Source organism: Neltuma alba, unplaced genomic scaffold, assembly GCF_004799145.2.
Source record: "Neltuma alba isolate B1F8T4 unplaced genomic scaffold, ASM479914v2 tig00013498_pilon, whole genome shotgun sequence".
NCBI classification, from domain to species: Eukaryota; Viridiplantae; Streptophyta; class Magnoliopsida; order Fabales; family Fabaceae; genus Neltuma; species Neltuma alba.
In genome coordinates this window covers 1-55,837 of record NW_021637724.1, presented here as the reverse complement: position 1 = coordinate 55,837, position 55,837 = coordinate 1, and the positions used below count along the sequence as shown (strand labels likewise).

Genomic DNA, 55,837 nt, shown 5'->3' with positions numbered 1-55,837 from the left:
GACTTATGAGTAATTTTTCCTGTAAAAATAATAAGCGGCCAAAAAAAATCTGTTTTTTATATTAAATGAAGCTTGGGGTGATCGTGATCACTTGATTTATTTTTCACGGCTTCGGCGCCGTGGTGTCGTGTTTTATTTCCCCAACTTTCGTGGCTTTGTTGAGCGCGGCGCAAAAAGATAAAAGGGTAAACCCGGAATATAAATCGCCACGTGTCAGCCAAAGGGAACTTGTCAGCAGAAGAAGCGAACGAGGATTCGAGGTCCCCAGGCACAAGATGAGCACGTCCACAAAATTTCTAGCGTTGGAGATCTGGGCTTCTGCATCATTCTTCCTCTCTGCTTATAATTATGCTGCTTCTCCCGCATCCTTAATCAGTACTCATCCAACTCATCCCCGAGAATGGCAACAGTTATGTTTATAAACTGTGGATTTTCTTGGAGTAATTCCAAGCATGTGCTAGCCCCTCCTTCACATTCAATGTGTTGCTCTTTATCAGAAAATGAAACTCTAAGAACTAGAGTTGCTTCGGGTTTGAGAGGAGCTGACTTTGTTAACGGAGAAAATGAGGAGCGTTCAACTTTACTGTTGAACAGAAGAACAATTTTGGCTTCTGCGGTTTCCGTACTGGGTTTTCCGAGAGACAGTTTAGCGGCGGTGAAACAAGGTCTGCTAGCAGGAAGGATCCCTGGTCTATCCGAGCCTGATGAACAAGGTTTTTACCCTTCCTTTTCCTTGAATATATAGTCCCTTGCTATTGACTATTGGCATAAAACAAAAGTCGGAAATAGTGTTTATTTGAAGAGGTCTGACCAGTCTATCAATTCTTTTCTGTACTTCATTAGATCTTTTTTTGAAGTCCAAATGGAGAAATGAATCTAAAACAAGAACAAAAAAAAGTCCAAAGTTTCAAATGGAACCCATGATGGAAGGAAGTGTTTGAATGATTAAAGCATTGACTTTGACCACGAAGGAAATGTCTTTAAGTTCCAATTTCCTTGATCCAAGATGTGTTTTTATACGTTTTACAGTTCTAGCGTCAGTTTTCTTGTATTATTATCATAGCTTTTAAGTGAAAGTGACGTACTGTAGGCAAGTATTTGATCAGACAGGTTGGAGGACGTATCGCAGGCCAGATGAAAAGTCTGGAGGACATGGAGTTGGATGGAGTCCTATCATCCCTTACACGTTCTCGGTACCTCAAGATTGGGAAGAGGTGATAATTAATAAGCCCTGACATTTAATGTGGGAAATGTGCACTATAATTCTATCATGTCTCATATGGTACTTAGCCTTTAAAAATCCAATTTGGATCCCCGGAAATATTTCATGAGGTGGTACGGAGAGATAAGAAGAAAATGGTAGGTTCCACTTTTATGGGTTCATATGTGCGAGCCACTATGTTTCTGTCTCTCTTGACGTTACAATAGTAAAATACTTCAAACGATCTAGGAGTACAAGAGCCTATGAGATAAGTGCTCTTTCGAAATGATGCCAGCTTAATTTGATCTTATTACGCTATGGCCATACCCTTTCTTTATCTTGAAAAACTTAAGTCTGATTCTTGGGTATTTGCAGTCAGGTTTTTCTATAAAATTCTGAAGGAGTTAATAACGAGAATACGAGATGCTAACTTGTCTAAAATGCTCCAGTGCTATGTTTTTAAAGAAATACTTGTTATCAGCTTGGAACCTTAACTAATCATCTTTGTCTTCTGCTTGCTTAATTCTGACAACTGATGTACTATATCTACTTCACAGGTACCAGTATCAATAGCAGATCTTGGTGGCACAGAGATAGATTTGAGATTTGGAAGCTCAAGGGAAGGACGCTTGTCTGTCGTTGTTGCTCCTGTTCTGAGATTTGCTGATAGTGAGTTTGTCTTCCTTTTTTTTTTTTTCCCATAATCCACTTTAGTATTATGGAGACAACAGAAAAGAAATTGATGAAAAGATTAATAATTTCAGATTCTAATCTTTATACCATATTACAACAGATCTTGGTGAAGATGCTAAAATAGAAAATATAGGCCCTCCAGAAAAAGTGATCAATGCGTTTGGTCCAGAAGTGATTGGGGATAATGTGGAAGGGAAAGTTCTTAGTTACAATGTCGCTGAACATGAAGGAAGAACATACTACCAATTTGAACTAGAGCCTCCTCATGTACTTATTACAGCTACTGCAGCCGGCAACCGCCTGTACTTGTTCAATGTGACTGGCAGTGGTATTAAACTTTATCTGCTATTTAACTAATTTTCCAACATGAGATCTTGACGGCCTTAAACACAGGAAGAAAATCGAATCTAATGTTGCTTTGTTTGCAGGTCTCCAGTGGAAGAGGCATTATGATGATCTGAAGAGAATATCAAGTTCTTTTCGTGTTGTTTGATTGGGATCTTCTGTAAATCGAGAGATCACACGCAAGAAAGGTCTTCTTTATCTGTGGTATAGCGAAAAACAATTTTGTTTGACTCCTTTATGTGATTGGTGCAGAGATACTGATTGTAGAACCGTGATTGTGCTTATTTACGGTATAGCAAAAAAAAAAAAAAAAGTTAGGGTGCTTTCTTACTTCTACTTTAGGTGGGAGGTAGACTGTCTATTTTGAGTTGACGTTGCCAGTAGTCGTGTAAAGAAATTGCAAAAAGGAATCTTTTGGGCTTGATAATGTCAAAGGATATTTAAACACCAGATTTGTGGCTTTGAAGGCCCGGTTTATCTCACCCATGACACAACAACACTGCAACCAGTAGTATTCACCAATATTTGCCAGTTTCGGGGAGTTTCGTCACTTTCATGCTTAGTGCAAGTTATTATTCACGGTTCTGCATAATATCACCAGGGTCAAGTAGCTAGAGGTTCCCCCCCCCCCCCCCGGGGGGCTTTTCAACCATTCATGTAGGGCTCTCTCGGTCTGATGCTTATTGCTAGCAAACTATGCCACCGACCTCATTTCCCTCGAACAATACTGTGCTACCTGCATTTTGATTCTTTGTCCTTTCCAGGGTTAATTCTGATAGTGATCGCTAATATAAGAGGAATAGTAATCACCTCTATCGTCATTCATCAGCACTGCAACTTTTATTCGTGGTCACAAATACGAGTTCTCTTATAAACAGATTCCTGACAAAGCTAGTTATCAATACGAAGTTGCCAAGAGGGGGTAAGCTCAGGTTTAATATTCAAACTGCTCCATTTTTACCAGTTACCATCATCCTTCCCCCCCCCCCCCCCCAAAAAAAAGAAAAAGAGCATCATGCGTTTCGGCGTTCTGATATGGTTCTTTGTCCATTTCATGATTATCACACTATACGTATAGCTGACGGGAGGAGCAGGTATTTTAACATGTTAGACAGATTATATTATTCACACTTGATAGTCCCGTAAGAATAAAGCTATGTTGGGAAGTTCTGAGAGGATGAAAAATGAATGGTTCAGAATGGAATGATACGTCATGTAGGGCTAATTCTGTAGCAATAATTCTCAATTCGTTCGCAATCTCTATCTGGCACAGATACTTTTCCACCAAACAGGGACTTAACTAATAATTATTACCACAAACGATATAAGAGGACACCAACATTCTTACAAGTGGGGAACTTTTTCCTCAAGTGTATCGCCATGAGGAATGGAGGCTGCTATGGCTTAGGGTAGTATCTATGGTAAGGTCAATTGCTTTTCCGTCACGTTGGCTTTAAGAGCCAATTGCTGTTAATGCAGAGCATGGTTATTTCTGGTGCTTGAGATGATGGTTGAGGTGGAATCTCTTGGCATCATGGTCAAATATTTAGCCATTTAAATTCAGAAATATTTAGCTGAAAGTCAAACAGTTAGCCATTTCAATGAATGTCGGTGATTACGATAAGGTATTGATAAATGTTGGTAATAATTGCTCAATGGCAGCTTATTCAAATGGAGCAACACAGGAACGTGGGGAAGGGTCTAAGCAAATTAGTCATATACACTTCTGCAGATTTCCTTTGATGAGTGCTCATTAAAGAGCACTTTACCCAGCTCGGAAGGCCAAGATTAAGGTACAAGCAGACACAAGTTCCGTGAGTTGGCACAGTCCACCAACTTGATGTCCATCTTTTATGCTGCACTTGTTAATTAATCAGTAGAATTTTAGGTATAGATGAAGGGATGGACCCTCCTACTGGAGGGGATAGAATGATGCAGTCCCTCTGAACAGGAGCCCATGATGACAGAACTATTTATTTAGATAAAGTTTTGGCTTCCACTTTGAAGTGTGGCCACACAATGGAAATAAAAAGTGGCTATCATGGTTTCTTTCTACTGATTATGAATCATATTGTTTCCCCTGCACCTGAAACAGCATTCTTAGTACATGCGTATTTATTTGTATAAAGACCTAACGCTAAAATTATTACGAGTATAAATTAAATAGAAAGACAGTGCAAATTATAAATTCTGAGGAAAAAGTTGATAAAAACGTTCTGCCTGTCAAATTCTTAGAGTGGAGGGGCCAATGAGCCTAACTAGGATACTGTGATCCAGCCAGCCACAATGAACCTAACGCAAATTCCTGGAGGGGCCAATGAGCCTAACTCAATAATTTGACAAGTGTGTTCCGACTCCAAGGACATGGCATCATGCACGCAACTCATGCATGCCTTATTATGTGGTTTTATACCCTTTCTTTATTTTAATTCAATTTCCATAAGTGAAAATAATTTGTGAAATAATATCATGGATTTATTTATACTGTTGTCACTTCCGGATAGTTATCGAAATACAGACTTTTATAAGCCCCAAGCACGCGAAATTTCAGCGATCTCTATCTCTCTTTTTTTTTTTAAATACAAGAAAATTATACACAAATCACTTACCAACAAGATCCTCATATCGGCAACAGAATTGAAACCCACGACCTTATGAGTTATGAGTCGACTTCTTTATAACTAGACCAACTCTTGTTGAGTAATCTTCATGTTAACCATGACATGGTTTTCATAGCTTTTATATTATTTGTTTGATCAGTTATTGAAACTTCCACATATAGGAATTAATTTAAAACTTTTTGAAAGATTGAATTTTTCCTCCATGTAAATTCTCTTAAAATGAGTAAGAAAACACTATCTTTCGTCTTAAATATAAAAACTAGTTAATTAATTTGAGTAAATTAAGAGAATAAATTAAGTTAATTATTTATAATAAATAAATGTTATCTTTCCTAAAATACTTTTACTAATAAAGTATATTGGCTAGAACTACTATTATTAGAAAAACTATCCTGAAAAAATTATATAAATATAAAAATTAAATCAAATTAAATCTTGTATTTAAAACGAAAATAAAATAAGACGAAGGCTTATATATCAAGAAGCGGGGGGGAAGTATAACAGGAATGAAAATAGTTGCATGGAGCACAGTAAAATGTGCAGTAACTCTTGAGTTCTGGTGGTAAATCCGTAATGTTGCTTGACCAATGCCCAACCAAGTCAGTACAAGTATCAGCTTTTCTGTAAGCGTGATCATAAAGAGATCTAACAATCTTACACACTGGCAGTCCTCTTACATCTTTAGAGATTCCAGAGTTGGGCGTGATCTATTTTGGATTTTCTTCGTGTTGTCAACAGCTTTCATGAACTCAGGTTAAAAAAAAAAAACAGCTTTCATGAACTCCCAGAACACCTAACTTTTAGAAAATTAGGGCCTTCTTTAATGCCCAATAATTTTCGCTGATATCCCAACTTCCTCGTGAGACCACCCCATGAAACCAACAAAAAAGATTTACAAAACGCTGCCTTGTCCGCTTCCAAACTTCCAATGATGTGCCATAAGTTAGACCCTTTTGCTGCCTTTATATAATGACTGCAAACTGGACAAAATCTTGGCTTGTTCAATTTGATGCCGCCTAATGTTGCTTCTACATGTGTGACTTCTTACTGCATCCTTCTCACTTTTTATATTCTTCACTGGGAGGACCTTTTCATTAGATAGACATGGAGGCTCTAATAAAATAATAAGATCTGATTGTACAGGTTAGTTAGGATGTGCGTATAATTCAAAACTCAATATAGTGCGATGCATTCAATGAAATACAAGTGATTAACCATGTTTTTTATTTCTCCGGGGACAACATGACTTGATAAAATTTTTTATATATGCACCTGGGTATTTACGTATATATGCATAAGTAATTTGGCAAATTCCGATTTTAGACATGACTCCCTTCATTCTCCAAACCCATATATACAGAGAGTCTACATAGTTGAGGTTTTTTTTTTTAACTTCTAAATTTCAACAAAGAAAGACATTTATAAATATTATGGAAATGGTAGCTTAGACAAGCAGTGTACGTCTAATCATATCGTAATCTTGAAATGGAATCCGGGCAATACATAATTAATTAAGATTCGAAATGTTTGCATTTTACAAAAGTTAAGATTTCATATAATAAAGTGATCATACGTCGTGTGAATATATCCCACCGGTCAAACTTGCATAGGACAGCCCCGTTCGATGTTCCGTGAGAATCCTCCGAACCCGCGACCTTGAGCGTCACTAAAAATTCCCCCATGCTATTTGACGCGCACCTTTTCTCTTAAAAAATCCACTGAGTTCTAGCCAGACTTCAAACTTTTGCCGGTTTAGATACAATTACGACTCGGGCAACTTAAAAAAAAAAAAGGAAAGAAAAGGCAAAAGTCTATACTTTTTAATTGCAGATACAGTTATTACATGCAGGGTGTGGGCATCTCTCCTATATATAATCTCCCTTGCCCGCCTCTCGTTCCATGTATCCTTCTGCACTCTGCTTCTCCCTCTGCATATTCTCTTCACCATGGAAAGTGTTGCCCATTTCATGTTTGGCATTTTTGGTGCGTTTTCTCCTTCGATCTTAACCTCTCTCACACACACACAAACAATTTTATCTCGTTCTCTGATTCCTCCGCTTATCATTTCTTCTTCTTCTGGTTGTTGTTGCAGGAAATGCTTTTGCTTTGCTGCTCTTCTTGTCTCCAGCGTACGCATCTCATAACTGCCTCTTTCCCTCTCTTCCTCTCCTTCAACCCCCACTTTTCTTTCAACTTAATTTCATTATACAGCCAATTCTGAGTGATCATACTCTGAGAATTTCGGCTTTGTTTGTAGGATTACATTCTCCAGAATTATAAAGAACAGATCCACAGAAAACTTCTCCGGCATTCCTTATGTCATGACACTACTTAACTGCCTCCTCTCTGCTTGGTAACTGACCTCTTGCTCTCTTCAAACTCCCTTTTAGTCATCATTGTTACACTCTCTGTTTTCTTCTTCTCTTTTCTGCTTCAGTTTCTACTCTTCCGCTTATTCTTCCCGCATTCTTTGTGGAATTGAAATGGCTGAAATAAATGAATAATAAGTGACTGCATTGTCTGTTTTCCCGTTATTGCCTCTATTAAATCAAGTGTACTTTCGCTTACTTTTTTGTTGCGATTTCGTCCGTCACCATTACTCGGCTCCACCTTCGTGAAATTCCTCATCCTAGCATATGCATCGTGTGCTTTCATTTAAAGTACTTTTCGCATCCATAAGATCACAAAACAAAAGTGCTACGCAATGGTAATGATAAATCTTTTCTTGTCCTGTTGTTCAATTAGGGGGATTAAATGGGTAGTTGATTTTTCGCACTCAGTTCCTAAATCTTGTCATGGAAGACTACGTCGCTATCTTCTTTCCGACCGTTGCATTTTTTTTCTTCTTAATCTTTATCAAAACTGGTTTACATGGAAAAAGGAGAGGCTAGATGAGTTCATTCCTGCAATAGTAAGCATGTTTAATCACGTGTGGTTTTTTTGGTGTTTAAATCTTCAGGTATGGGTTGCCGTTTGTATCCCCCAACAATTTACTAGTGTCTACCATCAATGGCTTTGGAACAGGAATCGAGATCATATACGTTCTGATCTTTATCACGTTGGCACCCAAGAAAGAAAGGTTTAAAATCATCGGACTCTTAACCTTCGTGCTCATAGTATTTCTCCTCGTCGTCGTCGTGTCTCTCTTCGTCCTGCACCATTATCCCAGAAAACTCTTCTGTGGCCTCCTGGCATCTATATTCTCCATTATCATGTACAGTTCACCCCTCTCAATCATGGTAGGCCAAAGTCGGATTCCACTTTCTTCGTTGCATCAAACTTTCAGTTTAACTGAACGTACTGAAATTAATATGGCATACGCAGAGACTGGTGATCAGAACAAAGAGCGTGGAGTTCATGCCGTTCTTTCTGTCGCTCTTTATGTTTCTGTGTGCTGTTTCATTCTTTGCGTTTGGTCTGCTGGGTCGTGACCCCTTTGTTGCAGTAAGTGGAGTCAAAAGCTGCATATATCTGATTTAATTTGGTTAAGAATTGGCGAGCTATAGAAATCGTTGTGCTGTGGGTAACAAGAGTGAGTGATTTTGCAGGCGCCGAATGGTGTGGGTACGGCTCTGGGGGCAATGCAGCTAATATTGTATTCTGTGTACCGTGAAAACAGAGGGACACCTAAAACAGAGGAGGAAGCTCTGGAAATGGGCGAAGCAAATCCAAAGCCCCCACAAGAGAAGCAATCTAATGCTAGTTAGTTAGTTAACTAACTAATTAATGATTAATGGGTTTTGTTTAATGAGGAGGGACATGCCCATGTTGTGTATTTTGTCTTTTGCTACTTGTAGTGATATAATTTTTGTTCAAGGCTCTTCGTTTTTACCCGCTATAATAATTCTTCCTCGTTCCACATTAGAGAGAGCTGCAAGTATAGTTTGACAATGTTCACTGCCCTGTTCAAACACTAGCGGTGTGTCTCCTACTATCTGTTTGTTTTAGCGGAGATTTTTAAATAACAGCGCCCCATGAATATTACATATATTTTTCAATATAAATAATTTTTTTCAAGATCGTACTATAAATTTTTGAGTTTATTGCATTTTTAATTTCTTTTATATATGTATCAATATATTCCCGAGGTGTTCCAATAACAAGTTGGCCGCATAATTTACAGTGTCCGGTAGTAAGGCAACAGCGGCCAACAAAATAAGCTAGTTTTAAGAATCAGATTCATGGATAATAATACCATCATTGATTATATGAATTCTGCTGACGGAAACTTGCAATAGATGAGAGAAAAGATGAAGCTGCACGTATACTGTCAATATACATATAATTTAAAGAATATGATACACAACAAAAATACACAAATAACACAAACAGGAGGCAATATAATAAAAAGGAAGCATGCCTATTGTTTATGTTGGAGGCAATATAATAAAAAGGAAGCGCGGTGTGTGTGTGTGTGTAGATAATTCCCTAACGAAGGTGGAAAAGCAGAGAACCCAGCCGGTGCAGAAACAAAGTAGTAGGTTGGTTCAGAGCTTGGCTTGGCTTGGCTGCATCAAGCTTCAAGGTTGGGTTTGAATTCACAAGAAAGGCCTTGGAAGCTTCGAGCACAGATCAGATCATCAGAATGGGAGACAAGGCGTGGGCTGGCCTGGGCACAGCTGTTGTCTCCGCCCTCACCACCGCGCTTAACCCACTGAATTACCAAGACATTCGTCAACCCTGTTCTCCTAAATTGTCATCTCTTAGCATAAAAGCTTCGTTCAAGTAGAAGATTGTGAGTTTGATTTTGCTTATAAAGAGTAAAAATCCAATTTCGATTGAATAACCCATGGAAGGAACAAAAGTAGGCGCTGGAAGGAAACAATTGTTCATCTGCGGAGACGGAGGCTTTGGAAGCAAGCTGTGCCAGAGCTGAAATTGAACCCCCAAGCGCAGGGCCCCTCCCCCCGACCCACGTACTATTGAAAGTGGCCATATAATGCTCCTCCTCTTTTTAATTTCCTAATTAATTAATTTGATCATGTTAAAAAAATTAAATAAATTACCTAATTTTAATAAATATAATACCATCTTCCCATAATACCCCTATACAATACTATTTAGAATTAAAAGTAATTATTTAATAACAAAACTAACGTGAGCCTTCCACGTGGATCACGCCTCTTTTACTTCCTTTTTTTTTTTTGAGGTTCACCCTGTTTTTTTTTTTTGGCCAAAGAGGTTCACCCTGTTTTGTGCAACACCCTTCTGAAACATTTTAAAAAGTATTTTTATGTAAATTTAGATAAAAAAATTTCACATATTTATTGCAAACTCCGTCAAATCACTCTTAAAAAATTAATCTGAATGTTTTAAACTTTTAATTTCTATGTCTTAAACCTTAATTCTCTATAACAAAATCTCTTATCTTGTTTGTGTATCAGAACGAGTTTGTGATTATATTTAATTATGAAAATTCAAGCTCGTTATTTAGGCATAAATAAATACTTAACATTATGAGTTAAGATCAAATGCTCTGGTTCGGGACCAGGAGAAATGAAAAGAAAGTAAGAAATTTTAATGAGCTCTCATTAAAAAAATCAAAGATGTGGGGTTAAGAGCTTTTGATTAATTTTGCTTACTCTTTTATCTTCCATCTTCTCTTTATCAAAATTTTATAATCTCATTTCTCTAATTTTTTAAACTAAGCTCATCAAAAAATTTTCTCCCCTTCAATTTCCTCGTGCCAAATATATTCTTTTTCGTTGTTGGTTTTATGGTATTAAATTTCTTCTTTTTGGTTCCTTTGCCTGTCTTATGAGGAGAATCTGAATCCTAATCCTCTGCTCATATTTCATCCACTACGGGTGATGTTTGACTGCGCAATACTACCTCCGGTCTTTAATATAAGACTTTGTTTGACTTTTTGTTTGGTCCTAATTATAAGACCCTAATCCATTTTATCTATCATATTTATGTATTTTTTTCCAAGATAGTCCTTCTAATAATGATAGTTCTAGCCAATACACTTAATTAGCAAGGATATTTAGGAATGACAACACTTATTTATTACAAATAACTAACTTAACTTACTTCCTTAATCTCCTCAGATAAGTCAGCTGGGTCTTATAATTAGGATCGGAGGTAGTACTGATTTTTAAAAGTTTGGCTATTTAAGCATGAATCTAATTGTTTGTTCGTATTTCACCGTGAATATTTGTTGACTGAATTATGCATGGTTGAGCTAAATTAGAATTATTAAGATTATAAATAAATAAAAAATAATAGGGGTGATGTGAGAGAGAATCTGCTTTTGAAGGGAGGCAGGGCGAGGGGGAGGATGGATGGGCTGCGTTTAAACGGCCGTTATGCGTTTTCTTTTACCGTCGGGGCACGTGACCCAAATCCCGATGCATGTCACGGCGTCGCATCGCATGATGCATGGAAGGCATTTGCACATCCATCCATTCATACATCCGCCCCTGCGTCCCCAGCCCAAGTTGTCCAACCCGGGTTTAGGGTTTCTCTCCTCCTCCCACGTTCCTCACATCACCCTTCATCTTACGTCATCCTTTCATTTCCGCTTCCGAGCCTCCCCCAAAACAAAAATCCCCTCCCTTTTTTGTCAATCCACGGCATAAAAAAACTATTTTTGTAGTTTGATTTGATTTGAATATAGACCCTTAATTTATTTTAAAGCTAATATAATTTTTAGTCCCTTGAATTTTTTTTAATTTTAGTTTTAGTCTTTTAAATTTTAAATCATAGGTTTTTGTCTCTTTAAGAACCAAATTGTTTATGTTTTTATTGAATTATAAGAACTAGTGTTTTGAATGAAAAGAAATTTAATGAACTAAAATCTATAATTGAAAATTTGAGGAATGAAACCAGCATGAGAGTGAACTTAAGAGACTAAAAATTTTATTAACCCTTTATTTTATCAATCATATTCATCATTATTTCTCAAGCTAATTTATCTAACTTATAAATTATATACAATTTTAATGGTATGCATGAGTATTTCGAGGGAGTTGTGCTGCATTTCTATAACTAATTTATTTGATTTTTTTTAACCATTTAAATCAAATAGGTAGTTTTTACATTTAGGGACTAGAGGAAGTGTGATATCCATATCCTGTGCTGTCTATTTTGAACAGTAGAATTTTGTTGTTTTTGTAGTAAAAAAATGAACTCATGTACCTTTGCCACTTTTGGGATGAATTGAGATCGATTACTAGGTGCATTAATCAGTTGCTGTACCACACAAAACAGATTCCGATTTCTGGTCTGGATGAAACTGGTAATACAATATTGCAAGGCGCTACCTGAAAAGCAAGTTGTCCTTTTTTTTTTTTTGGCACAATTTGACAATTATCTATGTCAATCATGAAAGTTTCAAACCAAAATTGACGGTATTCTGCCACAACCATCAAATAATACCCTCGTTTTCAAAGTACCCGGGACATTTGAAGGATTTCTATTCGATATATAGCTGTTAAATAACCATCAAATTATTTTGAACTCTCGACTGTTAAATAGCTACTGAATGAGGCAGCATGCAAATGACAGCTTTAGATGAGACAAATATTTAGAGAGTAAAATAACCGTCAGATATTCTGACCATTGTGCATGCTGCCATGGATTTGATTTGCAGAGCAGAAGATTTGATAAATAATTTAATACTTTTAAATGAAAATAAAATCAAAATATGGACATGAATATATTTACCGGTTTAATGTTCATATGACGGTAAGTCGTAATGAGTAATGACCACGTAATATTAAAACAGAACTTCAGAGTGTTATTTCCTTTTCGATGTTAATAAGAAATGTTGATTTTCTTTTGCATCAGTATTTTTTATAAATATGATTTAAAGCGGCCACACACACATCTCCTTATAATTATTTATAAGTCATAAATGCTATTATTTTTTTATCTTTAGTATAAAAATTAGTTGAACTTTCAATCCCTAATTTAGTTTTACTTTCAATTTTGTTCTAAATACAAGATCTCAATTCAAACTGTCTCTTATATTTATTTATTTTTTTAAATAGTCCTTATAAAAGTTATAAACGTTAAATATTTAATCCAATAACAGTTCTAGCTGATACATATTATTAGCAATAGTACTTTGGAGAAAACAGTGCATATTTATTATAAATAACTAACTTGACTAATTTATTTAGTGTACTCAAATTAACTAACTAGCTCTTATATTAAGAACTGAAGATAGTATAATGTTATTATACAATATTTATAATTTATGAATAATATATTTATATTATATAAATATGATAATTCATGTTGACATTTTTATAAAAAGATTTAGACCGACAAGTAGCTAAAGTTTGAGGCATGATTGAAACGGTAACCTCCTATCGCATCCGTCTCTACTATCAGTTATTAGTATAAAAAAATTGACCTTAAATATAAGTCATTTATAAAATTATTAATAGTATTTTTTTAATTTTATGCATATTTATTTTCTGTTGGAAAAAAAGAAATGATTTATAAATGTAAAAAAAATCAATGAAAAAGAGTTTAAAAAATTATGCTAATATTAATATTAATATAATATATTACCTTCCGTCTTTAATATAAGGATTATTTTTTTAAAGAATAAATTAATAAAATAAAATAAATTTTTTTATTTAAAATTAAATTAAAAATTAAAATAATTTTTAAATTAAACATTAAAAGTTATATTATTTTCGGTTTTAATTATAAAATTTTGTTTGTAGTTTATAAACAGATATTTTTTTAATGAAGAATGTGGGAAGGAGAGAAGGCAATAATGAATAGAAGGGGCGGGGGCAAGTGGAAGGCAGGGTGGGTCAGCCATGAGTCTGAGCCGCACACAGATCCAAAGGCCCTCCCACAACAAATGTCTTCCCAGCTGTTCTCACTCGCCTCGCTCCCCTTTTTGGGTATGCCAACGTACCCTCTCCGTCTTGTACTCTTCCCGACGTTGACTTCTCCCCTCCTCTTTCGTTATTCATTCATCTTCCCCTCGCATTTCCGTCACCTCATTAGCATTTCTTTTTTTTTTTTTTCCTTTCCTTATTGATTGTATATGTCTCCTTTTTCTTTATAAGAACTTATGGCAACAATTTAAATCATCTTTATTTTTTTTTTTATGAACTATGCACATTTTCAATTTGATAGACATATTAGTGATATTAGTATTAATACTGTCTCTACGTGTTTAACTACTGTCTTCCCCATCCTGCGGTTTTAATAGCTAGTTAAAAAATTCGGTTGGAGACATTCTATGTGTGATAAAATCATAAAATCAACTAAAACTTTAATGCCCTCTCTCGTTTTGAGATTGTCTTTCTGGGTTGAGGGAAGAAAGGGAAAAACGACAAGATAAGGATGTCTGCTTCCAGTACAGTGGAAATCTTCTGTTCTGATCTTTCTATTCTTTTTCCTTTTAAATAAAAATTATCCAACTCCGTAAAAAAGGAACGAATTTCACTTGCGATCTTATAAAAAAAGTCAATGGCCCTTAATATAAGATTTAATTATTAAATTAATTTCGGTCCTGAATACAATACCTACTTCTTATGTTTATCAATTTTTCTTGAATTGCCCTGATGGATACTCCGTCAGCTATAATCAAATAAGCGATGGAGGAATGACATTAAGAAGGATAATTATAGTGTTTTAGGAAAAACATGTCATACTTCTTATAATTAATTAACTTACCAAACTTTCTTGATCTAATCAGATTAGTTAAATAGGTCTCATATTAAGGATCGAAGGAGTATTTGAACATTGCATTGCTAACATATCTATGGCCTTTTCAAACACTACAGTCTGTTCTTAATATAAAAGCTCGTTTGATTTTTATTTTAGTTATAAATATAAGATCTCAATCTATTTTGTTTCTTATATTTATTCATTTTTTCAAAATAGTCTTTATAATAATGATAGTTCTAATTAATATACTACCTCCGGTCGTAATCATAAGACCTAGTTGACTAATTTGGGGAGATTAAGGAACTTAGTTAAATAAGTTATTTGTAATGAATAAGTGTTGTTTTTCCTAAAATATCCTTGATAATCAAATTTGTTATCTAGAACTACCATTATTAAATGACTATCTTGAAAAAAATGGATAAATATGAGAGACAAAGTGGATTAGCGTCTTATATTTAGGACCAAAATAAAAGTTAAACAAGGTCTTATATTAAGGACCGGAGGTAGTATTTGATTAGTAAGAATGTTTTGGAAAAGCCAATATCTATTTATTACAAATAACTAATTTAACTAGTTTATTTAACCTACTTAAATTAATCCATTAGCTCTCTTATTAAGGATTGGAGGTAATATATTTTCTATAATTATACAAGTTTGAACCCAAAATCTTGTGCTTCAGTGGCCGGAATTTCTTTAACTAGATCTAACACGTGTAAGTTAATTATATTTTGTGCCGCCAAAGTTTGAGCCAGCTGCTCATGTTTTCCGCATGCCAAATATTGTTTTTATTTATCTCCTTAAATCTGTTATTTCTTGTTGTTATATACATATGTATTTCAATTTTTCTGAATATTTACATTTTTAAAACAGTTAAATTAAGTTGCAAATTTTTATAGTTAAATTCAAATTGTTTTTATATTTTCATAACTTTATGTAATTAAATTAACTTCAAAACTTGAAAATACAAATATCTAACTTATTTTACATGATTATTCTATTAATATAAAAACGTTGAACTAAAAAATGTAAATGAAACTTATAGTGCATTTGGTACGGAGGACTTGGAAAAGAGGGAAGGAAAGAAAGGAGGAGGAATTTTGACCATTTTTCCTTATTTAGTAAGATAAAAATTTTAGGAGGGGAGGAAAAATATCTTAACACTTTTCCTTGTTTCCCCTCATAAGCCTCCCCTCCAAAATTAGGAAAACTTGGGTGGAACGGGTAATATTTTAGCCTGTATTGACTAACACGCCAAATGTCATTTTCTAATAATTTCATGCTATCCTTCGACCCCAAATTGTATGTGATTTGGTATGTTTGTGGATTCAATCATGCATCTCTTTCCTTATTTATATGCTATCAAATATTTAAAAAAAAAGGTTGCTATCAAATATATTTTAATTTCCAAACGCAGATTAAGCGCACAAAACAAAAACATGCAAATAAGTTATCTACGTCATCTTTAAAAAAGTTATTTGGCTACTCGTACCAATAACACGAAGAAAAATTAAAGTTAAAAAAAATACTCAGATTAAATATATTTACTTCAGTAGATTAATTTTGGATATAAATATAATTATAGTTATTGGATGTATAATAGCTATTAATTATGTATTATCATTATATTTATTTAATTTTTCTAATTATAAAAAGCTGATCTTATATATTAAACGATATCTATAATTATATTTTATTAATTGCTCTATAAAGTTTGTAAAAATCAACTTAAATAATATAAGGGCAAAGTTGTCTATACAAAAATATTTTGCATCTCTTCCTTTCCTAAACCAAACAAGATAACATTAAAATTTCTCCTCTCCCATCGTATTAATCCAAATAAGATAATATTAAAATTCTTGCTCTTCCTTTTATCTCTTCTCCTTCCGTTAAAATCCCTTTCCTCTCATTTTTTTCATTGAGCCAATCATACTTTAAAATGTAATTCCCAGCATAAATTAGAACCATAATAATCTATTGTAAAAATCAACTTAAATAACATGAGGGCAAAGTCATCCATACAAAAATATTTTGCCTCTCTTTTCTTCCTAAACCAAATAAGGTAACATTAAAATTTCTCCCCTCCCCCCGTATTAATCTAAATAACATAATATTAAAATCCCTTTTTTCCCTTTCCCATTTTCTTCATTGAGTCAAACACACCTTTAGAATCTAATTCCCAACATAAATTAGAACCATAATAATCTATTGTATAAAAAATAAAATTTCTAAAAAAGAATGAAAGAAAAGTAAGCTGACTCACAGATGGACATGTGCGGATTGACAAAATGCTAATGGTACTACAACCCAGTTACAGTTCATGAACCCATCTTACATACCGAGCCCCACCCCCTGGCCCTTTTTATAGGCGAGACTTTTTCATTTTTCTCAGCTGTGCCTTCAATAAATCTAATTGAAGTCACTGGTTCTGATGAAAAAAAGCAATTGAGGTCATTGGACGGCTGAAAAATAAAAATAATGCACGTCATTAACCTTTTTTTTGCCAACAAATCACATCATTACCTGTGATTCAGGGTCGAGTAATAAAATATCTATAAATATATTATAGAATAAAAAAGGAAATTGCATATAATTTGCAAATGTTATATTTAGAAGCTACGCTGTTTATAATAACTCATAAATTGTTCAATCTGCACAAAATTCCATAAATATATGGAATATACATAAAATACCGTGAGTTTAAAAAACCTAAATTAATCACTCAGGTTAGTTAACATTTCACGTAGGTTCTTAAAAGTCACATCGTCGTCAGAGATACTTTGGTAAATTAGTAATTAAAGGAGAATCGAAGGGCATTTGTATAATTATAAACCTAAATTGGAGGGGCAGGATGGAAACGAGCGGTGGGGATGAGGAGATGTATGGGCATGATGAGTTGAGGATGCAGCATCATGATAATAGGCAGGCGCGCATGTGCATCAGAGGAGCTCATACAAGAACAGGATTTGACTTCGTTCCAGAGACAGACCGAGGGTAGAAGAAAGAGAAAGGTGACAAAGAAAGAATGAAGAAAATTCAATCCGATCGAATACAATTTTGACGTCCGCAAGGACTCTCTTCTCTCTCCCTTCTCTCTCACTCATCTTTTCGCTTCTCTTTCCACTTTCTCTCTCTAAACCTCACAGCCACGAACAGGGTGTTTACTGAGATTGATAGCCCATATCCCAGGTGATACAGTGAGAAACCCTAGATAAGCTCCGCGCATATCTTCAATACTATTCTCAATGAAGGAAAATCTGAGTGCAAATTCCCCGCTTTACTTAATTCTTAATTCTTTGATGAGTTCCCACTGGTGTTCTTGATTCTTTTCTTCGGTTTTGTTCGGAGGCTCTCTCTGTTCAATTTCAACTCCTGGTGAGTTCTCCCTAGCCTGCCACTTTGACCCTTTCTACTCTTGTTTCTGTTGCTGTCAATCCGCCGTGCTCCATTTCACTTGGCTGAGCTCGGGATCCTTGATTTTCTTTAGCCAGGACTCGATCGAGGGCTGTTAGCGCAAATTTTCTGTCACTTCTTTTTGCTTCCTGCTTAACTTTTATTTCTTTTTCTTTTTAAATAAAGTTTGTATCTTGCGCCTCTTAGTCATTGTGCCTAGGGTCGTGAGATTGAAAATTGAGCGCACACTTATTATGAAGAAGCTAATCTCAATCATCTAGCTCGGTTTGCTTGTATATTTTGGGTTTCCCTGCTTGGCTGTTGGCAGATGGGCTCTTTTGTTCGATTAAAAGAAGATTTCGTATTTTTTCCAAAGGCTTTGGTTGTTGGCGTCACAATATTATTATTTTGAATCTTGTTTCCGTGCGGAAGTTTTATTGTTTTGCTGCCTAGCCTCTTGTGCAGTGGATGGCAAATTGGATCTGAAAAGTCATGTATTGTACAGAGATTCATGCGAAAGCCGTTTGAAGGTTGCTTATCTGACCGCGCCACTGCAACTGTGATGCTCAGAATCGAAGGTTGTTTCTTGGTTTTAGCTTTCTTTGGTCTATGGCTCGTACTTGGTTAAACTCAACACCACAGGCTCTGGAAGAATTCTTACCCATTTCTGTTGGCGTGCAGTAAATCCTCTGGAGCTTGTAGCTTTACGTTTTGGTATGAAATACTATCTGGGTTGAACTTATGCCCAATTTATCAAAAGCTGGTGTTTGATTGTAGTTTGTTGAACTCATGTTTTATACTTGGTTGTTCTGCTTAGGTGATTGTGTGAAGACCTCAACATTGAAAAAATGGTACCCCCGGGACCACCCACTCCGATTGGTGGTGCCCAGTCTGTCCCCCTCCCTATTGAGATCTAATTCTGGAATGTTGGGAGCTCAAGGGGGTCCGATGCCTTCACAGTCTTCTTTCCCGTCGCTTGTGTCACCACGGACTCAGTTTAACAACATGAACATGCTAGGAAATGTGCCCAATGTATCATCCATGCTGAATCAGTCTTTCCCAAATGGGGTTCAAAATTCTGCGCTCTCTGGTCCCGGAAGTAATCAGCGAGGAGGCGTTGATGCTGGAGCTAAAACAGATCCTCTTTCCAGTGTTGGCAACGGAATGAACTTCAATAATACCTCTTCCTCATTTGTACAATCAAATATGGTGAATCCTGGTCCTTCTGGTCAAGGTCAGGGTCAACAATTTTCAAATCCTTCTGGTAACCAACTGTTGCCAGATCAACAGCATTCCCAACAGCTAGACACTCAAAATTTCCAACATAGTCAGCAGTCATTGCAACAGTTCTCAGCTCCTCTGAACTCTCAGCAACAGCAGCAGCAGCAACATTTTCAATCAATTCGAGGAGGGATAGCTGGCATTGGACCTGTTAAATTGGAGCCCCACGTAAACAATGATCAACTCGGGCAGCAGCAGCAGCAGATGCAATCACTGAGGAATCTTGCACCAGTGAAATTGGAACCTCAGCAAATGCAAACAATGAGATCTATGGCACCAGTGAAGATGGAGCCCCAGCATTCTGACCAGTCATTATTTTTGCATCAGCAGCAGCAGCAGCAGCAGCAACAGCAGCAGCAACAATACCTCCACATGTCAAGGCCAACCCCTCAGCCTACTGCTGCTCAGCTTAATCTATTGCAGCACCAGAGACTGTTGCAAATACAACAGCACCAACAACAACAACTCTTGAAGGCATTGCCTCAGCAACGGCCACAACTACAACAGCAGTTTCCACAGCAGAATATGCCTATGAGGACTCCCGGAAAGCCGGTTTATGAACCTGGAATGTGTGCTAGGCGGCTGACGCATTACATGTATCAGCAACAGCATAGACCTGAAGTAAGAAGTATTCTGTTTATTCTTGCCTTTGTTCTGTGCATACCATCTGTCCCACTAAGACGCTTTATTTCTTCGTTTAATGGAGGACAACAACATTGAGTTCTGGAGGAAATTTGTTGCTGAATATTTTGCTCCTAATGCCAAAAAGAAGTGGTGCGTTTCTATGTATGGAAGCGGCAGACATACAACTGGGGTTTTTCCTCAGGTATGCTACTCTTGAAACCCTTCCAAACTAAATTCTTAGGGCCGTGATAAACCCATCTTAGCAAACTTTTTAGTAACGTATGAGGTTCATTACTCCATACTAAATTATTTTATGATAATCTTTTCATGTATTGGGCAACTGTTTCTTTTCATGTTGTCATAGACGAATAGGGGATCAAAGGACTGGCTTAATTCAGTGCTGAGCATTAGTATAATCTAAGACGTCTATTATTGGAATTTTTTCAGGATGTATGGCACTGTGAAATATGTAATCGCAAACCTGGCCGTGGTTTTGGTAAGATTCTGTTTTTGGATTACCTTCTCAACATATCTTTGTTCAGTTTTCTCCACTGTTCCAATATTGACATACTAACCTCTTTTACTTATTTTGTTTAATCTGAGGATAGTTTAAACTTTAAATATATGGCTGTGGTGGATTATTCTCCTTTCTGATTCATGGAAGTTTTGTTGCAATTTCAGAAGCAACTGTTGAAGTACTTCCCAGGCTCTTCAAAATAAAGTATGAAAGTGGCACTTTGGAAGAGCTGCTTTATGTAGACATGCCCCGCGAGTATCATAATTCCTCTGGCCAGATTGTTCTGGATTATGCAAAAGCGATACAAGAAAGTGTTTTTGAGCAACTCCGTGTTGTTCGTGATGGTCAACTTCGAATAGTTTTTTCTCCAGACCTGAAGGTGATGCATAGAATTTATAATTTTCAGCTTTTAAGTAAAAAAAAAAAAAGCTGGGGCATTTTTTTATTCTAGTTTCTATTTTTTATTTTTTCTTAAAAGATGTTGACGTTCTAATGTTTATTATTTCTTTTGCAGATTTGCTCTTGGGAATTCTGTGCTCGGCGTCATGAGGAGCTTATCCCAAGAAGACTGTTAATACCTCAGGTTACTGACTATAGAATCGCTGTTACAATAATCTTGGTTATTTGAATCATTAGATTCTTTTTGGTTGATTGATTAATAAATTGACTTCAGCAGATTCTGTTAAATATTCAGTACTCTACTCATGAAGGGACCGCATGTATCCTTTATGGGTAATTAGACTTAACGTATTTGTATCATATGACTATTGCAAGGCCTGAGATTTTTACGTGCAAAAATGTTTGCTGAGCACCGTACGATATGGAGTTTGGTTTTGCTGCATAATAATTCTAGACTTCTTTTTGTAATGCCGATGTTCATGTTGTAGAGAAGCTAGCAGAGTGATGGGTGTGAATACAGATTTAAGATGTTGTCGCTGCATTATGGCAGCTGTTCGCTATCTTATTTATTTTTCTTTGTTATTCAGGTTAGTCAGCTTGGAGCTGCTGCTCAAAAATACCAGGCTTTTACTCAGAACGCAACGCCTAATTTATCTGTTCCTGAGTTACAAAATAATTGCAATATGTAAGTTCTTTTTGCTGTGGTTGATTTGGGCGTCCTTTTGTTAGGAATAACGGGGCTTTTTCTTGTAGTTCTCATGACATTTGGGATCATGAGATGCATGCCAGTGCTGCCATTTGTTGCTTGTGAATATTTTCAGTCATCTGGCTTGATTTTGTCAAGGGTCTATTTTTCAGTGTTCTCGTCTCTGTTGATCTGTATTTGGTCGACTATTTTGAGAGTTTGCTAGATATGGTGAGGTTCCAATGGGCTTCTTGTGAGTTTATTTTATTTTATTTTTTTTCCAGGTTTGTTGCATCAGCTCGTCAGCTAGCAAAAGCCCTAGAGGTGCCATTGGTTAATGATTTAGGATATACAAAGAGATATGTGCGGTGCCTACAGGTAATCTTACTATTATCAATGTTTATAACTTTTATTTCCCGAACTTTTTTTATTGTACCATGATGACCCTTGTTGATATGCTATGTTGGATTTTTTTTTTCCCCTGCACGGACGATTTATGCGGGGGATCCATTGTTCAAGGCCTTTGTCTTTCTTAATGTTGTTGCAAGCTGTGGCAATTGATCTTTTTTTTTTTTTTTTTAAAAGTTGTATTCTACATTCTCTTTACTGAATTAATGTCAGGGTCTTTTCTCCTGTTATATGGAATTTTTACCCTGTAATGGTGGTTACTGAGGTTATGATGTGTGTTTTCAAAAGCATACTGTATTTTTTTGGAGTGGTTGTGAAGCTTACGTTCTTCGTTTGACTTATGTTTTGCCAAAAAGAGAATGAGAAATTTTCTCCTGCCATCGTAAACTAATTAGTTTATGGATTTATCCCTGAGAAGGATCTGCTGAGTTAACTTGATAAACTTGTTTTCTGTTTCTCCCTTTTGTTGGATATGTTGCAGATATCGGAAGTGGTAAATAGTATGAAAGACTTGATAGATTACAGCCGAGAAAAAGGCATTGGACCTATGGGTAAGTTTGCTTGTTCACAAACGTGGATATGAATGTGTTTTTCAAAATTTAGTTATGTTGTGTGAAGAGGCCATATTAGCAGTCATCCAATCGCATGCTTATTTGCAGTGTTGATTACCAGTTATTTATTATTTAGTAGAGTTAAAAGTCTTAATTTGTTTTTATTGTGTTTATAATTTGTAATTAAATTATTATTATGACTATATTTTGTTTAAATATCCGCATTTTATTAATTTTGACAAGAGTTTCCTGCTAATTGGGTGATTATGGATATTCTCATCCAATCTTTTCTAAGCTATGCTTGGTAATGGAATCATTTCTAGCAAAAGGTTGTATCTACCTGTTGAGCACTTTGTGCTGTGAGCTACCAATTGATGGTTCCTTTCTTCTTGATCATTCTGGTGTAGAATCGCTTTAGATTTTTTCGCTCTTCTGGAGTGGTTTATATATTTCATTTAGATGATTAGGAGCTCCAAATACACCAATAGAAAATTTTACCAGTTTAGTGAGAAGCTAAAGATAGAGAAGCGTTAAGCATTATTGCTGAAATTTTTTAGGTGGTCAACCAGGCAAAAGATTGTAATGAGAGACCCGATAAGAAGCGGTCAGGTCTTCAGGTTATTCTTGACAGCAAGCGATCTAGGCCGTGGACTTTTCTTTTTAAAGAAGGATACATAGGTTGAAGCTTGTTCATATTCTTTTCTGAAAATTGCTCTTAGAAGCTTAAGTTAGGTGCTATTAGCTCTGTATCTGTCTAGGGACAATGTCCTAATATATTTTTTTTATTGGAATTTTTGGGGCTCAACAAGTTGATGGGGGATAAAAGATCAATGGAGATAAAATCAAGCATAGTTGAGCATGTGAATTACTACCTTTGGTCCTTAGTAAAGGTCACATTTTAGAAGTTTTTCATGATCCTAAATATAAGTCATGTTGCAAAATATCCATAGCATTAAATTTTTTCCCTCAAATGTCCTTGCAATGGAAACTGTGTGTTGATTTTCCCTTATAGAAAAAGGTTGATGTTAGCAATTAATAAATTTAATTGAGAGCTATCTTTGAAAGTAATGTTTTGATTTGGAAAATTTAAGGACCTTAACTACTTTTAGCTAGTCTCCTTAATATGTGTGAAGTAGTTAGAAGTGATTTATGATAAGGAGGTAGTAAATATTTGTGGAATTATGGTTGTATTGTTGGGAGAAAAATGGACATATCCTAATGTTCTGTTGTTACCCCTAAGGTGTGATTTTCTAGGCTGACAGCGAATCGTATAAATTGCAGACGACCTAATTTATCAGTTGTCCTGTCTCATGCCTGAGACCCTTGGGCTCGTTGCTGGGGTTCCTTTTTCTATTGTCTGTGTTTTTGTGAAGATTAAAATATCTGAGTTTATGAATGGAAGTTCAGTGATGCCCTGTTGTGAAGTTTTACAACAAATTATTTTATTTTTGAAAGTCAGTAATGGGCAGGTTGAAGGTCAATTGGCTGGTATAAGCTGGGAGAGGTGAAGTATTTAATTTCGAGTTTTCTTGTATAGTTGGGGGATAATTTGTGTTCGTGACATTGGTTAAGTGGGCGACAAAAGTAGCATTGCTGTCTCTGTCTAAAATATCATAATCTCATGTTCTGATTCCTTGCTAATTCTTTGCAAGGGGGTCACTCATGCTTGATTTCTATATGGATAACTGAATGTCCATAGACCATGATTATATTTTTATTCTTGCCTTTTCTCAGAAAGCTTGGCCAAGTATCCTCGGAGAACTAGTAGTTCATCTGGAGTTAATAGTCAGGCTCAGCTGCCTGAAGATCAATTACAGCAGCAACAGCAACAGCAGCAACAAATGGTGGCCCAAAGTTCAAATGGTGATCAAAACTCGGTGCAACCTGCTGCTGTGCAAATAGCTTCTGGCAATGGGGTGGCTAGTGTGAATAACTGTATGAACCCAGTATCTGCATCGACTACACCAAGCACCATTGTTGGACTTCTCCACCAGAACTCTATGAATTCTAGACAACAGAATTCCATGAACAATGCCAGCAGTCCATATGGAGGTAGTTCTGTTCAGATACCATCCCCAGGTTCTTCCAGTACTGTGCCACCAGCGCAGCCAAACCCGTCGCCCTTTCAAGCGCCAACACCATCCTCATCTAGCAATCCACCACAAACTTCTCACTCATCTTTAGCAGCTGGCAATCACATGAATTCATCTAATTCACCAGCTAATGTTTCCTTGCAACAACAGCAGTCATCCCTTTCCAGTGAAGCTGACCCCAGTGATGCTCAGAGTTCAGTTCAAAAAATCTTATCAGGAATATACACCCAAAATAATGGCACTGCTGGAATGGTAGGTGTCGGCTCTTTTGGAAATGATGTCAAGAATGTGAATGGGATTATGCCAGTGAATACCAATACAGGTCTCAATGGTGGCAACTGCCTGGCTGGCAATGGGCCTGTGAATGGTAATTCAGGTGTTGGGGCTGGTGGATATGGTACAATGGGCGGCGGGCTTGGTCAATCCACCATGGTCAATGGGATCAGAGCTGCAATGGGAAATAACTCTATTATGAATGGGAGGGGAGGAATGGCAACTATTGCTCGAGACCAAGCTATGAATCATCAACAAGATTTGTCAAACCAACTACTTAGTGGACTAGGAGCAGTAAATAGTTTTAATAATCTTCAATTTGATTGGAAACCTTCCCCATGAAAAGGCTTTGCAGATATATGGGTGTTCTGGTTCTTGACAGCTGCTTGTGCAGCAAAGCATGGTAGACCTGCCTTAGGCCTCCCTTATGATTGCAGGCTGCGATGGCATAGTTATAGGACATAGGATCAAGGCCTGCCTCTGTACTAATCTGTTATTTGCTATGTAAAAATGAAAATCTGCTGGCTGGTTTTGTGGCTGACGGGTGTGATTTTTCTTGTGAATTCAAATGTAACTTTTTTATTTTTCCCCCAATCTTCGTGGCTTTCACAACTTGATCCTCGACGCATACATACACGTTGCGCGCACAATTAAATCGAGGGTTGGGCCGACAAACTGCGGGTGGTCATTAAGGGACTGGATCTCCAGTCTTGGAAAGTATTCCAAGGAACAACGATTTCCAATTCTATGTCCGCAAACGCTCTCGCACAGATCTATTTCCGCACGTTGAATTTAGCATTCGATTTTCCCCCAGATTGCGAGGCTCACCGCCACCATTATACTTTTTTCACTCTGGCAGCTGAAACACGTTATTTGAATCGATCGTTTGTTTTCTATCATCACTCAAAATTCAAGGCATCGGTCAGGAAGATGATTTAATATGAAGAAGAGAGAAAAGACACTACGTTTTCCTCCATCCCGCGTTCATCCATTGCACCCTTAAGTGAAGGAAAATACAAAGGGAACAAAGTATTATTTATGTATCGAAACGAGGAAAGGAATGACCGTCCGAATAAACTAGTAGTTTACAAGCAAAGAGAACGAAAAATAGCCATGTATCTGAAATTTCATGTCGATTCGGTTCCAGTCCTTTCTCTGGGTTCAGACATCTACATATTTCTCCAGCGTTGCGGACAGCGTAGACTTGGGTACCGCACCAATAACGCTTTCTTTTTTCTCACCATTTTTGAAGAAGAGAACTGTTGGTATGCTCCTGATTCCATACTGTGTGGGGATGTCTGGACAGTCATCGGTGTTGAGCTTCAAGCATACAATCTTGCCAGCATACTCTTTGGCCAATTCATCAATCACAGGGGCTATAATTCTGCACGGTCCACACCATGGTGCCCAGAACTCCACCAGCACTGGCGTTTCACTTGCTATCACCAAGTTATTCCAGGTTGAATCTGTCACTACTAGAACTGCACCATTTCATCGTTGGTAGATCATCATCATCATCAGACGCAACAAAGAGATGGCTTATATAATGTAAGAAATCACATGGATCAAATCTTATCATATTACGCAGTCATTTTAGTTGATTCCCTGTTTTTATTAAAAAGAAAAGTGAAATGCAACTAATATAAAACTGTACATGATAGACTGACGCGAGAGGCGAGACTATATTGAAAAGCCATGCCAATGAAGGATCCGATACTATGCTAACTTGCTCAATACATGCCTCTAGGCGTCCCTAAGGGAGTGAAAAGGCCATGCCAAGGAAGGGAGGCTCTGGTTCTTTCGAACGAAAATAATTAAAAATAATAATTTAAGAGGTTTGGAAGCAGCGGAGTGGGCGAGCTACCTTCGTCAACGGTTTCTCGAGCACTGCAAATGAAACGGGATCTTCGGGAATTTCCAGTCGCTGATTTAAGAGAGGGGCTTGATGCCGTTGATTTGAATCCCTTGAAATGGGGGAAAACAATCCTTGTCCTCGAAGAAAATGGATGAATGCACTGAGGCCTGGTCATACCCACTGTGCTCACTCGTAAACAGTTCTCCAGAGCCATGCTGCTTCTGTCTTTCTGCTGTAATTCTTCACTGAAAAGCTTCCGCAGGCTTTTCTTCCTCCTCCTCCTTTTCTAATTATTTGACTGATTCCCCCAAAGTCTATTCGAGAAATATATCTGCAAGTGGATATCTTTAAAAGATTGTGAGGTGTTAAGAAGGCTGGAATTCATGTGGATGTCATTTATTTTATTGAAACCTGATCGACTTTGAAGTTTATCCATCTTTATATTTTCCAAAACTCTTGGAACCAGAGACCCAGGAATATAGCTGCCCGAGGTAGGCACGGGGCAATGTTTTCATACGATTTATTCATAAAAGATGAGTAAAGGGGGAAAAAAAACACATTTAAACAAAATAACGAGAGCTACATTGGAGCTCTTCTCAAGGAGACCACTGTGGCCATGCTCTTCAATATTAATCTGAATTTTTTTTTTTAATTGGACGTGATCCTATGAGGCGAGTTGGGGCCAGTGGTTTTGAGAGATAAATTAGAATTAACGGACTTAATGGGTGGCGACGTGACATGAAGCATTCAAGTTGTTATCTTGTAGTTCCAAACATGAGGGCACGTCCTTTCATTTGACAGTAACCACATCTTCTCAACTTGGAATTGTGGCCTCACAAATCTAACCAAGCAGAAGCAGTTCCATAATTGAACATGTTGAGTTGCTTCAGTGCGTCACCCTGAGATCTGATAAGGACAAGGTCAGCAACACACAGTCGATGCTTGAGGAACTTGTTCATAACCAACAAGATGGACAACTTGTATAAGGGTTAAAGTAACTGACTTGTTCATTACTTGAAGATGCTGGAAGCTATGGACCAGAAGGGATTCAGCGAATACAAATATCTGATTTGTTGAAGAATATCTATGCATTGCAATTCGCGTTAGTGATTGTGACTAATCACAATTGCAGCTGATGGTCCCCTTGTTTTTTTGGCACAAGGGTTTCCAACAGTACCTTCTTCCCCTCTAGTCAAACCGTCTTCAGAGTTCAGAGGATAAAGTTAAAACCATGTCAGGCGTTTCGCCGGGTAAAAGAAATGCCGTCCCATAAATTAGTGTATGCTTTTTACACAGCATGATTCCGAAATTCCGACCCTCATTCCATGTACGCGAAAATGGGAAACATGGCTTTTACTATGAGGGTTTGTTTCCATTTTCACCATAAATTTAAGCATAAAGAAAAAGCTTTTAACCCTGACATTCTTCAGTTAATTAACTTCATTGAGGATAATTTTAAAATTTTAAAAAAATATTAATTAACCCCAACTATTTAATTTATGTAAGGTATGAATAGTATCATTGATAAAAATAGCATGGTAGTAGAAATTAAAAAGGAAGCACCAATCTAATTTCCAAATAATTGTTGTTGTTTTCCCGAATTTCTTTTTCCGAACATGTTAGGTACTGGCAATAAGATTCGGAATCAGAGGCGGGAAAGGACCGTGTTTGGGTAGGTGGCGCATCCCATGCTTCTTCAAACGCACCACGGCCACATTTGTCAGTTTGTTCTGTGCTCTAGACTGCACAAGCGTCCTCCACTTCCCTTGTTCTCACTCTCTGCCTCTACGTCGCAGCAACCACGATTGTCTCCGACGCTGTTTGTTCCTTCCATTCTGGTAATTTCTCCTGTTCACAACGCACTGTACGCCAGAACCCAAGTGTCAAGTGCTAACCCTCTTTGACCCCCCCTTCCGGGTCGGATATATCAGGTTTAAGCCCATTCGAGTTGAGCCCAAGTGATTAAAACTTTCATGCCCTTTTCTCGACCGATTGCTCTTAAACCCTAACTGATTCAACGGATTCGAACTTGGTTCCTAACCTTTCATTATTGGTCAAGAACCTCAAATCGTTTTTAATACCAGCTTTTGCTCTATAAAGGAAAACGGGTTACGAAGAAACTGCTTTTCTTTTCGAAATTTTGAAGCGGTATATAATACATATTAACCAACATCTCTCACTGTGAGAGAGAATGTCTCGTAAGAATGAGGGCGTGCCTGGCGACGAAGATGATTCCACTATTGATAAGAAATGCAGCACTTACTTTGATGTCTATGGCCCCCAAGTAATGTTTCCGTCTTCCCGTGGTTCTATTGATATGGAATAGGGTTTAGTATTTCTTCATTTCTTAAGTGAACTTGGTTGTCTAAGTGGTCATGATGCAATAGGTTTTCTTTTACGAGGCTTTGTTCAATACTTTTTGACATAACTCAGCTTACTTAATCTGATATGCATTTTCAGGGCAGGGCCGATGTTATTTTTAAATCACCTGAAGCTAATTCGACTTTGAATCTTCAGGTAGTTTCTTATGACTACACAAAATTTGAGTTTGATCAGCTAATTCCTCACCAGTGTTTGTGTTATGAAACAGGACATTCAAGGTCTGGTAACTTGGGTTCTTGCCGAAGGATTTATGCCGTCATGGGTTTTCATTAAGGTGATGATACATTCCTCTCCATCTTTCGCTAATTTTTAAGCAACATATAGGCAAAAGAATACGTGGCCATGTTGAGTTTACGCCAGATGGCAAGTAATCTGCTTCAACGTTGAACATTTGGTGAATGCTCTAACTCCTTATGCAACACTCTCATGATTTGCAGAACAAACCTCTTATTCAAAAAGTGGTGATGCTCTATACTCCAGGTCTGGATGCGGCTTTGTACCTGTCACAATCTAAAATGCTCCCCTTTTTAAAAAAAGTCTGTGGCAATCCGAGGGCAGTCTTAGCTCTTAGGTTTGTAGAAAAAGTATTCCCTAGTTATCTTAAAAGTTCGTTGTTCTTCTGGAGGGTCTCTAAATATCTATTTTGTGGTTAGCTGTGTTTCAGATGGAATGCAGACAATAGATGCTCTCCTAACGTGCAAGCTGAAAAGAAAGAGGGATGAAAGCAGCTCAGTTATGGAGAAACCGACCCTGATATCTCCACAAGGTCTTCAGACTTTAATTATCAAATTATCATTAGACCTTCCATTAGCCAAGCAAAATTAAATGCTGCATGGAGCTACTGGGCATTCCCTTACTTTCCAAACGTAGCTGTATTTGTGGAGGAGAAAAGCCTCAAATTTTAACAAAGGCCAAGTTCGAAGTATTGTGTAATCCAAGCTGTTTAGGGGGCATTAAATAGCACCCACCCACTATGTCTATGTGGTTGGAATTCCTCATATTGTGAATACCTTCATCTAAACCTTCTCATGCTTGTTCTTGAGGAATATAGATTATTTGATTAACTGGTCATGCTCTACCATTGATTTTCAAGTTTTCAACACCCTTCCAATGTTTAAAGGGAGAAATGTTTACCGTATGATTATGCATATGCAGATGAAGGCCTTATGATGGTCTATGCTTGTATATTTTCTTTTAAATATGAAAACTATTTTACTAAAATAAAAATTTGGTAACCTTCTCCCCGGGGGGGGTGTTTAGTGAGTTTTGTATGTGATACCGCTGAGATGAACATTTTGACATGGAGTTTCTTTCGCGAACCTGCTCTTTGTTGCTTACTTGATGTTACCGTTCTTCCTGTTAAAGCAATTGTTACTTGGAGGCCCTTGAACTTTGTTCACAGCCATGAGATGTGTTGTCTTCATGCAGAAAAGGGCAGTGGTGGTACGGATAATAGATCATTTACGGAGCTTACAAAAGGCATTCCTTTCCCTGTTACGTATTATACACTTACAGAGAAGGAATTAGAAGACAATGGATATTTATTTAAACAACCAGGTGACTTTTACTCTACTGTCATGCATATGCACAGTTATATGACTTCTATTTTTGTTTGTTTACGCACATGTTTGACATTTTCCTCATCCTTTGGTGAAAGGATTTCTTTTGACTTTGCCTGCTCCTTCGGGATCTTCTCCCTTTGAAATGCTGGCGCTTGATTGTGAAATGGTAAGTAATCAAATAATCAATGTCAATTTGGGATAAAAATAATGCTCATAACATAGAAAGTGATGGCGACTTGTGTTTTTCATTATATTTCTTCCTTTTCTTAACTTGCTTTCTGTGGCAATTTGATGCTGTGCTTATTTGTTGTTTCTTTTTTTCTATAGTGCATCACAAGTGAGGGTTTTGAACTTACAAGAATTACTCTAGTGGATTTTAAAGGACAGGTATCTACTGAATTTTTGTTCTGGTTTCCTTTTTGCTAAATACATGCATCTTGAGGAGCAATGATAGTCGGTTTCTATCTTTGCTTCAATTTTCATTACTTTTGCTCCCCTCTAAAAGGAAGTTGCGAACTGAGAAGTTCTCGTTTTACATCTTGATGTGTCAGCTCATGAAAATAATAAATTCTTACATGCGCCACTATGGCTATTACTCATCTGTGGAGCTTTGGCTTTTATCCTTTCAGGTCGTGCTTGATAAATTGGTTAAACCATCAAATGCTATCATTGATTACAATACCAGGTGAGCTGTTGAACTATTTATAAATCACCTTAAAAGTGTTATAGTTAAAAATTTTGGGTATACATTTCCTATTATGCTTAACATATTTTAGCATCACATGCCTCATTTCCAACAAATTTGTTTGCATAACAAATCACTTTTGATCGCAAAATGAAAAGGACCAATTTTTTCACCCTTCTTTCGTTTCTGTGGAGTGTGGATGACTGAGTGTTCCAACAGCATAGTAGATGGATTCAATATATGTAACCGCCAGATTAATACATGACCCAGATCCTCATCTCATTGCAAGATCTTGTAACATGACTTAAAATTTATTGCAGATCTTTGTGAGCAGAGGAGGACGGGGATCTGTAACTTTTTTTTTTTTTTTCCTCCCTTCTAAGAGCTCTAATTCCTGGGGAAAGGGGAGTTTTCGATGATAATCTTGGTTTATATTGGAGGCACAGCCTAGACTAAAGGGGAAAAAAGAAGAAAACGTATTATAATAAAAGGAGGGAGGGGGTAAAAAATAGAGCTAAATATACAGTTTCATCACCTTCGCGCTTCCTTCAGATTTGATTATAAGTGTCAGCAGTCAACAATAGTTCTGTTCTGTGCAGGTTTAGTGGTATAACACCTGAGATGTTAAATGGGGTCACCACAAATCTGAAAGACATTCAGGTTGTTATTTAAGTCGGTTTGGTTCTTTCTTATATTTGCGTGATAATCTGTTCCCCCAACTGTTGTTACAATGCTTGTTCATCAGTTAAATTTTTTTCCTTGTGCTGATCTACTTTCATTTGCTTTCCATATGCAGGATGAATTTCTAAAGCTGGTTTACCAAGAGACTATTCTGGTTGGGCATTCTTTAGAAAATGATTTGTTAGCTCTGAAGATCTCTCATGATTTGGTAATTGACACAGCAGTATTATATAAACACCGCCGAGGCGCATCTCATAAAACTGCTCTGCGGATTCTTGCCAAGAAATTTCTCTCTCAGGAAATACAGCAATCAGGGAATGGACATGACAGCGCTGAAGATGCTAGAGCTGCAATGGAATTGGCACTATTGAAGATCAGACATGGCAAGTATTTCCTCTTTATGTATTAATGTTGTATCATGTGTGATGAAAATTATAAAATATTTGTGAGGACATATGCTGTATCTGAGAGTTGGTGCTATGTTGTTCTGGATTCAGATGGGAGATGAAGTTTTCTGGAATTGTGACGAGATCTTTTTTAGAAGTAGTCATGTATCAAGGAATAGTGTTAATTCAGGGAAATACATGTGTGTTGTACACGTAGATATAGCTGTCAGCTTTAACTTGGTTTGTCATATTTTAATGTGGCCATTATCACTGCTTTGACATGCTAGTGATTTCATTTTTCCGACAGGACCTGACTTTGGTTCTCCCCCATCCTTCATGCGGAAGAAGCTCTCTTCTCTTTTGAGCGAGTCTAACAAAACTTCCTCTTTGATTGATGATATATCTATAGTAAAACGATATGCATCTGAGTCCTCCAATGCAATTCCTGTGACTTCTGATGATGAGGCACTTGTAAGGATCACCAAGGAGGTAAATGTCATGGATCAAAGTAGGCTATACTTACTATTTTCTTCCTGTTTGCTTACTAGCTTGTTTGATGTGTTATTGGTTACAGGTGAAAAATGATAAGGTACATTTTGTCTGGACACAATTTTCGGAATTACATTCATACTTGAAGAAGCAAGCTGATGATTCGGAGATCTTGAATAAAAGACTTGCAGAGATGATGTCATTGCTTACTTGTAAGAAGAATTCTGCCAAAGGTAAAGACATCAAGCTGAGGGCAACTACTGAATTGAAGGAAATTCTAGGTCGTATGGATGCTAGAATTGAAACTCTGTACAAGTCATTACCGTCTAATGCTATGTTGATAATTTGCACCGGTCATGGAGACACAGCAATTGTGCAAAGGTAGATGCTCCTTTTATTTTTCACATATATTATCTGAACTTCTTTTATTAATTTGGGGGTAAATATTTTATCATTGAGTACTATTCCCAATTATTTCCTTTTGTTTCTAATTTTCTCAATTGGGTATGCGGAAGCTTTCGTTATCCTCAGTACAGGACTTCCATCAACCTTGAGTCACTGGGATTAAGGCTGGCTGATTTACTTTTTTAATATATGGACTGCCTGATGTTGAAACCTGTGTTATTTTGGACTCCTATATCTGCAATGCATACTTGAATATGATTGCCCTGTTAATAAGTAGACTGCTAACAAATGAAATGGCTCCCTCTTGTATCATAGAACTATAGTTATGCTCAATTAAATGTGTTTATTTATTTGGAATTAGAAATTGATGGTTTGTTTCGCATATTCGTCTGCATGGAAGACTTAGGAGAATGCTTGCGGAGCAGAGCGAATCCACTATATGTCGTGAGGAGATTGTGGAAATCCTAGAAGAGGTTCAGGCTCGAGCTGAGGTTGCCTTGTGTTTTTTAGGTGTGAAGCATTGATTATAACACAGCTGAATTATTCATGAGACCTTTTGGTGAGCGTCCAAAATAGATTAGTAAAGGTTGTGACTGTAAATATTGATCATTTATTCAGATAAAAAGGTAATATTGATAATTTTGTTGCTTGCCGGGCCCTTTTTTGTCTCCTATTGCGGGAAGGAGAAAGGTCATCAAATGATACTCTGATTTCTCCCGGCGGTTTTTTTCTACTCTTACACTGGGCAAAAAGTAACACTCTAATCTTGGTTTAGCTTCAAAATTAGAATGTTATGGGGGCCTTGTGTTTGTTTTATATGACCTTTTTCGTTTTGAGGGGGGAAAGCTTGTTTACGGGTTCTGGTCAAACAATGGCTTATTAATTTGTTTCCCAATCTGAGTTTGAAAGTTTGTTTCCCTTCTTTTTTTTCCCCCCCATCAAGTGAATTTTTGTTTGACTGGTTCGAAAGTCTAGAAAGAAGAAACTGAACGAAAGCAACTGAAATGTTACTCTAATGTTGCTGAGCGAGTTCAGGGAATATACTTGTGATCGCTTTGGTACAATGATCGGATGTTTTTATTAACGAAAAGTTAGCATTGTAAATTTGCTCCTTATCGATAGCAGGCGAATTCGTTCCTGCTTGCCCGTCCATGGCCCATAAGCAATAGTTTTAAATTTTTAAATACTTAACCTTATGTATACTCTGTTAATATTTAATTGGTTCTATACAACTTTATTTTAATTCATTCAATATCTTGTACATATTTTAATAGAATTTGAATAATAGAAAGAGGAGAGAAATATTTGAATGACTTTATGATATCAATAGTTTACATAACAACACAGTAGATTGCTAAATTTTGTTGAAATAGTTGTGTAAATTGATTTTTTTTTTTTAATGGCTGAAGGCGTTCTTAAAGTTCATCGGGGTCGATTCATCTTTAAGAAACTAATCACGAAACATTTCTTATAAAAAATTCAATTTTTTGGACAAAAATTGATGCTATCTTCAAATCAAGTACAACACATCAACAAGCAAAATTTATTGAAGATTGTTGCAAAGCCATATTTGTTAGAGCTCAGCATGCAGAACTAGTAATTGGTAAACAGACTAAACAGGTAAACACTAAACAAGTATTAGAATAGAATGATTCTGACAGGCTGAAAGAATCGTGCTTGTCACCTCCACGCCGAAGCTACGATCAAGTTCTTGTCTTCCCACCCAAAATGAAGTGCACCCATTTCCTCCTTCATCTTGTACCTGTCACAATAATGCCTGATGAGTTTCCGAATTGAGTCATTCACGTGACTGCTCAGTGGGGATGAAGTGAAGCCGGCCATGGCCATCCTTGCCCTCCATTTCCCGGCAACTTCGTACCTTTCAATCCGATCCTCGCCATCACATGCGACAATGTTGACAATGTCCCTTGCTAAGCATTGCCTTTCAACATTCATCCTGTCCTGACTCTCCCTGGGAAGAGTCGCATCAAGCGACTCAAAAACAGAAGAGTAATAATTGTAAGCTTCTACGAATCTTGGGAAGAAAGGCGTGGTGTTAGTGTTCACGTCTTGTTCCACAACTGTTACGAGTTTTGGATTTAGGCTCTTAACCATGCGGAGGAGTTGGTCTCTCTCGTTCACTGTGGAAACGCTCTCATCCGGCATGTGGTGCAGCTGAAATGCGAAGTTCACCACAAGTGCTTCGCCAGGGAGACACTCGAGCATTGAAGGGGTGACGAGGGATGTCCTCGATGGCACGGCTCGAAACTCGAATGGCAGCTCCAGTGCTTCTGCTAGCTTCTCAAGTCTCTGTCCTATGATCTTTAGGCCTCCAACAGATCGCTGTACAGATTCTGGATCATCAACTCCAGTCAATCTCATGTAGGGTGGCTTGCCTGGCCTTGAAGCAAGTGTTTGCAGTAGAGTTATGTATTGGCTTCCTTGGTTGATGTCAAAATCTACTATATGCACCTCGGTTTCATCTTTCACTGCCTCTGAGATTGCACCATTTGCAGCAATGAATCCAAATTTAAAACATGGGCACACTTCAAACAATATCTGCATTGCCGCCAGACGATCTGAAGAAGGAGGCTCCTTGCATTTCAGAGCTTTGTAAATACACTTGCCAGACTCAGCCACGCGAGCTGCAAGTCCTTCAACCATATAGGCTGCAATTCTTTGGGGAGGATCTCCCTGAATTGAGACCATCTGCCGCAGATTATTTATCATACCCGATGCCTCCTTTAAATTTCCTTCTGAAAGTAAGCCTGCACATTCAAGAAGCAATTTCCTGATGGGATTCTGAGGAGAGATATGTGATACTTCTTTGCTGCTGCTGATGCTACTGAGATTAGAATCTGATGATGAAGACTCCTTTGGTGAGTCATGGAGCTGCATATTCTGAATGGGATCAGCCCACTCAGGGTCAATTTCCATGCTTTGAGCAGTCTCAAATGTGTCTTCCTCATCATCAAGCAGGGCCCTCTCTAATTCTTGCAGTTTTAATCTCATTTGACCATTAAAGTCAAGCGCATCCAGGCTTTCGTTTTCTGAGAAATCTGATCTAAAATTGGATTGATAATTGGCATCATGATGCCTCATGGACACGAAAGAAGTATCGAATGGGTTATTAGCAGCCGTAGAAACTCCTGAACTAGCTCTAGGCTGGTAAGGAAAAGCAGCATCCGGGCGAAATGAATCGGCTGAGACACCAGAACTAGATGGTTCTATCAGTTCTTCTGTTGGTGAATCATGGAAGTACTTCTCATAACTCTCACTGGAGCAAGAACCTGTCATGTACATACTTTGCTTATCAGAATCAAGACTCTGGGAGGGCAACCCTGGCTTAGCATCAGTTCCTTTTAGCGAGAAGAGTTTAGCATTTCTATATGGTGTAGCAGCGAGCTCAGCAGATCTAACTAATGACATGGTTTGTCTTGATTAGGATGCTCACGTAGAATGTCAGTCTGTACCCAAAAACATTGCATATATTAGCTGTGACAATGTTAAAAAATTATGCAAGCAGTTTAACTAATGAGCTTTTCACCCTTGACAAATTATGAACTGTATTTATTTTGTTGAAGCGTCCAACTTATCTAAATTCAGATGCAAGGAACAAAAGGAGGAAAAAAATAAATCTAGAAGACCTTTTCTGTTAAACAAGGACTAAAGGTGATTATGACGCCTGGGAATTATTGACTTTAATAACAGGGAAACACAGTTAAAACCCCATGAATCAGCTTTCATCTAAATAAGCACTTAAAAAAGTGTTACTGACTATGATGGAAGATATACAGGCACGAGCAAGAACGTGAATTCCAAACTTTCTCGTGACTTAAAAAATGTTCTATTATGTTCATTCAAATATGGCTTAACACAGTAGATAAAGCTCCACCCCCGTATCGCAAAGACCGCCACGTCTTACACGGACCATCCTTCGTCGGGTAGGGCAAAGTATGTATAATAAGACGGCAACACTAGGCACTAAACTCTCGTTTGGTAAGAAACATTGAAAACGAGAAATAGGGACTGAAATTGTAATTGAAAAAAATTATTAAAATAGTATTTAGCATAAATAATTACTTATTACATGAAATTAGACAAACACAAAGAAGTGAGATTGGGAATACCCTCTTCTCCAGTGATATTCTCCAATCCTACGCCAATGAGTTTAGCTAGTCTCATGTGACAAGTAATATCTCACACTAAACTTGTTTTAATAGACTTTCTCAATTTCAATTCTAAACTCTCCTTCTAATTTTCAATACTTCGTACCACCTTAGATCAGTTAAATGAAACTACTACCTTTGAATGGTTAAGAATTAGCGGCAGAGTCATGCAACAACTAAGATTCTGGTTCGGTTTGATTGATTACACGCATGCAAATGAATAATGACCCAGCAAAAGTTCTTAGAACAGGATATCCATCACATTGGTTGCCTCTAACTAGGAGAATCCATGGGCAAGGTGTCCACGATGAAGAATGATCCGTCCTATATTTATTTGAATTTCTGAACCCAAGTGGAACGGTGAGTCGAGTTTAAAACAGAGGTTACAGATAACCCTTAAAAGGAAAATCTCGAACTTTATTAGAATAATGAGTTAAAACAGATACCAACAAGTAAGAAGAAGAAAGTGAAGGAAGTCCATCTCTAGGCATCTACTTTTCTAACCACAGTCACCGAATAATATAATAATATGCAGCCATCAACTTCTGATAGGGAATGAATAGCTATCAGAAATAATGATCCAATTCTAAATGCGCAACAGAATTCAAATGAATCCAGATATTCCAGATTATAGAGTTAGGATTTGAAGAGGATCTTTGTTGACAAAGCATACCGACTTGAATTAGAAAGCAAGAAGAAGCAGATAAACCGTGTGAGCCTTCCTGCCAGGAACAGACGAAGAGGAAGAACCTCAAAATAGGGGCCAAAGGGAAAGAAAAGAAAGCTCGGGTTTATGACCAAGTACAAGAGAAATTATAGAGAGGCCAAGACGGAAAGAGTGTTTTCGGATGACTCCTTTTTCTATTAGAAAAATGTTTGATTGGACGAAGTTTGGTTGAAAAGCAACAAATTAGAAAGCAAATAAAATGAACAGAGCAGCATGAAAAAGCACGAACTTAGAGAATTGATAACCAACCAGATAAATACCTTCAAGGAACAAACATAAAAATATTGTAAATTATACAAGCGGAAATCGGCAACCCAATAAAACAATGTTAACCGCGTCGTGTTCCAAACGTCCACCTAAAGTTAGGAAAGTTTCTACAAATCCGAGAAGTGATTTAAGAAGACTGGAAAACTCACCTACGATTTTCGCCAAGAAAGGGCAAACTTCTTAGCATTTACAGCTGTAGCTTGTCGTGTCTCGGTCTCTTTATTTTCGTATGATATGCGTCCGCATGGTTACGCCAACTCGTCTGACTGAAAACAAATAGCTTTTATAGCTTTCGTGAAGGGAAAAAATTCATATTGCCGTACTAAAGTGAGGGGTTCCGACAAAAGAGCGTCCTGGTCGAGAACAAATTCCCGCGGTCCCTGCCCCTAGTTCTAATCACTCACAATCTAGTCCGTCGGATCGAGGCCTTCAAAACAGTCCATTTTGACTTGCTCGATGGCAAATGAGTCATTTTGCAGGAAAATATTTGGAAATGCTTGAAGTTGAAAGCAAGAGCAGACGAGTGCACAGTGATGGCCGAAAACGGGGAGGGAAATTCTGCAGTGCCTGGGGGTGCCGTATAATCTACATCACTGTTTGCGTATAATCTCCTTTTTGACGATGAAGTCAAAAGTCGTGAAAGCAAGTATCCAAGGTTCCAATCCACTAGCAGCTAGCATCAGTATATACTGCTAATATGTTTATTGAAAAGTCTCATGCTCTCTTCCGTTAAACACTCCCATAATTTGCTGGATCGAACATTTAGATCCAATAATGACTAATATGATAATCGAGAAGAAATGCACTTGAATCCTAAGTATATCCTAGGTGGAAAAAAATTAGTTAATTTAGGATCGACTGGTGTAATTCTTTTAACTATGCATAATAATGATGTACAGGTTTCGTCGGAGAACTAAAAGCAGAGATGCCCTCCATTTCATTGGTTATAGAAAAGCAACGGAGCATCAATCTCAACAAAGGTGGAGGTAAGTGTTGTGGGGAACAAATTGCCTATTCAATTTCGTATATAAATGATGTACTTTTAAATTTATTAATAGTTGGGAATCAAGTTCTGGGGAGACAAGTGTATCCAATGGACGTGCGAAATGAATCAATATGTCATGGATGACGAGTTAGAAACAAGGGAAATCATTTGTGTGGGGCAATTTGTGATGATGGAACCAAGAGAGTAAAATGTGCACAACTTGTATTTCCAAATATTTATGTCCTAATCATCTCTCCTTTATCTTGTCCAAATACGCCAAATTATGAGTTGGAATGTGATATTTCCGTTTTGCCTCTCTATTTTCTTTCCGGAACGTCTGATGTTGGAGTTGGCCTGGAGTGGTAATTTCTTATCATCCGATGATCTCTTTTTCCTGGTTGATAAATTCAACGCTTGACTTTAACTACTAAAATATTGGCCACCTGATGTCGTTCAGAACTTGAGATCACCTTGCACTCCAATTTTCTCTGCAATTTTTTTTTAATGGGTATGACAGCAGGACTCACACAAACAAATATAATATTGATGGGGTGTTTGGATGGAAACCAAACTATAGTTTCAAAAGTGATTTTATGATCTACGAGATAAATATGTGGAGGAGTTTATCTTGATTTGTGAAAAAGTACTCCTGATAAGTATTTTTCAGGATATCTAAACACCCCTAAGAAATTAGTATTGGGTGAATTCTGGTTCCAGTCCCAGTGTTATGTATTTGATTTGACCACTCAAATCTTGAGCCTCTGAAATCAGACCCTACCCTCGTCAAAACCGTTTAGTGGTCGAGATTTGGGTTTTATACCTAACCAACTATAATTCTAGTCAGTTTTCCTGTAATTTACGGTCGCTGCCATAAAGAAAGCAACAGGAAATTAGGTGTTGAGTTTGATGTGATGGGGTGCACGGCAATGTTTGTTAACTACTTCTTTAAAACTTCAAATTTTAACATGGTTTAGATTAATAAATAAAAAGGTGATCCCCACTACCTGTAGCTTTATAATATAGTAACAGGAGCGGCCAACCCACAACCGCCAACAATTATTTATTTTTTTAATTTTTAATTTTTAATTATTTTTCTTATGCAATATCCAAAAAAAAATATAATAAGATTTTTATTTTTCTTGAAATATTTGATTAAAAGTATCAAATAAATTATATAGGTATTTTTTAATTTTTTAGATAGAATATAATATATAATAATTAAAAATTTTATGAACAAATAAAAAAATAAATGAGGGTTAAAAATGTTTGTTTATTGGGGGTTGGATAAAAACCCGTAACTTTTGATGGGTTAATGGATTAGACCTACGGATTCAACTCATATTATCAGTTTTATATAACACCTCCGTAAATGTTTTATTTTTTTTCCCCCTTTCTTTCTTCTCTGTCTCCCTTCCTTGAGCTCCCGATGAAAAGCTTCAGTTAATGAGGTCACGAGGGCTCACCGGCAATTTTTATCGCGTTAAAATAATGTTCACAGAAAATACTGATAGTCAAATGAGATTTATGTTATAAGTATAGTAGCCCGACTCAGCTTAGAGGAAAATAGTCAAATACATGCTGTGTGAGGAATAATGATAATCCTATCATTATTTATAAGAAATCACGTTATTTGTAAATCTTAAAATATTACTCCTGTACTTAATCTAAGAGCTAATTAACTAATTTAAATATATTAAAATGTTAATTAAATTGGTTAATATGATTTTTTTCCTAAAATACCCTAATCATCTTCTCTAATTTTCTCATTCCTTATCCTACTTGCATGATTGTTGAGGGACCATCAATAAGGTTAGTTTGGAAAAAAATGATAAACACATAAAATAAATCTTATATATCATATTTATATTAACTTTCAAATTAGGACATACATTAAGCATAAGATACCTTACCCCTGCAGTCCTAGATTTCTGCAACAATGTGGGAGGCAACGGGTTGAACGAGTCAAAGACCAAAATTGTGGGCTTGATCAGGCCCATTTAATTATGGGCCCTACCAACCAGGGTAAACAGACTATCCCGAAGTTCTTGTCTGCAGGACAAAATAAGACAATAATATTTGTCGTTCTGTAATTCATATCACACAACACACACATATTTGTTGCTTTTGCATGCGATTCGAAAGGACCATCATTCCTTCTTCTTCTTTTTTTCGGCTCTTTCTGGTTAGCTCTCTGGTAACAGCCTGTAGCTCTAAAACAGCAGCTGTTTCCTGAGAAGGAATAGAAAGATAGTGGAATAACTAAGAAGAAGCAGTGGATATGCAGAATGAGCGGCCAGTAATATTTGTGGGATAAAACAAAATTAAGAGACGCAGGCATGATTATGAATTCATCATCTTCAGCGTCATCCACTGAGCGGAGTCTAATTAAATAATGATGTGTCCAACGCAAGCGTGTTTTAAATTTGATTAATAAGAAGCGTTAGGTAGGACGTCGTTCTAGTGCGATATAGTAACTGTCCCCTCATTAATCAATTCATGCTTTGCGCAAAAGTGACACGAAGAAATTGGACCAGGCATTCCACACATATGTGTATATAGGCCCGTGTGTAGCCAGTTCTGGCAAGCAACCAAGGCCGATCGAAATAATTTTATAATCAGAGAGAGTAACATCCCCAGCCACAACAGAATATGGCGGCATGTTTTAGAATATTACAAATGTTTACTGACTTTGATTTGAACATCCCATCATCCTCTGAAAGTTGCAGGGGCGCAAGATTTGGCCAGGCTTGAGTAAAACAGGGCCTATATAGTTGGAAACATGATAAACATTGAGTGATGCTAGCTTCCTTCACATAAGTACTGATCTGCTGTTTTAATTTCCCTGGTTTTTGTGTTATAATATACTTAATAAAGGCTCTGTTATATATATATATATAGAGAGAGAGAGAGAGAGTTCCCATTTTACAGTATTCTAACTCTTAATTAGTTCGAAATTTCAATAATAATGTTGCGCAGAACTTGATATATATATATATATATGTATATATATCCAACAACAGTTAAAGAACTTGTGTTGTCTGTGTCGTTTTCCAGGCAATAAAAGTTCTTCGTGTCTAATTGTAGTTGGTTAGGATTTGGTTGTATGCTATATTGCTCTCCCTGGGACTGCCATTGGCAATTATCAAGGTCCATAATCATTAAGCTACATATCTTAATTGGTTCATATGCATGAGTGATTGACTATGAGTATATAAATATTAGAGCAAACATCTGGTTTATAATTAGATCGGAGAATTTGATCGCTGATATTGTAAAGTTTCATTAATTAAAGAGGGGAGCTGTTTTTCATTAGGTGAAGTGTCGTTTTCGAATGGCACTAGAGGTATATCAAAGCGCAGAATATGGGAATGTCGCTTTAGTTTGGTTGAAACTGTGAGACAAGAAAGAAAGCCAACTAATTAATTATCACCAACGAACTTGCGCTGCGCCTGTTTAAAAAAAACAAATTTATCTTTGACAGGTTCATTTGAATTTGGTTTTGTATGTCTACGCGCGCAAGAAATTGAACCCAATTACATAAAAATACAAATACTATCTCTAATCTTAAATATAAGAGTTATTTGACTAATTTGAGTAGGTTAAAAAAATAAATTAAGTCAGTCATTTGTAACAAATATGTATTATTTTTTCTAAAATATCTTTGTTAATCAAATATATTGGTTAGAACTATCATTATTAAAATGACTACTTTGGATAAAAATGTATAAATATAAAAGATAAAATGGATTAAGGTTTTATATTTAAGACTAAAATAAAAATCAAATGATGTCTTTTATTAAGGCACGGAGGTAGTATATTCTTACGGGTTACTTCAACCTTGTCGGATAACATCCTCTTCAAGTTTCGGCTAAGGCTGCTCTAAAACGAGATAGGCACATGCAAATTAATTTCTCGAAACAATCTCGCGAATTCAGATAAGCATGTGAAACAAAAATAATTTAAGAGTTTAATTTCAAATGAAGGGATAACTGTTGAAGAGTCAAGTCTTAATTTCCATCCACATACATGCATGTGACTCGATCAGCTTGTTTGTATAAGAGAAAAGTGGGGCTGGTGAAAGTGAAATTGTCAGAGACTTTTTCCTGTAACATAAGAAAAGCCCGTTTCTTCACTCCTCCCTCCTTGTCTGTGTTGGTGAAAAGTCCGAAGAGAAGGCTGCTGAATTTTGGAATACCATTTTTGCAAGAATTAAAGGAAGCCAGCATCAGTTGTACCAGAATTCATTTATTGAGAGACACAAACGGCAAGCGGCCGCGGAGGGAAAATTAGGGTTTGCAAGCTGGTCAAAAAAAGATGTGCGTGTGTGCACACAGTACATGAGTGATACAGAGAGAGAGAGAGAGAGAATTGTAAGAGTACGTACAAGATACATAGCTGGATAAGTAAATATAGTCAAAGTAGTTGGTTGTGGAAATTGAGGTCTTGTTGATGTCAAATTAGGGTGTGGGGGGTTATGATGGTGATGAGAGTGGCGGGTTGCTTATGTTACGTGGGAAAGTGAGAGAAAAGGTGTATTATGGTTTTCATATAAAGACAGTTTGAAGGAAGAAATTGATGTTTGCCTGTGCAAGTAACCGAAACGTTTGCATTCACTGTTCGAAAGCTGTCTCAAACCCTTCTTCTTCGGCTTCCCTCATACACATATACAGACAAGCCCATGGAGATCCATCCACGCTCATCATTTTACGGCCTAATATTCATGTCTTGCATCCACACACAACATATAAAAACAAATTTTGCACTTGGTGTAATAAATTGTCAGCTGAACCCATCTTCTGCTTGATTAATCACTCCTGTATTTGTGTTGTGATGATATGTAAAGATTCATACTATGGCGAATGGTCTATTATTGTTCATATGATCGCTCACTGTGGAAAGTTTCCATTCCAAGCTCAAATTATAAAGGGAAGGTGGAGTTTCAACTTGCTTTGAATTATTTGTGATGCAGTAGGGAAATATTAATGAATAAGAAGAAAATAGGCAAAGGCAATCGTATCTCGTGGCCGAGAAAAAACTCAAGCTTATACAGTTGGATGGCATGAGTATCAGAATATCCTAATAAAGTCCCATGCTAACTAATTGAAGATTGATTTAAAGAAGATAACTTTATAAGTCTTATATATATCAAATGGCTTCAGCTGCCACTTTGAGTCAAAGACAAACTTAATATATATCTCTGGTTCTTAATATAAGAGCTAGATAATTAAATTGAGGAGATTAAAAAAATTAGTAAAGTTGGTTATTTGTAACAAATGTGTGTTGACTTTTCAAAATTACTTTTATTCAATCATGTACATTGAAATTACAATTAGATGGACTTTACAATTAATAATAGAGATACTTTTGAGAACGTATTATAAATTTAGAAAACAAAGTGAATTAGAGATCTTATAATTAGGACCGTTAATAATTAGCTCTTATTATGTAACCGAGTTTCTAATTATGGTGTTGTTGCGCAGGGAGCACACCTGCCAAGAGCTTTAAATGCTGTCTTGATGGACCAAATGAACAGGCTAATTCAATTCAATCTCTCAGGCTAGAGGGCCCTTATTAGTTTCAGTTCTCGTATAATATAGTGACAGAAAATTACTGCATGGTGGAATTAATTCACAAGTATCAGACAGCAGTAGTAATTAACCTTGTATATTTTAGGCAATGGAAGTTGTGTCGTTTTTAATTATTATTTAACTTTGAAGTCGATCGCATTTCTCATCCGTCAGAGTTGAACTTCAAGTTTCTGTTGTAGACCTGCAGTCACTTTCGAATTTGAGAGATCACCTCAACGTGATCACTTTCTTTGATCTTAATTGAAATTTAGTCAAGTCCTTGCACCGTTAATTTAGACGGGTCATCATATTTTTTTTCATCTGCTATTTCGGGTGGACATCCTAGAGAACTCTCGGCACCTTCAAGAAATTAGGGTTTTTCAGGGGAGAAAAAAAAAAACACGATGTGGAAAACCGATTTGAGATTGAATGCAATGTTTGAGGCTTTACAGTTTCATTATATCTGTCCAAAGGAACAATTCTGCTGGGTTAATATAGGTCGTCAAAATGAATTTGGACGATCTTTCAATCGCTAGACTTCCAAAACACTGCAGGTTGGTTAATTTATGATGATAAAGCATAAATTTACTGATAGAATTAGTGTTTTTCCAAAACGTATCGCAACTGCTGGATTTAGTCTTGTTAACAAGATAAGACCAAATAAAGTCAGTTCTAAGAAATTGGCCAGTCATCGCTAGCATAGTATTGAGATCTGTTTTCACCGAGCTCTTTCTTTTTTAAGGTATTAATTAAACAATAATAACTTATTTAATTAGAAAAATGCTGTATATAAAGCCTTGTGTAAATTGGATTATTAATTAGGTAATAATCATTGATGGATAAAAATAGGTAATAATCATCATTAGAATTAATTGTGCGTAGTTTTTTTGTTTAAATAATTCAATGTGATAATTACATATACCTATATATGGAGATATTTGTCAAATAAAATCATTACAAATATAATTTATGATTGCATGTGATTGGGGAGCTTGAAACGTGAATGAAACAAATTAAACAAACCACGAAGGCATGGAACAAATAGTCAATATAGGCACCCATAATTAAACAAATGATCAAACCTATAAGCATATTTCTCCGTGGAATCAGAAGGCATGGAATGTTTTACCAATTCAATTACCTCGTCCACATAGCCCAGGATCCACACACACACACACACGAGCTTATGAAATATTTATAATAAAAATGAGACCCAATTTGGGTTTGATATGATCGGCATGCTGTAGGGTATAGGCAAGATCCACCAATCGCTAATATATAATTTTAATACCAACGAACTACTAGAAGCCAAGTTTTTAGTGTTTTCAAATGATCAATGTGTAATATAATTCGTATATTTATTTAGACGGGAAAGAAGACTGTTCGATTTCGTGGGGTATGAAATCTCAATCCGTTAAGAAATGAACAAATATTTGAATAATAGTTACTTCACAAAGCGCTTCAATGTTTTACTTGACTTGCCATCTGCATGGAATTGAAGTATGGAAAACAAAGGTAGACGGTTTAGAAGTACTTTTCTAATTGCTACAATTACACGGCATTTGAATTAATCCTTAAGATTAAATTGATCGTGACAGTTCTTTCATCTCTATCACAATAACCCCCCAAATCCAATGCATGTTACGTTTCTTCAGATTTGGCTGTCTTGACCCTCTCAGCTTGTTCACCCGTTCGTTGCGTCCGCATTTTCACCATCAGGATGAGAAAACTTTCTGGTCAATTTTTTTTTTTGTTCACAAAAGCATTAATTCTTCACAGGACAGCGCAATTTGAAACTGAGCAACTTATTAATTAGTTGTCATATATCATCGCTGCTCATTAATTAACCCTTTCTGTTTTTGGTTATGCTTAACCATAGATCAGAAAAGAGAACGATACACGCATTGAAATGGGTGTTGATCTGAGTAAAGGTTGTTACTCTCTACGGAAAAAGTATACGCAATAATATTCCATATTCCATATAGCTGTAACCTTATCTCTTTTTATGCATTTTTACTATTATTTAATTAGGCCATGCACATCAAATACCTTTGATTTACAAGTTTATTTAGAATTGGCATTTGATTGATTATGTAAGTTGCTGATCTTCGAAAAAGGGAAAATTGAAATGTGAGTAATTAAGTGTGCATATACGAAATTATTTCTATTTAATTATGTGGAGTCGAAAGAGCGATCGAGATTCATTAATTTCTCTATCTATTAATGCTCGATCGATGTATAGAATATACTATAGGAGTTGATATCCCACATGGTGCCTATTATTACTCATTACATTCAAGAGCAAACATTGATCTGACCACTAAGTACCAGCCCAGCGATATTATATTGGGAAGCATGTGGACGCTTTTAAAGCTCACCAAATTTAACATTGCCATGTTTCCAAATTAGGGCATGACGACGTTGAGTTTACCAGCTTTCTAATGCATTAATTTACATTTGCCTTTTCATTTGCTGCAAAAGCTTCTACGACGGATGAGCCAGAAAGACAACAGTTCAGTTCTAGGCGAATTGATTGCCTTGACCTTGATACAGACTTTAAATCTCTCAGTTGTTGTTTTACAAATTATTGGCGAATTTCAGCCCTTGATTTATGGTTCTTCTGCATTTCCCAGAATAAAGCCAAAATTGTGTATCACTTTCTTCTACTACCCTCGCGACTGAAATCATATCATAATCAATACTAATAATCAACTAGAGTATGATTTGAAAGTCTCTATACGGTGGCTTTCGGTATGTGTACGTTTTAATTTTTAAATTAGAGTATTCAAAACCTACGATATGTATATCTCAATATAATTATATACTTCTTTAGTCTTATTTATAATTACTTTTAATATGTTTCACACAAACTAAAAAAAACTTAAACTTCCTTAACTCTTATTTAAAATTCAACAACTTTCCAACTTTATTCTTATTTAATATACATTATATCTCATGTAAACAATGTCAACACAATAATAAATGAAGGGTAAAATTTTATATTCATACAAATTTTTTCTCTCTGAATACCTTATAAATAGAATCAAAAATATCTTATCTCTTTGCCCATAAATCGGACCAGAGGAGTATATATATGATAAATTAGAAAATCTTATGCTGTTCTATTTTATAGCAAGTCAAAACCTCGTATGGAAATTTTCCTATCACTATTTAAACTGGTTAATTAAGTGCTCAATTGACCGCGCAAGTTAAGATACTTATTTACCGAATTATCATCCGAGCGACTTGCATAAATGTCACAATATTACAGTTGCTTGTTAAGGAATTTGGTGTGCTTGAGGGATGTGGAATATTAATTAACGCAGTCTCAGAAAAAGGAGAGACGTCCCTTTAGTAAAAACTATACGGTAACCAAGCAAGAGGGTTTGATATAACGTGGTACCATGGTTTTCGATAGAATATATATTTAGTTAGAAATTTGAAAACGAATACAAAGAAACAAAAATGAAAGGAATTTGATGTGGAAATAGAGGACCAGCAATGACATAAGAGGAAGGGTCTTTTGTTGCTAAATGGACTACTTATTATATACACGTATATATGTACATAAGGGCATAGCTAGGTTATTAATCGTGTGAAGACAACAAAAGTGACTTGCCATCCACAACCCTAAACCAACCCCCTGCCCCCCTCCACTTTCTTATATATCTTCTTTTGGACTTCTCTCTCTCCAGTGCTTCATCTTCAAGTTTAATTCTTACACCAATTAGCTAATAGCTTCCCCTTTCCATGGAGGATTCTTCTTCATCTGCAGTCGAGGACACCAAGACTTGCCCTCGCGGTCACTGGAGACCCTCCGAGGATGAGAGACTCCGGCAACTCGTTCAACAATACGGTGCCCAGAACTGGAATTCAATCGCCGAGAAGCTCCAAGGAAGATCAGGTACCACCATCTCATGTACATCTTGCCTTCTGCTTAATACTTATCTCTATATGCATATATGCCAGAGAGTTTAAGAAAATGGAAGACAAAATAAAGAAAATTTTAGTTTGGACATTTTCCTCAATTTAAAACTAACGAATCGAAGCATAATTTAATTCCTTTCATCTTGTTCTCCTTCGTTTTGCTGGTTTCATTCATACGGTAGAACTCTTGCTGAGTTTCAAGAGCTCAGAACTTGGCATATATCTATTAATTTGACTCTAATTAATTAACGAGAGCATGTTATTCACATAGCCATATGACATGTATTTCTTTAATCGCTCAAATATCAGGTGGTATATCATCAATCATGTGTTGAAATTCCAAGTAATTTTGTTTTTTCCAGGGAAAAGTTGCAGATTAAGGTGGTTTAATCAGCTTGATCCTAGGATTAACAGAAGGCCATTTACAGAAGAGGAAGAAGAGAGGCTACTGGCAGCTCATCGCATCCATGGGAATAAGTGGGCACTCATAGCAAGGCTTTTCCCAGGTCGTACTGATAACGCTGTGAAGAATCACTGGCATGTTATAATGGCGCGCAAGCAAAGAGAACAATCTAAGTTATGCGGGAAGAGAAGCTTCCAAGAAGTTTATAACTACAATGATTCTAATTACAGTAGTTCCTCCAAGAAAATTGCATCAAATTCTTATCAAGGCGTGTTAATTAGCTCCAGAATGAATGGGTTAGAGAATGCCAGATTCTTTGATTTTCGTAACCTTGATCATAAAGATAGAATATTTGCGGATTCTCCCTCCACTTCTTTGGCTTCCTGGAGTTTTGCAACCTCCTCATCAAACGGTTCTCCTGTTGTGGATTCATTTAGAAGAGAAGGCAGAGATTTCTTCAATTCTCACTCCAATCACTACATATCAGAAATACCCAAAGGTTCCGATAGGTTTCATTGCAGAATTTATCCGAGTTCTTCAGCAAATTACAGGAGAGTCGTTCCATCAAGTGCTTTTGGTCTTTTTGGTTCCAATGATGATGGAAAGACAAAGAGGGACCTTACCAATTTCTGTGATAGCACAGCATTCACCAAGTTACGTGCTTCTACGGATCAGCGAGCGCAAGAAGATCACGAACCAATTGAACACAAAGAAGTTCCTTTTATTGATTTTCTTGGCGTGGGTGTCTCTTCGTCATAACAAAGCAGTATAGTACAGTATATGTTAAGTTCATGAGGAAACATGAGACCAGCTTCGTAGTTTTGATTACGTAACTTGAGCATTTCATTCTCTCTTTTTTATAATATGCATGTGGACTTATTAATTTAATTGTAAGCCATGTAGGATGTAAGGGTTCTCGTTTTCTAGATCCTGCGTGCAGGGCGTAGTCAGGAACCCAAACTTTTCGTTTGCATGAAATATTATAAGCAGGTCTCTTCTTGTTCCGTCGTCGTGATAGAATATTGCACTGCGTGTATAAATCAACGGCAAGCACTAGTTCGATGAGAAATTAATGCTTTTACTGCATGCGCGTGCTGGCTTGGGACTAAGAAGAAAAAGGTGATGAAAGATCTTATTGCCATACAACAGCGTACGCAGTACATTGCTGAATTCAATGGATAATTGTCACTTGGTCGCTGTTGTCTTTGATGCGTGTCAAATTACTACTACTTATGCGCACGATTACTCCTGATAAATCTACTATGATCATGTTTCACATTTGTTGCGAGATTTGGGAGTTTCAAAAACAAATGCCCACTTTTTACTTGTGAAGAGCATGAGGTTTAATGCTAATAAACCCCATGGCTTTTATCGAAGAATTTATCTATATATTAGAAATCTGCGCGAGTTGACCTCCCAGTTCTTTTGACAAGCTACCTAGTCAAACCCGAAACCCGGCTCATTCTGACAATCCTAGCTAGTGAAATCAAATTTAGGATGGATTAGGTCGGACCTAATAAAAAACTCAGGCAAAGGAATAACACGGGGAGACTCAACAAGTACTAGAAGCCGGATATATGTTTGGAACTTGCTTGGTCATGAAGAGGCAAAGCTAACATAGGACATCGACTTGAGTTGTTTTCACAAAAGAGAAGGGTCATTTGGGAGGACCGTTCCCATGGACCTTTAGCCTTCATGCGAGGACCAGAGAAGGCTCACACGTGGGCGCAACGAAATGCTATTATGGAAACTGGTGTTTCTCTGGGGTTTGGCGTCTGTGCTGTGGGAAGCGTGAGAGGATAGATAAGATATAGATAAAAAAGCGGGGAAAGTGAGTGAAAATAAATGAGCATAGGATGAACATCAGGCAAGAGATTTTGTTTTGATCTCAAGTTATTTTTCTTTAGCGTGTGATTAATCAGCTTGTTTCAGTTTTTTCATTCCGGTTGTAATCCTGTTTTTGTCTTTTTCCTCGTGCTATCCGATTCGATCTGACCCGACCTGTTATGGTAGGCTTTAGGCAGTCCGTCAAACCTCCTCAAACCATGCCCCGCCTTTCCCTCTCTACGGAATGGAAGAACATTTAAAAGAGTGCTTGGGTAACCGTGAAAATATTTTTTAAAATTTTTTTTTATAAATTAAGACAAATTTTTTTATATATTTACTTTGTATACTGTCAAAATATTTTTAAAATTATAATTTTAATAACCGAAATGAATGCTAACTTCCTGAAAGGGGTTAAATTTTATTAATTATCCATGACGATCATTTCTATTTTAATTTTCCACTAAATTCACTTATTCAAATTAAGATGAATATATATAGAACTCCACCAAAAAAAAAAGAATATATAGAAGTACTGTTTTTTTAGTACACAGGTAAATTATCTTGTATTTAATACTATTATACTGTTGTCAAAAAAAAAAACTATTAAATCATGCTCTAACATTGTTTGCTGTGTCAGATGGGACTTATCTTTTTTAACATGATTCTTTTATTTGCAATGTTAATTCGAATCCTAAACTGATTGTTTAAATCAATATTATATCTCTTATTAAATATACGAAAAGTTACATTATTCATGTTATAAATAGTAGAATAATTAAAATTTTATGCTAAGCACTCAAACTCATAAGTTGATTTAAATGTATCAAATTCAGCTTCATTTCCACCATTTTCCTAAAAAAATATATACACGAAGCAACGGAAGAAACTGGGAATCGATCGCTGCCATGTGTATAAATTCAATTAAAATGATATAACAGATGGGAAAGAAAAAAAAGAAATAGTATGACAAAACGCGTTGTTGTTGGGCAGAGCTTGAAGAAGCATTATTAAGCGTATTGGACGGGTGAGGTGTTACTTAGCTTGGGCAATGGATGGCGTGGATACGGGGCAGCTATACGTACTCCCCTTTAATTTCCAATGTGATATAATTGAACTGAAGATATTGTGATGCAAAACGGCCACTGGAATCAAACTTTGACGTCATAACTGTCAATTTGGACACATGCGTACGCATTCATAAAATATACACATTTAAACTGTATTTGGTGAGCCTGAAACACCCCCCCCCCCAAAAAAAAAAACTGTATGTGGTGAGCAAGCACTTCCCTATGTTACATCTAGTGCTTAGTATAAAGCTAGTTGACATTAGTTATTAGTAATAAATAGATGTTGTCTTTCCTAAAATATTTTTATTAATAAAATATATTGATTAGAACTAACATTATTATAATAACTACTTTGAAAAAAAATTAATAAATATGACAGACAAAGTAGATTGAGGTATTAAATTTATTACTAAAATAAAAGTCAAACAAACTTTTATATTAAAGATCAGAGGAGTATAACTGAATCTGAAATATTATATGAGGAGACCTTACGGATAAACTTTTTGAAGTATTTATAAATTATATTTTAGACGATCCAAAATACAACACCCCCAAATCAATTTACGCTTTGCTCAATCAACATTCGTATCAGTCATAATCAACAGAATAATGAAGAGTAATGCCTTTGATCGAGTAAATCACAAAAACCTAACAAAAAATTACAAAAACAAAAACAAGAATTTAATTAAAAATCATGCGAAACAAATAAGAAGTAGGAATCTGCTGATTAATATTTCTTTGAAAAAAAGAATGAGATATTTGTGATGCGATCATCTAACAAAATGTCAACACCCTTTGACGCGCTCCTATCGATTCGCAAGATCTGGAAGAAAAGAATGAGACTAATCGGAGAGCTGGCGTCCTTGTAAGTGAAAATATGGCCCCTACTTCCCTTAAGCCAAACTAACATAGACACAGTTTAGCATTCATTATTGAAAGTTTGACTAAAACAACAGAATTTACTTTCAAAATCAACTCCATCTCGGTTTTACATGTACTGATGCATATATAATTCTTTGTTTTAACATGCAGCATCCATTGAATGATGGCTTTTAGCTGCTGTGGGTAGCCACCATATTTGAACTCGGGGATTAAAAGCGAGGAGGTCGGTAAGTAAGTAAGAAGTAAGAAGTAACAACTTCGATTGTACCATGACTAGCCTGAAGAAACCGACAACTTGGACTTATCAACAATTCTGTACACAACTTTTCAATCAGCAGGAACGTCAAATATTTTCTTGTAAGTAGTAAAAGCAATTACCTTTATGTTTTCATGGGGGCGGGAGCTTATACAAGAAGATGCATAATTTAAGCAGATCAACGTCAGGGGCGTCAGATTCGCACCGCCCCAGGGCTGGATTGTCACTGAAAAATCCTCTTCTCTCTTTATCTTTTTGCTTTTCTGGTGGTTCTCTGGGATCCGTCAAAATTAATGGCGATTATACTGGCCAGCAAATGAAAGCGAAATGCCTTTAGCAAATTTGACGTTTTCTTCCATACGGTCAGTGATGTATAATTAATTCTTGGCTTTGGACTAGTTAAAGGATTGAAAATAACCCAAATTTCGAGAGCTGATTGGCGAAGGTGTGATCTCATGGATTTTGGCCATTTAATTAAGGTGCAAAGTAAGGGGCATTTTGACAGTGGCGCACCCTTTAGAGAGCTAATCCAGCATGTGCATGTTAGTTAGATTAGGTAGTTCGTAATGGGAGGGGCTGGGAGACAAGGTTGCAGGACGTGGCCTAATTAGAGGGCACTGAACTGAAGTCTTTCTAGATTCTGGCGGGACGGAGAGAATAATGAAACCTGCCGCACACGTGGGTCTCATTTATATTACTCTCTCTCAAAATCTCCCTCTAGGAAGTCGAGGTAGTGGCAGTTACTCACTGGATACTCCTCCTAATTCAATCCTTTATATGGATTCATTTTTAGTTAATTTTAAAAAATAATATAGGGAATTTATGATTTTTTTTTCCCAAAAATATTCTTACCATTTCATATTTAGAACTTAATTTGCAAGGATAAAAATACCTCAATAAATAGGAATATTTTAAGGAAAAATGGTTGATATGAAAAATAACAAAAAATTGAACTTCATATTTAAGACCGAATGAAAACTTTTAGATGAACCATATATTTTGTACCAAAGGGGGTATATATTACGAGTCTCCAAAATATTAAGCAGCAGTTAATTACAAGGTTAAACATAGTTTCAATTTATGAATCAAAAATTGATAAATGAGTTGTCCGTATTAGTTGACGGGGAATCGAGAGAAAATTGCGTGGCACCAAATTCAACTATCACTTAGCTCAATCAGAGTAGCTTTTTTTTTTTTTGGGGCTTTTTGGGGGTAAAGGTTGAGTCTTCTTAGAGCCTTTTGACATTGAGTTTTGTTTAGAACAATTTATAAATAGCTTTTCAATCGTAATATATAGAATATAAGATAAACATGTGAGGGGATTTTTATCTGATTTACGTGAAAGTGTTTATAAGGGATTTTCACTGCTATCCTAAACAAGCCCATTATGTTTTATAAACATGTTTTACGTAAATCAAAATAAAAATTATTTATATATTTATCTTGTACTTTATAAATTACAATTCAAAAGTCATTTACAAATCTGTCCAAACTGAGTCCTTAATTAATGAGAGCTCCTTCTATCAGAATTAATATTGGCATGCGTTAATAAGCTCGCAATGCGGGAGGCTTTACGGGTCGAGCCCTGAACCGATCGGTACTTGGCCCAACAGGAAACAAATGACTTTAGAGCTGGCCATGTGCTAAGTTCCTCCATCTTCTTTTATGTACTCCGGCCTAACAGATCAACGATCGATCATTTATTATTCTGCCAGGAAGCAGACTCAACGACTATGATGGCAGTACTCAAGTACAACACGACGTGGTTGCAGCGTTCAATAATGTATTTAAATACATATTTATATTTTATTTCTTATAAGTATGGAGTACTTTTAAAATTTATTTTATAGTGTAAATTACAATACAAAATAGATTTTATTACAGAAATTGAGGAGTAGCATGTGAATGAGTTCATTCTGACCTTAATCTGTAGAAAGCAAGACAGAGTAATTTCTACAAAATACAAATTCAGTCCATCAAATTAAAGATTATCCAAAAATTAATACAGAGCTACCTATATAGAAAGTTTTAAGTTCCCAGACATGATGGAACACCGTCAAGACGATTTATGTTCCGGCATTCATGTTTGATTTCTAATTTTCAAGATTGCGGAAACTAGGTCCCACTGAAGCCTCATTAATGAGCTCGATCAAAAATAGGCCCACGTCAAGTTTCCATAACAAAATAAAAAGAGAAATATTGGGCCATACCATCATCATAGGCCCATATAGTTTCAGGTTCGGTGGCCCAGGAAGTACGGAAAACTCAATAATAATGACGCAGAGGTTAAAAAAAAAAAAGGAGTTCCCCAGCTGTTTTCCGCTTTCAGGAACCGACCCATGACGATTTTTTTGCCAACGACACACGACTATTTTAGCATTTTAAGATTTAAGATACTTACAATAAATTTATAATATTATTAATTTTTATTCTGACCAAAAATAATATATTAATTTTTTTTTGACAGCTATTAATGTTTAACTTTAGCTAGAGATGGATATCACGAGTATGCATTTTTTGAGAGCCAAATTTCCTCTTTTTCTTCCCCGATCACTATAATTTAAGATGGATAATTTAATTCCCAAGTGAAAA

The 55,837-nt window shown here is 36.5% G+C and overlaps 7 protein-coding genes across 17 annotated transcripts; 5 read left to right on the top strand and 2 right to left on the bottom strand.

Moving 5' to 3' along the window:
* Positions 1–311: 311 nt before the first annotated feature.
* On the top strand, positions 312–2,705 carry LOC114737804 (psbP domain-containing protein 4, chloroplastic). 2 transcript variants are annotated; one of them, XM_028925777.1, is made up of 5 exons: positions 312–713; positions 1,111–1,214; positions 1,759–1,870; positions 1,995–2,222; positions 2,323–2,705. In XM_028925777.1, exons 1-5 carry the CDS (start codon positions 401–403, stop codon positions 2,385–2,387), a joined length of 822 nt encoding a protein of 273 aa, XP_028781610.1. In that variant the 5' UTR covers positions 312–400; the 3' UTR covers positions 2,388–2,705. The 2 variants fall into 2 exon arrangements, with proteins under 2 accessions (XP_028781610.1, XP_028781611.1); XM_028925778.1 differs by having other exon boundaries at positions 572–713; positions 1,107–1,214.
* Positions 2,706–6,806: 4,101 nt separating this feature from the next.
* LOC114737793 (bidirectional sugar transporter SWEET1-like) lies at positions 6,807–8,567 on the top strand. The gene is made up of 6 exons (XM_028925768.1): positions 6,807–6,843; positions 6,953–6,989; positions 7,118–7,213; positions 7,820–8,099; positions 8,185–8,304; positions 8,409–8,567. Exons 1-6 carry the CDS (start codon positions 6,807–6,809, stop codon positions 8,565–8,567), a joined length of 729 nt encoding a protein of 242 aa, XP_028781601.1.
* An 8,922-nt stretch (positions 8,568–17,489) lies between these two features.
* Positions 17,490–25,309, top strand: LOC114737810 (transcriptional corepressor SEUSS). Of its 5 annotated transcripts, none has more exons than XM_028925787.1 (12): positions 17,490–17,874; positions 18,383–18,470; positions 18,574–18,606; positions 18,710–19,794; positions 19,880–19,999; positions 20,245–20,293; positions 20,479–20,693; positions 20,829–20,897; positions 21,301–21,398; positions 21,683–21,776; positions 22,288–22,357; positions 24,092–25,309. In XM_028925787.1, exons 2-12 carry the CDS (start codon positions 18,404–18,406, stop codon positions 25,063–25,065), a joined length of 2,874 nt encoding a protein of 957 aa, XP_028781620.1. In that variant the 5' UTR covers positions 17,490–17,874; positions 18,383–18,403; the 3' UTR covers positions 25,066–25,309. The 5 variants fall into 5 exon arrangements, with proteins under 5 accessions (XP_028781620.1, XP_028781619.1, XP_028781618.1 ...); XM_028925786.1 differs by having other exon boundaries at positions 18,346–18,470; XM_028925785.1 differs by having other exon boundaries at positions 17,491–17,874; positions 18,398–18,470.
* A 380-nt stretch (positions 25,310–25,689) lies between these two features.
* LOC114737813 (thioredoxin M-type, chloroplastic) lies at positions 25,690–26,981 on the bottom strand. The gene is made up of 2 exons (XM_028925793.1): positions 26,588–26,981; positions 25,690–26,204 (listed from the first exon to the last, which is right to left on the bottom strand). Exons 1-2 carry the CDS (start codon positions 26,790–26,792, stop codon positions 25,885–25,887), a joined length of 525 nt encoding a protein of 174 aa, XP_028781626.1. The 5' UTR covers positions 26,793–26,981; the 3' UTR covers positions 25,690–25,884.
* A 1,131-nt stretch (positions 26,982–28,112) lies between these two features.
* On the top strand, positions 28,113–34,064 carry LOC114737811 (small RNA degrading nuclease 5). Of its 3 annotated transcripts, none has more exons than XM_028925791.1 (14): positions 28,113–28,416; positions 29,039–29,095; positions 29,169–29,234; positions 29,398–29,531; positions 29,614–29,726; positions 30,392–30,517; positions 30,618–30,688; positions 30,850–30,909; positions 31,152–31,207; positions 31,807–31,867; positions 32,004–32,271; positions 32,582–32,763; positions 32,849–33,144; positions 33,569–34,064. In XM_028925791.1, the coding sequence occupies exons 1-14, from the start codon at positions 28,267–28,269 to the stop codon at positions 33,690–33,692; spliced, it is 1,764 nt and encodes a 587-aa protein (XP_028781624.1). In that variant the 5' UTR covers positions 28,113–28,266; the 3' UTR covers positions 33,693–34,064. The 3 variants fall into 3 exon arrangements, with proteins under 3 accessions (XP_028781624.1, XP_028781623.1, XP_028781625.1); XM_028925790.1 differs by having other exon boundaries at positions 28,115–28,416; positions 30,389–30,517; XM_028925792.1 differs by having other exon boundaries at positions 28,299–28,862; positions 30,389–30,517.
* A 611-nt stretch (positions 34,065–34,675) lies between these two features.
* Positions 34,676–38,427, bottom strand: LOC114737809 (scarecrow-like protein 1). 4 transcript variants are annotated; one of them, XM_028925784.1, is made up of 2 exons: positions 38,325–38,427; positions 34,676–36,635 (listed from the first exon to the last, which is right to left on the bottom strand). In XM_028925784.1, exon 2 carries the CDS (start codon positions 36,595–36,597, stop codon positions 34,849–34,851), a length of 1,749 nt encoding a protein of 582 aa, XP_028781617.1. In that variant the 5' UTR covers positions 36,598–36,635; positions 38,325–38,427; the 3' UTR covers positions 34,676–34,848. The 4 variants fall into 4 exon arrangements, with proteins under 4 accessions (XP_028781617.1, XP_028781614.1, XP_028781616.1 ...); XM_028925781.1 differs by lacking the exon at positions 38,325–38,427 and adding an exon at positions 38,011–38,315; XM_028925783.1 differs by lacking the exon at positions 38,325–38,427 and adding an exon at positions 38,015–38,315.
* Positions 38,428–48,524: 10,097 nt separating this feature from the next.
* LOC114737815 (transcription factor MYB52-like) lies at positions 48,525–50,217 on the top strand. The gene is made up of 2 exons (XM_028925796.1): positions 48,525–48,787; positions 49,173–50,217. Exons 1-2 carry the CDS (start codon positions 48,634–48,636, stop codon positions 49,970–49,972), a joined length of 954 nt encoding a protein of 317 aa, XP_028781629.1. The 5' UTR covers positions 48,525–48,633; the 3' UTR covers positions 49,973–50,217.
* The last annotated feature ends 5,620 nt before the right edge of the window (positions 50,218–55,837 follow it).

What these genes read in the sequence shown, in the direction of transcription:
- LOC114737804 (XM_028925777.1), top strand. Translation starts at nt 401, where the DNA reads ATGGCAACAGTTATGTTTATAAACTGTGGATTTTCTTGGAGTAATTCC. An exon ending in TACCTCAAGATTGGGAAGAG is followed by an intron (nt 1,215 to 1,758) that starts GTGATAATTAAT and finishes TCTACTTCACAG; the next exon opens with GTACCAGTATCAATAGCAGA. An exon ending in TGTTCTGAGATTTGCTGATA is followed by an intron (nt 1,871 to 1,994) that starts GTGAGTTTGTCT and finishes ATATTACAACAG; the next exon opens with ATCTTGGTGAAGATGCTAAA.
- LOC114737793 (XM_028925768.1), top strand. Translation starts at nt 6,807, where the DNA reads ATGGAAAGTGTTGCCCATTTCATGTTTGGCATTTTTG. An exon ending in TTTCATGTTTGGCATTTTTG is followed by an intron (nt 6,844 to 6,952) that starts GTGCGTTTTCTC and finishes TTGTTGTTGCAG; the next exon opens with GAAATGCTTTTGCTTTGCTG. An exon ending in GTTCACCCCTCTCAATCATG is followed by an intron (nt 8,100 to 8,184) that starts GTAGGCCAAAGT and finishes TGGCATACGCAG; the next exon opens with AGACTGGTGATCAGAACAAA.
- LOC114737810 (XM_028925787.1), top strand. Translation starts at nt 18,404, where the DNA reads ATGCGAAAGCCGTTTGAAGGTTGCTTATCTGACCGCGCCACTGCAACT. An exon ending in AGCAACAGCATAGACCTGAA is followed by an intron (nt 19,795 to 19,879) that starts GTAAGAAGTATT and finishes CGTTTAATGGAG; the next exon opens with GACAACAACATTGAGTTCTG. An exon ending in GAAGACTGTTAATACCTCAG is followed by an intron (nt 20,898 to 21,300) that starts GTTACTGACTAT and finishes TTTGTTATTCAG; the next exon opens with GTTAGTCAGCTTGGAGCTGC.
- LOC114737813 (XM_028925793.1), bottom strand. Translation starts at nt 26,792, where the DNA reads ATGGCTCTGGAGAACTGTTTACGAGTGAGCACAGTGGGTATGACCAGG. An exon ending in TCGAGAAACCGTTGACGAAG is followed by an intron (nt 26,205 to 26,587) that starts GTAGCTCGCCCA and finishes GAAATGGTGCAG; the next exon opens with TTCTAGTAGTGACAGATTCA.
- LOC114737811 (XM_028925790.1), top strand. Translation starts at nt 28,267, where the DNA reads ATGCTTCTTCAAACGCACCACGGCCACATTTGTCAGTTTGTTCTGTGC. An exon ending in ATATTTATTTAAACAACCAG is followed by an intron (nt 30,518 to 30,617) that starts GTGACTTTTACT and finishes CTTTGGTGAAAG; the next exon opens with GATTTCTTTTGACTTTGCCT. An exon ending in ATCATTGATTACAATACCAG is followed by an intron (nt 31,208 to 31,806) that starts GTGAGCTGTTGA and finishes TGTTCTGTGCAG; the next exon opens with GTTTAGTGGTATAACACCTG.
- LOC114737809 (XM_028925784.1), bottom strand. Translation starts at nt 36,597, where the DNA reads ATGTCATTAGTTAGATCTGCTGAGCTCGCTGCTACACCATATAGAAAT.
- LOC114737815 (XM_028925796.1), top strand. Translation starts at nt 48,634, where the DNA reads ATGGAGGATTCTTCTTCATCTGCAGTCGAGGACACCAAGACTTGCCCT. An exon ending in GAAGCTCCAAGGAAGATCAG is followed by an intron (nt 48,788 to 49,172) that starts GTACCACCATCT and finishes TGTTTTTTCCAG; the next exon opens with GGAAAAGTTGCAGATTAAGG.